This window comes from Pseudophryne corroboree, chromosome 2 (genome assembly GCF_028390025.1).
Source record: "Pseudophryne corroboree isolate aPseCor3 chromosome 2, aPseCor3.hap2, whole genome shotgun sequence".
Taxonomy (NCBI): Eukaryota; Metazoa; Chordata; class Amphibia; order Anura; family Myobatrachidae; genus Pseudophryne; species Pseudophryne corroboree.
The window spans coordinates 95,839,328-95,902,332 of NC_086445.1; the positions used below are offsets into that span (position 1 = coordinate 95,839,328).

General features: G+C 45.8%; 1 protein-coding gene across 2 annotated transcripts; it reads right to left on the reverse strand.

Moving 5' to 3' along the window:
- Positions 1 to 31,871: 31,871 nt before the first annotated feature.
- LOC135000834 (collagenase 3-like) lies at positions 31,872 to 60,590 on the reverse strand. Of its 2 annotated transcripts, none has more exons than XM_063951532.1 (10): positions 60,454 to 60,590; positions 57,297 to 57,538; positions 56,675 to 56,823; positions 42,067 to 42,192; positions 40,192 to 40,353; positions 39,960 to 40,077; positions 39,707 to 39,840; positions 37,970 to 38,129; positions 36,712 to 36,815; positions 31,872 to 34,123 (listed from the first exon to the last, which is right to left on the reverse strand). In XM_063951532.1, the coding sequence occupies exons 1-10, from the start codon at positions 60,571 to 60,573 to the stop codon at positions 34,023 to 34,025; spliced, it is 1,416 nt and encodes a 471-aa protein (XP_063807602.1). In that variant the 5' UTR covers positions 60,574 to 60,590; the 3' UTR covers positions 31,872 to 34,022. The 2 variants fall into 2 exon arrangements, with proteins under 2 accessions (XP_063807602.1, XP_063807603.1); XM_063951533.1 differs by lacking the exon at positions 60,454 to 60,590 and adding an exon at positions 57,647 to 57,691.
- Positions 60,591 to 63,005: the final 2,415 nt, after the last annotated feature.

The window sequence follows — 63,005 nt, forward strand, 5'->3', positions numbered from 1 at the left end:
TGGTGATCGTAATGTGATTGACAGGAAGTGGGTGTTTCTGGGCGGAAACTGGCCGTTTTATGGGTGTGTGCGAAAAAACGCTACAGTTTCTGGGAAAAATGCGGGAGTGGCTGGAGAAACGGAGGAGTGTCTGGCCGAACACTGGGAGTGTTTGTGACGTCAAACCAGGAACGAAACTGACTGAACTGATCGCAGTTGCCGAGTAAGTGTGGAGCTACTCAGAAACTGCTAAGAAGTGTCTATTCGCAATTTTGCTAATCTTTCGTTCGCAATTTTGATAAGCTAAGATTCACTCCCAGTAGGCGGCGGCTTAGCGTGTGCAAAGCTGCTAAAAGCAGCTTGCGAGCGAACAACTCTGAATGAGGGCCTGTGTTCTTACAACTATATCATTAACACAGTTACTTCAAATGTATATAGCAACACAGATGTATCCGGTTTCACACAAACCTATAAATGACCGTTATAACCTATGGCAACAATATGTGGGATGGATGCAAAGTATGGGTATGCTGTGTGCACCTTTACGCAAGGTTACATGTGCAAAAGAAAAAAAAGAAAAAACTTTTAAATGGCTTTTTTTTCCCTTTGTCCTTGCGGTTCACACCAGCATCCCTAACCAATGCAGTACAGGTGCGGTTCAGCAGCAGAAGATAGCTCAACACAATATAATAATGCTAATCCACCCTTTGTTGCTGGCAAGCACCTGCAATGTTGTGCAAAAGCCGGGTATGAGACGAGCCGGACGATACCCCCAACTGAGAAGTTCGATAGACTTCTTGGAAAGCAGCCACTAACCCCTATTGCACACTGTAACTGAAGCCGCTGCGGCCACTGTAATAAATCCTTTACCTTCGTACTCTATCCCCAGTTAGCGTACACAGTCCCGTACTGTGCACGCACTTTGCGTGCACACGCCGGAATAGCTGTGCAGCTTACACTCAGTGCATACACCCAGACCGACACGCTGAGAGCACGAGGCAGCTCTAGGTGTGGCAATTACACTATACAAACGCTCAACAGAAACTGAATGCGACACCAGTATTTGATTGTATGTTGTGGTCCAAAGCAGCAACAAGTAATAATATATTTGTAAAAGGGGATTACAATAAGTTACAATATAAATGGTACAACACAATACAATTCAATCACAGGAGAGGTCATTGGTCGGTTTGAAGAGATGGGCGATGCCTTGATCCAGGGGTGTGTACAGCTGGTCAGCTCTGGATTCCCACCGCATACCAAGTACATAATAAACACAAATATACCTTTAATCTGCCTTTGCGAATAACTATTCGCAACGACATGCGATCTTCTCCAAACCAACACCGGATTATTACTCATAATTATCCAAACACGTAGATACCATGCATGATGCTCTGATGAGTTACTATCCCCTCGCATACTGTAAAGGTGTATAATTCCCTTGTTGTGCATTGTAAATAAGTAAAAGTTGCATGAGGGGAAAGGGGAGACTATGTGTAATGTGTGTACTAAGTTTGGGAAATATGTAATGTGTGACAGATATTTCCATGTTCATTAGGTTACTTTGTTATGTTATCTCCAGGCAACATGATCCTACACATGAAATGACCAACCATTCTCAAGATACACACATATATATATATATTGCTGTTTCTCCTTGACAAAGGGGTGTGCCAACCCCGAAACGTTGGATATCAGATGTTTGTTTTAATACACTAAGAATTTTGCATCAAGTCTCTGAGTGCCGCAGTCCTTTTTGCTCGTTTTATATATATATATATATATATATATATATATATATTTATAAGTGTTTCCCTGCTATTATATCAAAGGTTTTCTAGACTGCAGGCTGCCTGTAGTTAATAATTTGAAAACGCAGGCTTATGTGTATCTATTGGGATATTTGTCTCCCATTGTTCTGGCTCCCACCAAACGATGACTTGTTCGGTTTGTGTTTGTCTTTCTTCACAGACCAGGGGGTCTGTTCAAACATTGGAGTGAACAAGACATTGTGTTGGAAGGATGTGCATGTTTGGTTAGATTAGTGTGTGTGTGAACAGTGACTCGACACAGGCTGGGCACTGTGGCATGTGTCTGTAGATCATTTCCATTGCAAGTAAGAATCTTTCTGTAATTGCTCATACCACACCCGTACGCGCACTCCCGTGGGAGGCGATTGTATGCAATTTGCGAGTATGCGCACGCACGGCAGACTGAGTACATGCATGGATGCCATCTGTGTGGTGTTTTCATGTGGTGTGTGTATTGCAATATTTTTCGACTTCGACAGTGGCAAACAAAAAGCTTACCTGATCTAAAATCGGGTGACCAAGCCCGTCTCAGAGATCACGAGAAAGGTATTTGGGCGCAGAAAGGTATTGTGCAAGCACAAGTAGCACCAAGATCTTATACTATACGTACAGTGCGTGGAATGGAAGGAAGAAGAAATCGGGTGGATTTAAGATCTCAACCTAACCATAATAAAGACAACATGACTGAAGAATACCCTTCATCTGACATGTATGATGATCCTCATATTGGTGAACAAACCACGATTCTAGAAAGGTCCAACATGGTAGATGAAACACAGACTGTGTATGAAAAACCCAAAAGGGAAATACGCAGACCTCAGAGACTCATTGAAACGTGTTAGATGATGTTCTTAATATGACGTTGTTAATTGTTGCATTGAAGCGTACAGGGCTTATCTTTAAAGAAAAGAGGATGTGATGTTAGTGTATTAGAATGCTTAATATTTGTAGACACTCCCTTCCTAATCTGTGTAAGCCTGAATCTTCAGTGATGGTCTCTGGGACCAGGGGGATGCTGGGAAGTGGGTGGTCCAGTGTGCAGTGTGTCTGGAGTTGGTGATGGAATAAACAGCACAGCAGTGAACTCACATGTCTCTGTGTCCTGATGACTGGATTTACAAACATATGAACAAAACAGTAACCAGCCGTTTTCTCAGAGTGTCAGTAAAAACGCAGGCGTCCCCAAGCGTTTTCAGGGAGGGTGTGTGACGTCAGCTCCGGACCCGATCAGCCTATTTGTATCGCACTGTAGGAGTAGGTCCTGGGCTACGCACAGAGTAGAAAAGTCATTACATGGTGAGTGAGTTGCAAACGGATTTGCAGCTGACCGGCGTTCGCACAGATTTTTGTAATGCGTACGCAGACTTGCACGGGGCGGTTTTTCATTCTAGCTGGGCAGCGACTACCTAATTGCAAACCTCTGTAAATTCGCAGAGGAGCGATCTAGAGATGAGCGGGTTCGGTTCCTCGGAATCCGAACCCGCCCGAACTTCATGTTTTTTTTCACGGGTCCGAGCGACTCGGATCTTCCCGCCTTGCTCGGTTAACCCGAGCGCGCCCGAACGTCATCATGACGCTGTCGGATTCTCGCGAGGCTCGGATTCTATCGCGAGACTCGGATTCTATATAAGGAGCCGCGCGTCGCCGCCATTTTCACTCGTGCATTGAGATTGATAGGGAGAGGACGTGTCTGGCGTCCTCTCCATTAGAATAGAGATAGATTAGATAGAGAGAGATTGTGCAGAGTCGCAGACAGAGTTAGTTTACCACAGTCAGTGACCAGTGCAGTTGCTAGTTAACTTTTATTTAATATAATATATCCGTTCACTTCTCTCTGCTATATCCGTTCTCTGCCTGAAAAAAAAAACGATACACAGCACAGTCAGTCACACAGTGTGACTCAGTCTGTGTGCACTCAGCTCAGCCCAGTGTGCTGCACAGTCATCAATGTATAAATTAAAAGCTTATAATTAATTGTGGGGGAGACTGGGGAGCACTGCAGGTTGTTAGCAGGAGCCAGGAGTACAATTATATTAATTAACAGTGCACACTTTTGCTGCAGGAGTGGTGACCAGTGCCTGACCACCAGTATAGTATTGTTGTATACTACTAATATCTCTTTAAATATCAACCAGTCTATATTAGCAGCAGACACAGTACAGTGCGGTAGTTCACGGCTGTGGCTACCTCTGTGTCGGCACACGGCAGGCAGTCCGTCCGACCAGAATTGTATTATTTATTATTATATACCTACCACCTAACCGTGGTTTTTTTTTCATTCTTTATACCGTCATAGTGTCATCCTAATTGTTACGAGTATACTACTATCTCTTTATCAACCAGTGTACAGTGCGGTAGTTCACGGCTGTGGCTACCTCTGTGTCGGCACACGGCAGGCAGTCCGTCCGACCAGAATTGTATTATTTATTATTATATACCTACCACCTAACCGTGGTTTTTTTTTCATTCTTTATACCGTCATAGTGTCATCCTAATTGTTACGAGTATACTACTATCTCTTTATCAACCAGTGTACAGTGCGGTAGTTCACGGCTGTGGCTACCTCTGTGTCGGCACACGGCAGGCAGTCCGTCCGACCAGAATTGTATTATTTATTATTATATACCTACCACCTAACCGTGGTTTTTTTTTCATTCTTTATACCGTCATAGTGTCATCCTAATTGTTACGAGTATACTACTATCTCTTTATCAACCAGTGTACAGTGCGGTAGTTCACGGCTGTGGCTACCTCTGTGTCGGCACACGGCAGGCAGTCCGTCCGACCAGAATTGTATTATTTATTATTATATACCTACCACCTAACTGTGGTTTTTTTTTCATTCTTTATACCGTCATAGTGTCATCCTAATTGTTACGAGTATACTACTATCTCTTTATCAACCAGTGTACAGTGCGGTAGTTCACGGCTGTGGCTACCTCTGTGTCGGCAGTCGGCAGGCAGTCCGTCCATCCATAATTGTATTATTATTATAATATATACCACCTAACCGTGGTTTTTTTATACCACCTAACCGTGGCAGTCCGTCCATAATTGTATACTAGTATCCAATCCATCCATCTCCATTGTTTACCTGAGGTGCCTTTTAGTTCTGCCTATAAAATATGGAGAACAAAAAAGTTGAGGTTCCAAAATTAGGGAAAGATCAAGATCCACTTCCACCTCGTGCTGAAGCTGCTGCCACTAGTCATGGCCGAGACGATGAAATGCCAGCAACGTCGTCTGCCAAGGCCGATGCCCAATGTCATAGTACAGAGCATGTCAAATCCAAAACACCAAATATCAGAAAAAAAAGGACTCCAAAACCTAAAATAAAATTGTCGGAGGAGAAGCGTAAACTTGCCAATATGCCATTTACCACACGGAGTGGCAAGGAACGGCTGAGGCCCTGGCCTATGTTCATGGCTAGTGGTTCAGCTTCACATGAGGATGGAAGCACTCAGCCTCTCGCTAGAAAACTGAAAAGACTCAAGCTGGCAAAAGCACCGCAAAGAACTGTGCGTTCTTTGAAATCCCAAATCCACAAGGAGAGTCCAATTGTGTCGTTTGCGATGCCTGACCTTCCCAACACTGGACGTGAAGAGCATGCGCCTTCCACTATTTGCATGCCCCCTGCAAGTGCTGGAAGGAGCACCCGCAGTCCAGTTCCTGATAGTCAGATTGAAGATGTCAGTGTTGAAGTACACCAGGATGAGGAGGATATGGGTGTTGCTGGCGCTGGGGAGGAAATTGACCAGGAGGATTCTGATGGTGAGGTGGTTTGTTTAAGTCAGGCACCCGGGGAGACACCTGTTGTCCGTGGGAGGAATATGGCCGTTGACATGCCAGGTGAAAATACCAAAAAAATCAGCTCTTCGGTGTGGAGGTATTTCACCAGAAATGCGGACAACAGGTGTCAAGCCGTGTGTTCCCTTTGTCAAGCTGTAATAAGTAGGGGTAAGGACGTTAACCACCTCGGAACATCCTCCCTTATACGTCACCTGCAGCGCATTCATAATAAGTCAGTGACAAGTTCAAAAACTTTGGGTGACAGCGGAAGCAGTCCACTGACCAGTAAATCCCTTCCTCTTGTAACCAAGCTCACGCAAACCACCCCACCAACTCCCTCAGTGTCAATTTCCTCCTTCCCCAGGAATGCCAATAGTCCTGCAGGCCATGTCACTGGCAAGTCTGACGAGTCCTCTCCTGCCTGGGATTCCTCCGATGCATCCTTGCGTGTAACGCCTACTGCTGCTGGCGCTGCTGTTGTTGCCGCTGGGAGTCGATGGTCATCCCAGAGGGGAAGTCGTAAGCCCACTTGTACTACTTCCAGTAAGCAATTGACTGTTCAACAGTCCTTTGCGAGGAAGATGAAATATCACAGCAGTCATCCTACTGCAAAGCGGATAACTGAGGCCTTGGCATCCTGGGTGGTGAGAAACGTGGTTCCGGTATCCATCATTACTGCAGAGCCAACTAGAGACTTGTTGGAGGTACTGTGTCCCCGGTACCAAATACCATCTAGGTTCCATTTCTCTAGGCAGGCGATACCGAAAATGTACACAGACCTCAGAAAAAGAGTCACCAGTGTCCTAAAAAATGCAGCTGTACCCAATGTCCACTTAACCACGGACATGTGGACAAGTGGAGCAGGGCAGGGTCAGGACTATATGACTGTGACAGCCCACTGGGTAGATGTATGGACTCCCGCCGCAAGAACAGCAGCGGCGGCACCAGTAGCAGCATCTCGCAAACGCCAACTCTTTCCTAGGCAGGCTACGCTTTGTATCACCGCTTTCCAGAATACGCACACAGCTGAAAACCTCTTACGGCAACTGAGGAAGATCATCGCGGAATGGCTTACCCCAATTGGACTCTCCTGTGGATTTGTGGCATCGGACAACGCCAGCAATATTGTGTGTGCATTAAATCTGGGCCAATTCCAGCACGTCCCATGTTTTGCACATACCTTGAATTTGGTGGTGCAGAATTTTTTAAAAAACGACAGGGGCGTGCAAGAGATGCTGTCGGTGGCCAGAAGAATTGCGGGACACTTTCGGCGTACAGGCACCACGTACAGAAAACTGGAGCACCACCAAAAACTACTGAACCTGCCCTGCCATCATCTGAAGCAAGAAGTGGTAACGAGGTGGAATTCAACCCTCTATATGCTTCAGAGGTTGGAGGAGCAGCAAAAGGCCATTCAAGCCTATACAATTGAGCACGATATAGTAGGTGGAATGCACCTGTCTCAAGTGCAGTGGAGAATGATTTCAACGTTGTGCAAGGTTCTGATGCCCTTTGAACTTGCCACACGTGAAGTCAGTTCAGACACTGCCAGCCTGAGTCAGGTCATTCCCCTCATCAGGCTTTTGCAGAAGAAGCTGGAGGCATTGAAGGAGGAGCTAACACGGAGCGATTCCGCTAGGCATGTGGGACTTGTGGATGCAGCCCTTAATTCGCTTAACAAGGATTCACGGGTGGTCAATCTGTTGAAATCAGAGCACTACATTTTGGCCACCGTGCTCGATCCTAGATTTAAAGCCTACCTTGGATCTCTCTTTCCGGCAGACACAGGTCTGCTGGGGTTGAAAGACCTGCTGGTGACAAAATTGTCAAGTCAAGCGGAACGCGACCTGTCAACATCTCCTCCTTCACATTCTCCCGCAACTGGGGGTGCGAGGAAAAGGCTCAGAATTCCGAGCCCACCCGCTGGCGGTGATGCAGGGCAGTCTGGAGCGACTGCTGATGCTGACATCTGGTCCGGACTGAAGGACCTGACAACGATTACGGACATGTCGTCTACTGTCACTGCATATGATTCTCTCAACATTGATAGAATGGTGGAGGATTATATGAGTGACCGCATCCAAGTAGGCACGTCACACAGTCCGTACTTATACTGGCAGGAAAAAGAGGCAATTTGGAGGCCCTTGCACAAACTGGCTTTATTCTACCTAAGTTGCCCTCCCACAAGTGTGTACTCCGAAAGAGTGTTTAGTGCCGCCGCTCACCTTGTCAGCAATCGGCGTACGAGGTTACATCCAGAAAATGTGGAGAAGATGATGTTCATTAAAATGAATTATAATCAATTCCTCCGCGGAGACATTGACCAGCAGCAATTGCCTCCACAAAGTACACAGGGAGCTGAGATGGTGGATTCCAGTGGGGACGAATTGATAATCTGTGAGGAGGGGGATGTACACGGTGATATATCGGAGGGTGAAGATGAGGTGGACATCTTGCCTCTGTAGAGCCAGTTTGTGCAAGGAGAGATTAATTGCTTCTTTTTTGGGGGGGGTCCAAACCAACCCGTCATATCAGTCACAGTCGTGTGGCAGACCCTGTCACTGAAATGATGGGTTGGTTAAAGTGTGCATGTCCTGTTTTGTTTATACAACATAAGGGTGGGTGGGAGGGCCCAAGGATAATTCCATCTTGCACCTCTTTTTTCTTTTCTTTTTCTTTGCATCATGTGCTGATTGGGGAGGGTTTTTTGGAAGGGACATCCTGCGTGACACTGCAGTGCCACTCCTAGATGGGCCCGGTGTTTGTGTCGGCCACTAGGGTCGCTAATCTTACTCACACAGCTACCTCATTGCGCCTCTTTTTTTCTTTGCGTCATGTGCTGTTTGGGGAGGGTTTTTTGGAAGGGACATCCTGCGTGACACTGCAGTGCCACTCCTAGATGTGCCCGGTGTTTGTGTCGGCCACTAGGGTCGCTAATCTTACTCACACAGTCAGCTACCTCATTGCGCCTCTTTTTTTCTTTGCGTCATGTGCTGTTTGGGGAGGGTTTTTTGGAAGGGCCATCCTGCGTGACACTGCAGTGCCACTCCTAGATGGGCCCGGTGTTTGTGTCGGCCACTAGGGTCGCTTATCTTACTCACACAGCGACCTCGGTGCAAATTTTAGGACTAAAAATAATATTGTGAGGTGTGATGTGTTCAGAATAGGCTGAAAATGAGTGTAAATTATGTTTTTTGAGGTTAATAATACTTTGGGATCAAAATTACCCCCAAATTCTATGATTTAAGCTGTTTTTTAGGGTTTTTTGAAAAAAACACCCGAATCCAAAACACACCCGAATCCGACAAAAAAAATTCGGTGAGGTTTTGCCAAAACGCGGTCGAACCCAAAACACGGCCGCGGAACCGAACCCAAAACCAAAACACAAAACCCGAAAAATTTCCGGCGCTCATCTCTAGAGCGATCAGCTCTGAGCGATCAGGTCTGAATTACGCCCTATGGCCGGTGAGACTGGTACTGCTGCCCAAAGCTGTTCCCGGTTTCTGGGGTGACTAGTATCCTTCCACTCTTCTGTGATGTCATGAAGTCACATATACTGGGGGTGATGGGGTTTGATGGATGCAGAACGGGCCCAAGATAGACAGATAGATAGATAGATAAATAGATAGATAGATAGATATACACACACACACACACACACACACACACACAGTATATATATATACACACACACACACACACACACACACACACACACACACATTTATATAGAGATATAGAAACATTTGAAGCAATAGGACCCAGTGCCTTTAATACAAAATTTATTTTTAACAATAAAAAAATAAAACAAAGTGAAAAGTGGCATACAAAAAATAGCTTCTATTTGCTTTGTAACTTTTGCCTTATTTTTATGTTCTTTAGGGGTCTATTTACTAAGCCTTGGATGGAGATAATGTGGATGGAGATAAAGTACCAACCAACCAGCTCCTAACTTTCATTTTTCAAACACAGTCTGTAACATGGAAGTTAGGAGCTGATTGGCTGGTACTTATCTCCGTCCACTTTATCTCCATCCAAGGCTTAGTAAATAGACCCCTTAGTGCTGGGACAGTCCTTGTGGTAAAGCGCAGTCCTGGCGAGGAGATTTCAACCATCTTTTGCAGTTGCTGAGCACATGCACAGACCAGCTTTCTGTGACGTCAGCCCGGCGCTGATCGGCAAAGCTGGCCAGGTGGAGCAGAGAAGAGGAAACTGGCCGGGAGAGGGGGGGGTTACAGGGGAGTGGAGTAGAGCAGGAAGGGAACGGCCCTCCCTGTTTTTCACCGTTTGTGCAGGTACTAAGAATACACATAACGCCATCTAGAGATGGAGGTATGTTTCTCAATAAAGAAGGACGCAAATCAATACCATTCCTGACTAGCCCCCATAATGTCCACTGGTGACTGCAGGAATGTGAAATAAAAAAAAAAAAGACTTTCATGTAACTAAGGGGAACATTTACTAAGCAGTGATAATAGCGGAGAAGTGAGCCAGTGGAGAAGTTCCCCATCAACCAATCAGCAGCTCTGTATCATTTTATTATATGTAAATTATAGCTCTAACGTCAGTGCTGATTGGTTGCCATGGGCAACTTCTCCACTGGCTCACTTCTCCGCTCTTATCACTGCCTAGTAAATGTCCCCCTAAGTACAGAGAAAACAAAAGTATAGTTTTCTCCAGCAATGAGTGGACAAGTCATATTTGTGGTGATTAAATAGACCCAGGGCCGGCTCCAGGCCTATTAGCACCCTGAGCGAGAAAATTTAAAAGCGCCCCCCCCCCCCCCCCCCCCCATATGCGCGCACACTCCTGGAAAAGTGGGTGTGGTCACCTGGAAAAGTGGGTGTGGCCTCGTAACTTTATATCATCAAACTATAAATATATTTTCACCCCCCCTCTACGCACACAATTAGCAGCCTTACACATAACAGCTACAGTAGTGTTCCTTACACACAATGTCTCCAGTATAGTGCCAGATACACATAATGTGCAGCGCCAGCTACACATGACATGCCCCGCAGCAGTGCCAGCTACACATGACATGCCCCGCAGCAATGCCAGCTACACATGACATGCCGCACAGCAGTGCCAGCTACACATTACATGCCCCGCAGCAGTGCCAGCTACACATGACATGCCCCGCAGCAGTGCCAGCTACACATGACATGCCCCACAGCAGTGCCAGCTACACATTACATGCCCCGCAGCAGTGCCAGCTACACATGACATGCCCCCCAACAGTGCCAGCTACACATGACATGTCCCCCACCAGTGCCAGCTACACATGATAGTGTTCACTTTTTAGGGCAGGGTGCTGATCACAGGGAGGGCACATTTTTAAGTTAGGAGGGCAAAATTATGTACATGCCAGATACACATGTCCCATGCCCCCAGTGCCAGATACACATGTCCCATGCCCCCAGTGCCAGATACACATGTCCCATGCCCCCAATGCCAGATACACATGTCCCATGCCCCCAATGCCAGATACACATGCCCCATGCCTACAGTGCCAGACATGTCCCCAGTGCCAGATTCCCCCCCCCCCCCCACCTGCCCCCGTGCTGCTCACCGCGAGCCTGTTCCTGAGGTTGAGGCTGCTGCCCGTGCTGCTTTTTAGCTGAGGGCGGGAGGAGAGCGCAGCGTGCGCCTCTCCTAGCCCTCAATCTCCGGCGGCCGCTTCAACTAGGCACCGGCCCGCAAGCCAATCAAAGCTTGCGGTCCGGCAGCCAATCAGCCTCAGCTGCCGGACCGCGAGCTCTGGTTGGCTCACGGGCCGGCGCCAGTTAGCGGAGGCTAGGGAGGCAGACAGTGCAGTGCTGCAGGGACGGCTCCAGGCTCCAATATGGCGGCCAGAGCTAGCGGCGCCCATAAAGTGCGGCGCCCTGTTCGGCCGCTCTATTGGAACATGCCTGGAGCCGGCCCTGAATAGACCCCTTAGTGTCATTCAGTGTCACCATCCATTTAATCTGAATTTATAAAAAAACAAAAAAGTTCAGTATTGGATGGACGTATTTATTACTTACTGATGCTAATCCCTCTGTGGTGCTGGCACTGGCAGCAGTAGCGAATCTTGCCACGGGCAAGCAGTACTTTTGCCCGGGGCGCCGCCTTCCGGAGGGCGCCGCACCATGGCAAGATCCACCACTGTGACGCCCGCAGTGCCCCCGCTGTGCCCGCCGCTGGTCCCCCGCTTTGAAGGGAACCAGACGCTACGCGTCTAGTTTCCCTTCATGGAGAGGACCTGTGCTGTGCGGTGCGCGATGACGTCATCGCGCACCGCACAGCATAGTGGCACAGACACTAGGGGTCATAATTGACCTCTAGTGTCTATGCTGTGCTATGGGAGAGACGTAATGACGTCTCTCCCATAGATCCGAGGACTGGAGAAGAGCGGCGCCGGCGGAGGAGGAGGTCTGGAATCAGGAGCGGGGATTGTAAGTATACTTTTATTTTTATTCTATTTTTCTTCCAGCTGCGCTACAGGGGCACAAATGGGGGCGTAACTGACCACGCCCCCATATGAAGCCACGCCCCTATTTTTGCCCGGGGCGCCACAAGTGCAAGAACCGGCCCTGACTGGCAGATAGGAACCTGCTTCTGATCACTACAGCTCATGTCCGTGTTCTTGTAGCCTGCGCGGCCAGTGTTTGAGTACACTAACAGCATGCTTCCTCTGTGTGTAGATCCTGTTTGGAGTCTGACGGCCGCCACTGCTGAGCTGTCAAGGATTTTGTGGTGCCGTCAGTGTGACGCCTGTCAGCGGCTGCAGCTGCTGAGCTACAGATCAGATCGGCGATGAAGGTCTGATCTGTGGTGACAGGGGTCCCTTTCAGAGAGGGGGGGCCCAGGGGAATGTACCCCTGCAGCCCCCCATTTATTCAGCCCTACGACTCCTCCCTTAGGGGGGCAGCTTTGGGGTGTCACAGCATTATCCCTGTGTCCCGAATGGAAAGAAGAAGAAAAGGAGATGGTTTGTTCTTACCTGTTAAATCATTTTCTTTGATCCATAGGGGACACAGAGCGTTCATCCTGATGCACCTGGCTTGCAGGGTTTTTTGCACTACTACCGGTTCACCTGTTCACATCCACTGTGTTCTTGGACCTGTGTGTGTGCCGGTCTTCCTTCTCCATCTTCTCGCTCCTTGCCTTTGGCTTGTTAACTGAGCTGGCTGCCTGTAGCTGGGGACGGGATATAGAGGAGAGGGAGCCTTGGCTGCTGGGAGAGAAATCCGAACTATTTGGCGCCCGACTCCAGCTCTACAGGCGGGTGTAGTAGGGTATGCCGGCGGCCGGGCTCCCGGCGGACATCATACCGGCACCGGAATCCCGACCGCTGGCATACCGACAGCTGGGCGAGCGCAAATGAGCCCCTTGCGAGCTCGCTGCGCTCGCCACACGCCCCACACTGTCTATTCTCCCTCCAGGGGGGTCGTGGACCCCCAAGAGGGAGAAAAGGGGTCAGTATGCCGGCTGTCAGGATTCCGGAGCCGGTATATTATGCGCCGGGATCCCGACAGCCGGCAAACTGAAGACCACCCCTACAGGCTATAACCAGCATTTTCCTTGTGTCCCCTATGGATTTGAAGAACAGGATTTAATTAGGGATGTGTGCCGGCCCCCGTTATGAGTTTTGGTTTTGGATCTGTGTCTCCTTCATGTTTTGGATCTGTATTTGGTTTTGCCGAAACAGTCCTTGTGGGTTTTGGTTTTGGAACTGTATTTTTTTACAAAAATCTTAAAAACAGCTAAAATCACAGAATTCTGGTCTGTTTTTGTTCCTACAGTATTATATTAGTAACCTCAATATCAGTAATTTACAATCAATTTTGACCACTTAAGAGCTCACAATATTGTTCACCAACATAGGCCAAAGCCTGGCTGGCTAAACTGTGCAGCAGAGCAGCGGCACAAACACACGGCAGTTATTTCTGCTGACAGGCGTTACCCCAGAGGTGGATTTAGGGGTCTGGCCTCCCCTAGGCACATCATTATTCCCCCCCCCCCCCCCCGCATAAAAAAATATTATACAATATAATGTGAGGCTAGAGACTAAATTACAGGATTAAGTAATTTAAAATGATACATATATGAACTCATTTATGATACCCAGCGGGGCAAAATAAAATGCAGTGTTGACAAAGAGGGGAAGGGGGAGGGGAAGGGAGAGGGGTGGCGGTTAGGTGTTCTTAGATGGGGTGAGGAGTTTGGAGGTGCCCCGCAATGGGTGAGATGAGAGGGATCAGAGGTTCCGCAATGGAGGGGGTGCCTCGATGTTAGGGGCATTCAGGGGTTCTGCGATGGTGGGGGGATTGAAGGTTACGCAGTGAGAGGGTGTGTAGGGGAGGAATGGGAGTGCTGCGACAGGAGGGGGGATTGAGGGGAGTCGGGGGTTCCGCGTTGGGGGCAAGCTTATGAAGCAGGGACTCAGGGGAGGAAGGTGATGGGAGGAGTGAGAAACAGGAAGATGGAGGGCGATGTGTGTGACCAGTTGCTGCCACCCCATATCTCCCTGGACCGCTGACTCTTTGATGTCCCCCTGTCCGGTCTGACCCCCAGGTGGATCTTACCTGCTGGCTGGCTTTTCAGGGTGTGAGTTCCAGCTTCATGGGGAGGAGAGACCTGCTGTGCCACCTCTGGGAGGTGCCGCCCATAGGCACGTGCCTAGTGGGAAATCCAGCACTGATTTACCCTGCACAGAAACAATATAACCCACCCAAATCGAAATCTCTCTGCACATGTTATATCTACCCCACCTGCAGTGCAACATGGTTTTCCACATTCGTGTGCTTTTTGGTTTGCTAACAACTCTGAATAAGGCCCTTTACGCCCTCCTTGTCAATTGCACTTTATGCCACATGGAAACAGAAGGGGTTTCCTGCTGTCCAAGAGGTATTTGTTCCAGGATGCAAGCTGTACTCACTCCAGCAAATTAGAAAATTATACACACTCCCTACCTCACAGGTCTTTCTATATCTACAGGTACGTCATTATGTCTCACATGGTGCTTATGACTCCTTATTACATCTAGCCACACCCATTTCTATAACCTCTTTACTTTTGTTAGTCTTTAACGTTAAATATAAACTGAGATACCTATATAATGACCTACTGCCATCAAACACAGAGGCAATTTGGAAGAACATATGGGAATCATGGAAAAGGGATTTCCCTGACTTCACATAACCATCCCGAACCCTTAAACAAATTCCTTATGTATTCAAATGGATAAAATCTGCCCAATTACAGGAATTACACGTACAGGTATGTGTCACAGGCACAAAGGAGCCATATTGCACATAAAGGTTTTGCGCAATGTCCAAAGTGTTTTCTTTCCTAATTTTTCTCACAATATTTCGCACTGTACCAAGTCAAAAAATGCTGTTCAATACAGTCTCCCTTAAGGACTTCCTTGGAACGGCTTTGTTTGTAAAACTATCTCATGAAAGGCATGATCTCTGGTATATATGTCCTATTATTGCACTCTATGGAGCCCCTGTCAAAGTCAGAAAAATATCTCTATACATGCTGCCATATTTGCACCTCACGCTGGTCCGCGCTGCGCATGCGTACGCTCTCCCGTGAAGGCGCATACCCGCAATAGCGTGCACCCGCGGGCGCACGGTATGCGTATTTACGGTAGAGTTTATGTAGTCGTAGCGTGCGACTCATTCGTTACACATTTTCATAATTAATGTAGTTTATAGATCATGATCCCTTTAATGGTTTCTGAAAGTTTAGTTAACATAGAACGTCCCTGAACGGAGGAATCCCTCTTTGTATGGTACGAAGGGTCTAACAGGAATCATATAGCAGTGTTTGGTACCCATCGGAAGAGTATTTAATTAACAATATTCCGGTGTTGGTTTGGAGCATATTAATCGCTCGTGCGGATAGTTATGGACATAAGAAGTTTATGTCCATTTCTATTATTTACTCATACTCAGGTATGCGGCGGGAAACCCAGTTTCCCACCCACCTGAGCTGTTGGAAATCGTCACAGCCCACCTGTATGAATCAACCTATGACCTTTTGTTATGATGCGAAGCCGAATTCCTGTGTCCAATGGACGACAAGATTGTAGGGACCATTGGATTGCATTGTGTGTGGGGCATAAATAGGCAGGCCGACCACATCCAGCTCTCACTCTTCAACGGTTCTCATTGCTGAAAATCGGGTGCTGGATGTCCAGGCGCATGCGATCGTTTCCCCTTGTGCGTAAGTTTTCTCTCCGTAATCATTGTCTTACTGTGAGCCAATTTCTCTCATCTCTCTCCATTTCTCTCTCTCCCTTCTCTTTTCTCTCACATCTCCCCTAGACTAGTATTGTATTGTATTAGATAGTATTGTATTTTGGTTAGGAAGTCTCTGTTATATTGTAGTGTATCATTTGTACTGTTATTCTTTTTACAAGTATATTAGATATAATACAGTTAATAGGCTTTGGACCCTAAACCAGTATCTGTGTATTTTCTATAGTTTTAAGTGTTCACTTGAGCGTCGGTGACGCTCAAGCAGCTTTGTAGTTAGTTAGGTTACACAAAGTTGCACAATCACCCTGTATTCACATTAAGGTATTCTGTGTATTTCATTGATAAAAGTTTTAGACATAAAGGAATAGCGTTGTGAGCGTCTGCGCCGCTGGTGATCTCCTCGTGGTCTCGAGCGTACGCTACGCCATAGCGAATCATTACTCTAGACATAACCAATAACGTGCTGTCCTGTGATCACTGGGCCGTGAGCGAACGTGACGCTTGAGCGTCTCGCCTACGGCTGAGCGATCGTTACGCAACTAGCGTACCCTTACGGTACTTCTTAAGTAAACAGCGTACAGTGTTCTTAGACTTCATTAAGGGTTGTTTATACGACAAAAGAATTTAGCATTGTCAATTGGGGACTCGTCCTGTCCTTCTCATATCTGCACTAGGTAGATCAGCAGACATTATCCTCCAGCAAAGGGTGGGAGGTTGTCTCGCAGTGCTGACGGGATAAGCGTCTGCTTCACTTAGATAAAGAGTGCTGAAGGAATCCGGGAACCGGAAGTAAGAACAAAACGCTTGTGTCTTTTAAAACTGTTTATTTTTCTTCTGTCTTGCGTATACACGCACGCATACATATATATCTACATTTCTTTTTCAATTTCGTATATCACTATTCCTGTTTGCCAATTTTTATAGTTGATAGAAAGTGCAAAAAGAGATTTGCTGTTATTTCATAGTAGAGGTAATAGTTAAAGTATAGACCAACACACGGCTTGTCTAGGAGATAAGGCAGCCAGTGTGGTGTGCGGTAGATGATCAGGGATCATCTACATTGATAAAAGTAGAAATTGTGTTACGGTGGATCTTTGTTTTGCGTACACGTGTCTCTAACAAAGACTAGCGTACGCAATCCAAAGGCAGACGCACGCAGCGTACATTACGCAACGTAGCGTCCGGTTACGCCCACGTAGCTCAAGTCACGAAAAAGTTGGATTTTAGCGCAAAAGCGATAATTAACGCAAAGGCGATAAATAACGCGACGCGGTAAATAACGCAAATCTATTTTTGAAAAAAAAAAATCTGAAATTTAGTTTAACAGATCCTGCTCCTAATTCGTAACACAGCTGGGCTGAAGAAAATTTCTGCGCAGAAATAGATATAGAAACAAAGTGTACATGTGTTGAGTGAGTGTGTTTTTATCACATAAGTTTATATAACTTAGAGGTTGAACCAAAAGGAAAGTCGGGTACTCGTCAAGGAACATACGTGTAAGTGACATATACGGTGGCTAGGGAGGCATCCCTGGTTAAATAATATTTGAGCATTAGAGTATAGCGGACCATAAGGTAACAGACCAGGAGGTCATAAGGTAACAGACCAGGAGGTCATAAGGTAACAGACCAGGAGGTCATAAGGTAACAGGTAAAATAGACAAAGAGGTCCGCTATAAAGGTACAAGAGGCACAACGCCTGGGGTGTTGGTGCAGAACCCATATAGGCCATACAAGCTCATGCTGAAGGAATTCGCAGCCGAAATTTTCGATTCCATTGATCTTTCAGTACATGACAAGTAGTGCTTATGTACTGAACGATTGTACCGCACGTAATTGTGTGCAGTAGTTAGTAATCTGACCTAATACCATTAGAGTAAAGTGGTCACAAACGCTATTTGTACATTCTGACGTGATTTGTGTAATTTTTTATTTTTGGAAGGGAAGTTCGCTGGTCACTCAGGAACTATCTAACAACCCCACCTTTACTGGAAAGAGTAAGTGTCCTGCGGGTAACCCTCATATGTTCCAGTAAACCGAAGGTTCCATAGGGGCCCTGTATCGAGTACGCCAGCACCATATCGGTGTGATCAGGTCGTATTGGTCGAGGTGGGCGAGTGAGTGGGGTACTCGGTAAACCGCCACCGCCGGCCTATTGTGAATAATTTGGTTTGCTGTAAGGGTTCGCTGAAGACCGTGATATAAAGATCACAGGAGTAGTAAGCAACACCTGCAGATTATGGGGGCCAATTGTTCAGGTAGGGGGCGATCAACCTCGGTTCGGGTTGATTCAGAGAACCGACCAGTAGGGTCGGCAAGGTACATCATGTGTGAAAAATACGGAAGTCACACAGAGGTTTTATGTGATGAATGGGAGAGAATGACTGTACAAGACAGGGACAAATTCCCAAGAATAGGTAGCTTCAGCACAGAAGTGTTACAAAATTTAAGGAGGAGGATATGTCTCATAAAATCAACAAAGAGACGAATTCAGCATCATGATTATTTACAGTTATGGCACCAGGAAGGTGAGATACAGAGAGGTTTGGCTCTGGCGGCGGGGGCTGGTCCTAACAGAAAATTGATTGCAACAGCCCCGCCACCACCATATATAGCAGGAGAGAAGTTGATTGCGGAGAGAAACGCACTGGGTTGTAAAACACAAACACTTAGTAACCCTGTAAATGTTAATGATGTTAACCAAGTAACTCATGCAATTATTAACCCGTGCAAGTTGTACCCTGTTTTGAACCTTCCCCAGGAGTGTGATCAAGAAGACGATTCGGCAACAATTTCAGCTCTCTCTCTCGCAGCCACTATAGCAGAGACCACAGTAGACACAGCAACACCTACGAGATTAGCGAAGGCCCCTAGCGGAGGGATAGGTGAGGTCGTGTCAACGGGTAAGTACGGCACCATGCATTACACTGAAACAATTTCACCACAAGCTGTAGAATCTACACAGAATGAAGTTGTTAGAGTTAATCCAGTTAAGGTGATAGTAGTTCCCAATGGGAAAACGGATGCATCAGGAGCCACACCCGTTAGGAACATTGCCATGTATTGCCCGTTTACTAGAATGGAATTGAGGACTATCGTGTCTGAATTCCCAGACCCCAGAAAAGATTTGGTGGCAAGCCAAAAATACATCAGGGATCTAGGAAACACTTTAGAGCCCAATAATAAGGATTGGCAGATAGTGCTAAGAGCTTGCTTACCTTCCAATGTCGACTCAGTTCAATTCTTGGCTGATTGTGGACTAGACAAAGATATACCACTTACCGATGTATACGACAAGGATAATGTAAAAAGGATAAATTTGCAGCTAAAAGAGTATTTCCCAGCCGTTGCTAAATGGAATAAAATATTTTCCATTAAGCAAAAGGAGTCCGAAACGGCAACAGAATATTTTCACCGGGCACTATTAGAAATGGCAAAATACACTGGTATAGAAGACATTAGGACCAACCCAAACCATCAAGAAGTAGCAGTATCTGTACTGATGGATGGTTTAAAGGAAACATTAAAGGCTAGGGTACAGACTACGCAACCATGTTGGCGAGGTCTGTCAGTGTCCACCTTGAGAGAGGCTGCTATTGATCACGACAGAAACATCACCAGGCACAGAGAGTCGCAAAGTGATAAGTTAATGTCAGTAAGTATACAGGCGCTGACCACAAAGCAGCCTGCGTATGTACCATCGAATCCTGTAAGTAAGTCAACTGTAATAACTTGTTATTCCTGTAACAGACCGGGACACTATGCACGAGAATGTAGAGTAAGAAATGTACCAAAATCATACCAACCTCCTAGACAACGACACAACACAAGACATTGGGATCAGGATCCACAGAGGCGGAGTTATGAGCCACATACAGGGGAAACAAAAAGATACCCCCCGAACAGAGATTGGCATGCCTCTGGTAGTTCCCAGCTAACCCCCTCACAAGTAGTCGCTGCCAGCGGGATTCAGGGAGGTCAGCATACCCACTAGGGGTGTGGCCATACCTGTAATCTGCAGCCAGTAAAATTGATTGCCAGTCTTGGAAGTGAACCAGAGATCGCAATCAATGTAGCTGGTAAAACTTTAAACTTTCTTGTAGACACAGGGGCGGCCAAGTCAGTGATAAATTCGACAGTGGGCATGAGAACCACTGGTAGGACAATTCCAGCCATGGGAGTAACAGGAGTAGTCCAGCACTACCCTGTTAGCAAACCAGCCGAGATTACAATAGGGCCTTTGCATACCAAGCATTCCTTTTTGCTGGCTGCATCTGCACCAACTAATCTCCTGGGTAGAGACTTACTATGTAAAATGGGTTGCGTCATTTATTGTACTCCTGAAGGTGTATTCTTGGACATTCCTGAGAATCACGCTCAGGAGGTACGAGACATGTTAGACTCCCCATCAAAATTAATGTCACATTCCATTATGACAAATAGGAATCCATCCCAAGTAGAAGAGATGACATCTCAGATACCAGAGTCACTTTGGACAAAAGATGGACAGGACACTGGATTAATGGCAAACGTAGCTCCAGTAGTTGTACAAGTAAAAGATGGTAGGATAGCTCCAAAAATCCCACAGTATCCTCTGAAGCCAGAGGTGGAGTTAGGAGTTTTCCCAGTAATAGAGCGCTTGCTGCAACAGGGCATTCTGGTAAGAACGTCCAGCACAGCCAATAGTCCCATCTTCCCTGTTAAAAAGAGTGGGGGGAGGGGTTACAGGTTAGTGCAGGATCTAAGGGGGATTAACAAAATAGTTGAGAGTCAGTTCCCCGTAGTGCCTAATCCAGCTGTCATCCTAATGCAAATTCCTCCCACTGCCAAATTTTTCACTGTTATTGACCTCTGCTCCGCTTTCTTTTCGGTACCTCTGCATCCTGACAGCCAATATTTGTTTGCATTCACATACAGAGGAGTCCAATACACATGGACTCGGTTACCCCAAGGTTTCATAGATAGTCCAAGTATATTTTCTCAGGCTTTGCATGATTGTTTACAGTCTTTCCAACCAGAGAGTGGATCAGTATTGATACAGTACGTGGACGATTTACTGCTGTGTTCAGATTCACTGGAAGCCTCTCTGAAGGATACGAAACAGCTCCTGTTTCATCTTTCAGACACAGGTCACAAGGTTTCCAAAGACAAGTTGCAATTATGCCAAACTAAGGTAAAATATTTGGGACACTGTCTAACACAAGGACTGAGACACCTGACCGCTGATAGAATCCAAGCCATTAGAGACATGACACTGCCACAAACCCAGCAACAGATCAGGACGTTTTTAGGAATGTGTGGGTATTGCCGTAATTGGATCCCAGGGTTTTCCATATTGGCGTTACCTCTGCAGGAAATGGTCTCCTCAAACAAACCTGATAGGATCTCGCATACAGACGAATCCGAAACAGCATTTGAGAGACTCAAACAGTGCCTAACGCAGGCACCAGCACTAGGTATGCCAGACTATGGGAAACCCTTTGAACTATACGGAACAGAAAGTGCTGGTTGCGCAGCAGGTGTACTAACCCAAAAACACGGTGATGCCAGCAGGCCAGTTGCATACTACAGCGCTCAGCTAGATACGGTAGCGCGGTCCCTCCCCACATGCTTGCGAAGCGTTGCGGCGATAGCATTGCTAGTGACAAAAAGCGAAGATGTCGTGCTAGGCCACAACCTCACAATCCATACACCACATGCGGTATCTGCCTTATTGAATTCTGCCCAAACCAGACACGTCTCATCAGCAAGGTTTACAAGATGGGAATTGGCATTAATGGCCCCAGTAAACATCACCATAAGGAGATGCAGCGCATTAAATCCCGCAACATTTCTCCCAGGTGTGCCTGGTCAGACACAAAGGGTGGAAGGTGAGAGTGATGGGGAAGGAGGATTTAATACAAAGGAAGATACACATGATTGTATGGAATATTTGACCCAAAATTTTACCGCAAGGCCTGACATCAGTGACAATCCACTGGAAGATGCAGAACTCACGTTCTACACTGACGGTAGTTGTCATAGACAGTCAGACTCGGGAGACTTGTGTACTGGATACGCAGTCGTAGATGACCAAGACACCATAGAAGCGGAACCGCTAGGTCCACCTCACTCAGCCCAGGTTGCTGAACTGGTCGCCCTAACCAGAGCATGTGAATTGGCTAAGGGTAAGTCAGCCAATATCTACACCGATTCTAGATACGCCTTCGGGGTAGTACATGATTTCGGAGCCCTATGGCGCCTCAGAAATTTCATGACGGCAGCTGGTACACCGATAGCGCATGCAGCTTATATAAAAAGGCTTCTAACAGCGATACAGGAACCCGACAGAGTGGCTGTTATCAAATGTAAAGCACACACATATAGTCAAGACCCAGTGTCACTTGGTAACAGCCGAGCAGACGAAGCAGCTAAGCTTGCAGCTGCTACCCCCATACAGACAGACACCACACAACTGATGGTATTTAATACCATCAACACACAAAAGTTGTGTGAGATGCAGAATTTGTGTTCCACACAGGAAAGAGCAGTCTGGAAGGCAAAGGGATATGGCCAGGAGTCCTCAGGGCTCTGGACGGATGGACATGGTAAACCAGTGGCCCCCAGAGCATATCTTCCATGTCTGGCTGAAGCAGCTCACGGGCTGACTCATCTAGGCAAGGAGGGGATGTGCAAATTGGTAAGAGCATACTGGTGCGCCCCAGGATTCTCCTCTCATGCGAGTAAAAGAGCAATGTCATGCCTTACCTGTCTGAGAAAGAATATTGGAAAGGCAATACCTACAGAACCATCCCATATCCCACCTGCCGGCGGCCCTTTTCAGGTAATACAAATTGACTTCATTCAATTACCCCCATGTCGAAATTTGAAATATGTACTTGTCTGTATAGATGTTTTCTCGAATTGGGTCGAAGCTTTTCCAGCAGCCACAAATACCGCTATGTTTACAGCTAAGAAAATTGTGCAGGAATTTGTATGTAGATATGGTATCCCTAGAATCATTGAAAGTGATAGGGGTACCCATTTTACCGGTGATGTCTTTCAAGGAATGTGTAAGTTGATGGGAATTGATAGCAAGCTGCACACTCCGTACCGTCCACAGGCGAGTGCGAAGGTCGAAAGAGTGAACAGCACTATTAAAAATAAATTGAGTAAAGTAATGGCAGAGACAGGATTGACGTGGCCAGAAGCTTTACCCATTGTTTTGTATAGCATCAGAACCACTCCCAGGTCCCCTCTTAATCTGTCCCCTTTTGAAATCTTGTTTGGTCGACAACCGCATGTCATGATTAACCCTCAGGATGATTTGAAATGTAACAATGAAGTAACTGTAAAATACTTGATTAACATGATTAAGCAGTTGAGGAATCAAAATGATAATCTGAAGTTGGTGATTCCTGATTTACCAGGTAGTAATTGTCATGACATTGAACCTGGGGATTATGTAATGATACGAAATTTTCTACGCTCAGGTTGTCTTATTGATAGATGGGAAGGACCATACCAGGTCTTATTGACTAGCACCACAGCATTGAAGGTTGCTGAGAGAGAGACTTGGGTCCATTCATCCCACTGCAAGAAGGTTGCTGATCCAGAGAAGTCCCGTGATAAGGAACAGACGGTAGAGGTTGTATCACTGGAGTGTCTGTTCCAGGAGGACTGAGGCGGCACCTGAGCCTTGAAGACCGAAAGCAGTTGTCGACTCCCCTCTCCCTTTTATTGTTTTTCTCCACTTCCCATCCCCTCTTCCTTAAAATTTCTTTTTCCCCCTTCTCATTCTTCTCTATTTTCTCCTCAAAGATGGACTTGCCCCAAGAGACTGTGATCCGGATTTTGATGTTAACCATGATGTTGACCAGAGCAGTCTGTTCCGGCGAGAGTACCATAGAGGTCGAGAGAGGTTCTGGAATGGGTTCCGATTATGATGATGGAGGCGTAGTTTTCCAAGATCAACCAAACCAACAAGCAAAGGCGAGTATCAGAAAACGATCCGATAGAAGAAATTGTGATGGATTGTTAGCTGAAGAAAACTGTATCTGTAGGCTTTGTGACAATTTGATTGAAGATGGATGCATAAAGAAATGCCAATCCAGTTTTAATATCCATATGGACCGGCATCCATTGAGTGACTATCACTCCTTAGTGGGTAATGTATTAAACCAAACAGATTGTTGGGTATGCTCTCAAGTACCTCAGGGTCATAGCAAATCAGGGCTAGTACCATTTCCTTTAACGTTAGGGGAGGTACTTGAGCTAAGTGGTGGGAGACCGGTGGACCGGAGGTTTAACATCTCCAGCCCTCCTAGTTTGAAGCTCCACCAATACCATGTGGATAGGTCCCTCTTATGTTTTAATATCTCCAATCCCCGTAAGCCGGGAAATTGGGAAGTGTCATGGAGCAACCTTACCATGACCTTTTCGCATAGAGCAGATAGAATGCCTACAGATACAGAGCTTGTACGCCACATAGCCAGTAGAGGAAAATCTTTCCGGTATCGATATACCTTAGGAAATAGGATTACTAGAGTTGGAGAGGTATCACCAGGATACTGTGCACATATCGTACAAACTGATACGTGCATTAAGCAGATGGAAGAATTAGGGTCAGGAGAGTTCACCTGGAAGGTGTGTAACATGGTAATGTCCTTCTCCGTCCCATATGTCCTCCCCGATGATGCATATTTCATATGCGGGAGAAAGGCGTACAAGTGGCTTGCCCCAAACTCTGAAGGATTGTGTTATATTGGAAAAGTATTGCCTGAAGTGATGACTGTAACACATGACAAAATGAAGGACATACACCGTGGTGCCCAAGCTCCTTATACTCACACCCATTACGAGCACCGAGTTAAAAGACAACTGTCAGAAAGGTTAGAGCATCCGGCCTCTGATCTTATCCATGAAGCCACCGGGATTCAGGTTCTGGTAGCGTTAGATTTCACTCGCACCGCTCGAGGAGTGATGAATTATAGATACATTTCCGCACTCGCCAATTTGTTAGATAATATCACTGAAATGTATGATGACACGTTTAGATACACTGGAAGAGAACTTCAAGCCTACAAAACAGAACTAGTTCAGCATAGGATGGTTCTTAATTATCTTACAGCAGTAACAGGCGGATATTGTGTTACATTGGCAACACAGTACGGCGTAAAGTGTTGCACGTATATCACAAATAGCACCGAGGATCCGGTAGAGGTCATAGACCAAAAGATGGACGACATTCTCCAATTGAAGTGGGAATTTCGTCGAAAACACAATCTCACCCTTGCTGCTGTAGGTAATGAGCTGACTGGTTGGGTGTCATGGTTGAACCCGCGAAATTGGTTCTCCGGTTTAGGAGACTGGGCTCAAGGAGTCATAATGGATGTTGGAAAGTTTCTACTATGTATCTTGGGTGTTGTTATATCCATTGGATTGATATTTAGATGCGGGCAGGCTTTAATGAGGTGCAAACAAAGTACAAAAGTGATGAGCTTGAGGAGTGAGGAAACCGTAATTAACCTGGATTTGATTTATGACCCAATGATAGAAACCAGGATGTGATGAAAATGCGATTATACGGTCCGTTTCTTTCACCTGTTTTTCTGCTTTTCTCCAAGATAACAAGACCCCCTTGGACGAGGAAGTTGACGAGACGCTATACAGACAACGGATGGACCAAAGAAAGAGTTTTGACCACTTGAGAAATGGACACTTGATGAACTTTGCCATGGATCCCCAGTTTCCCTAGTATTTTTAAACTCACGCTAGCCCAACATTCTTTGTAAATCTGATGGCACTGACAAAGCTTGTTGCTCATGCCTAAGGAGCAAAACAGCGCAAAGAAGACGACTTTCAACTGATACCGAACAAAACTTCGACAGATGTACATTTACCTGACATAGAATATCATTGCATTTTCCATAAGTGTTCTTCATCTTCATCTCTACAACCCTCAGGTAATAACACACATAGTATAGGGAATACAGGCACAGATATCAACAATCACATATTCCCCCATTCATGTATCATCAACTAAAATGTGCTCCCCATTTTGTTCAAAAATCCGAAAAGAGCTCGGTAAAGTTTGACAGCCCATCCACAGACCTGTACCACAGGATAAGAAGGAATTCAAATGTATACTTCGCAATACCTCGAAGCTTGATTTACAACACGTACGGCACGATGATACATGACCCCCCCAAACATGGACTCATACACACATGCTTCTGCTATCTCACTAGGTCATACCCTCTTCACACCTACTCCTCTCTCCTCCCCTACCCAACCATGGAAATGAATTAACCCCTGACATATATTTTTCTCCTTTTGAAATGTTTTAGAAGGTGGCAGTTATTATTGACTGCCAAAGGGTGGACTGTCAAAGTCAGAAAAATATCTCTATACATGCTGCCATATTTGCACCTCACGCTGGTCCGCGCTGCGCATGCGTACGCTCTCCCGTGAAGGCGCATACCCGCAATAGCGTGCACCCGCGGGCGCACGGTATGCGTATTTACGGTAGAGTTTATGTAGTCGTAGCGTGCGACTCATTCGTTACATATTTTCATAATTAATGTAGTTTATAGATCATGATCCCTTTAATGGTTTCTGAAAGTTTAGTTAACATAGAACGTCCCTGAACGGAGGAATCCCTCTTTGTATGGTACGAAGGGTCTAACAGGAATCATATAGCAGTGTTTGGTACCCATCGGAAGAGTATTTAATTAACAATATTCCGGTGTTGGTTTGGAGCATATTAATCGCTCGTGCGGATAGTTATGGACATAAGAAGTTTATGTCAATTTCTATTATTTACTCATACTCAGGTATGCGGCGGGAAACCCAGTTTCCCACCCACCTGAGCTGTTGGAAATCGTCACAGCCCACCTGTATGAATCAACCTATGACCTTTTGTTATGATGCGAAGCCGAATTCCTGTGTCCAATGGACGACAAGATTGTAGGGACCATTGGATTGCATTGTGTGTGGGGCATAAATAGGCAGGCCGACCACATCCAGCTCTCACTCTTCAACGGTTCTCATTGCTGAAAATCGGGTGCTGGATGTCCAGGCGCATGCGATCGTTTCCCCTTGTGCGTAAGTTTTCTCTCCGTAATCATTGTCTTACTGTGAGCCAATTTCTCTCATCTCTCTCCATTTCTCTCTCTCCCTTCTCTTTTCTCTCACATCTCCCCTAGACTAGTATTGTATTGTATTAGATAGTATTGTATTTTGGTTAGGAAGTCTCTGTTATATTGTAGTGTATCATTTGTACTGTTATTCTTTTTACAAGTATATTAGATATAATACAGTTAATAGGCTTTGGACCCTAAACCAGTATCTGTGTATTTTCTATAGTTTTAAGTGTTCACTTGAGCGTCGGTGACGCTCAAGCAGCTTTGTAGTTAGTTAGGTTACACAAAGTTGCACAATCACCCTGTATTCACATTAAGGTATTCTGTGTATTTCATTGATAAAAGTTTTAGACATAAAGGAATAGCGTTGTGAGCGTCTGCGCCGCTGGTGATCTCCTCGTGGTCTCGAGCGTACGCTACGCCATAGCGAATCATTACTCTAGACATAACCAATAACGTGCTGTCCTGTGATCACTGGGCCGTGAGCGAACGTGACGCTTGAGCGTCTCGCCTACGGCTGAGCGATCGTTACGCAACTAGCGTACCCTTACGGTACTTCTTAAGTAAACAGCGTACAGTGTTCTTAGACTTCATTAAGGGTTGTTTATACGACAAAAGAATTTAGCATTGTCACCCCTCGCAAAATTTGAGCTACAATGGGAAATTGATCTTGCCCCCCCCCCCCCCCCCCTTCCCCAGAGGAGGACTCCTGGACCATAATTTGGAAAAGAGTTTCTATATCATCAATTTCCACACAAATCAAGGAAAAGGCCTATAAAGTTTATTTTTGTTGGTGTTTGGTACCCGCCAGAATGAATAAAATGTTCCGATATGCATCCCCTCTCTGCTGGAGAGGGTGTGAAGAGATAGGCACTTTCATACATACTTGGTGGACATGCCCAAAGATTCTAGTTTTCTGGGACAAGGTGGCGGCCCTAGTGAGTAAGATGTCCAATTCTGCGATCATTAGAGATCCATTGTCCTTCCTCCTGGGACTCCCTATAGCAGTCTTGGATAAACTTTTGGAAAGGTAGTCACCCAGATCCTTAATGCAGCCTGCTGGATTTTAGCTTCTCATTGGAAGCATCTTGACCCACCCTCCAAGCAGTTATTAACAAGATTTGGTACTTAGCCGCTTTGGAAAAGATAACAGCTTATCTTCATAATAGGTCAACCAGATTTTTCCAAATACGGAGACCCTGGTTTTCCCTTGACCAGCCCCACTCCACCAGTACAGCTTCTAGGCCTATTGTGGATCTTTTGTTCTAAACGTATGTACCTTTTTATAGACCTTACTTGCTATGCACCCCTGTGAATGGATAGAGCTCTATTACTCTTCTTCCTCCTATGCTGTGTCTTTCTTTTTTTTTCGCCCTGGGCAAGTCTTCCCACCACATCAGGTAGTTGTTTAACCCCACCACATTTTGTCTTTTTTCAACCTCATCAACTATGTTACTTTGATACTTTACTAAATGGTCCCCAGCCTGTATATAATACTTTATTGCCCTTTCTGACCGTCCTAACCACCTTAGCTAGGAAACTCATCCTACAGAATTGGTTATCGAAATCAGCTCCTACTTTAGATAAATTAAAAATGGAATTACTGGTCATGTTATTTTTCGACAGATGTTCCGCTACCTATGATATAGAAAAGGGAGTTACAGTAGTAGATTCCACTCCATATGTTGAAATACTGTATATCTCAATTACTTGCCGAAAGAAACCATCCCTCCCTCTACCCCTTTCCTCTTTCACTGTTACCCTGTTTTACCAGTCTCCTGGATTACTGTGCTTTTAATCTCGTTTATCACCCCTATTGTTACCCTTTTACAATTAAACAAGAAAAGTGAATTTATGGTTATGTTTAGCCGACTTTTAATACTTACGATACTTAATAATCACAACCAGAGTCAATAGAAATGTTTTAATATGTTTCATTACGAATGTATTTTGCATTAAATTCACAATAATGCATGATTTGCATTTGATAGGTATAACAATGTTATGTCTTTATCTGTCCTTTGGTATTTATAACATGGTGATTATTTTGTATCTCATTTTTGTCTCTTTGGTTATTATTATAAACCATTGAATTCAATAAAATTGTTTACCAAAAAAAGCATCTTGATTTAATTTCCCACTATCAAAATCTCTAAACTTTCTGGGGGCCCAGGTGGCTCCAGACCCCCGCCCCTTCATTTTAAATGTCCATGCCAGCACTTATACTTTCCCACTGAGCTGCTCAAAATAAAAGCACAACTACTGTACTATAGAACGTATACTATAAAATTTGGCACAAGTAACTATAAGCGGGCCCTATATTCACAGTGAGCATGTGGGCCACAGTCCCTCATATAGTTGCCCACGTACATCAACCTTGGTGCCCCCAAAGTCATTTTTTTCTGGATCAACCCCTGGTCTTGAAGACCAAATTTGGCAACCATTGGTTTAAGCAGTATCATTATACACCGATATTAAATGCCTTTGTAACTTCCCAGTGGTTAATGTACATGAATCGTCATGAATATGTCTCTCTGTGATGTAATTAGGGGGGGGGGGGGGGGTTTTAATAAATAAATGTAAAAATAAATAAAACATATAGGGAGTGAGAGAGATAAAGAGGTCTATTTACTAAGCCCTGGATGGAGATAAAATGGATGAAGATAACGTACCAGCCAATCAGCTCCTGTCATTTTTCAAACCCAGCCAGTGACGTGGCAGTACGGAGTTTATTGGCTGGTACTTTATCTCCATCCAAGACTTAGTAAATAGACCCCATAGTGAAGAAAGACGAACTAAGCAGTGATAAAAGTGGAGAAGTGAGCCAGTGGAGAAGGTGGGCAACTTCTCCACTTTTATCGCTGCTTAGTACATCTCCCCTAAAGTGCCAAACAATCAGGTTCTGTCATTTTACAGGCAGTGCTAGAAACATTACAAGAGCTGATTGGTTAGCACTTTATCTTTCTCCACTGTATCTCTCACATAGATTTGATAAATCTCTACCTATCTAATAGCGTTTCCTTAAGTAGTGCATAATGCGGCAAATGTACTTCTATTACAATTTACACCGTATTTCCCATCCAGCATAGACATCCAGGTGCCTGTAATCCTTACTTGCACTTCCATATGATATGAAGATCTCTAGGGCTTGTGGCTTGGTGCAGGTTCTGTTCTCCCTTAGGCGATTTACATTGACTCATGAAGAAGTAACTTCCAGCAAAAACTGAACGACACTTGTTAGGATTTCATGTTTCGTTACGTCAGCAGGATGGGGTTGTTCAAGGACATACAGACACTGAGGGAAATTGTTTCTCAGTGTTTGCAATTAGTTGAAATGTGCAGGAAGTAAGCAACACAATTTTGGAAATGTATTTTTATTTATTGTGACTTCCAACTTAGGAATTCAGTAACATCACAGACACCGTCTGGTTTTAAACAAATGTTGGGGTTTAAAAAAAAACAACATAACAAATAGACATACCTATTCATAAATGTACATGCAATTCATTTGTAGATACATACATACTGTACATTGGAGCCAGTGGACCCACCACCTAAAGACAGTGGGAGCAGCCATTTTGTGCCATAGTGATGTCACTAGTTCCTAGTGAATGTGACCTCATAGACTGCAGTAAGTATATTGGCTCAGCACACAAAATGGCTGCCTCTGTGTGGGCGATGTGTACATGTTGATTAACTGTGTCATTTTAAAACAATTATTTCTACATAAAAAGCAGCAAAATTAACCATTTCTAATCCTCATAAACTGCATAAAAGACCATATAGGGTCCAATGCTCCTTTGTAAATATTGAAACTACAACACCATTATGGATAATATAACCACCCCTGGACAGAAACAGACGTATGCACAATGTAACCTACGTCACTCGCAACGAGGGACAATAAATAGCTAAAAAAATATATTATTCATAATAAACCAAACCAGCAGTGTTCTAACATGATATAAGAAAAATCCTTGTGGTGAGTAGTTAATTCTGCACCAGGCAGTTACTAGAAGTGACTAAGCATCAATAGGCAAAACCTGATAATTACATCTGTGTCAGTTTATACTATTTGCCAATCTATCTGCCAAATCTGATTGTTCCCTTAATGAATATGCAGACATACTGGGGGCAATTCAATGGTTTCTGTGACCAGACCCGTTCTAATCTAAATGGCCGCTTTCTTGCATGAGAATGCACAGGATTAGCTGCCTTAAGTAATGTGTACCGCACTTGGGGCCTGATTTATGGTCGTAAGTACAGCTAAAAAAGCAAGTAACTTTGTGTCTGGAACAAACCATGTTGTCATGGAAGGGGAGCAAATACATTCATATTTTTTCTGTGCATGGTAATAACTGGCTGCTTTTGCATGTAGCTCACAAATGTTAGCTTTATTTTTACACTGCAATTTAGATTTCCGTTTGAACACACCCCACCCAAATCTAACTCTGTGCACATGTTACATCTGCCCCACTTGCAGTGCAAAATTGTTTTGCCCAGTTGCTTTCCTTCTTGCTTTACTTACAAACATGAATCAGGCCTTAGCGCTGGGCATCCTGCAGATAAAGTCCACCCAGCAAAAGTGACCAGCTCTATAGCCCAACTTTATGCGGCTCCTGAAGTATGAGCAGAAATCTGTGGTAAGTGCAGCCTGTGGGTTGGTTACCTAAAACAATCAAATAGCTTTAGATGGGATCTAAACTCCCACAAACAAGGAAATCACCCTCACTGAGGGGGACATGTACTAAGCAGTGATAAAAGTGGAGAAGAGAGCCAGTGGAGAAGTTGCCCATGGCAACCAATCAGCTGCTCTGTATACGGTTATAGTATGCAAATAATAAATGTTATGTCAATGCTGATTGGTTGCCATGGGCAACTTCTCCACTGGCCCACTTCTCCTCTTTTATCACTGCTTAGTACATGCCTCCCTGAGTGTGTAATTTATGCACACAATGAATTATAAATGCACAAAAAAAGCGTGCAGAAAATGTCGCCCCTATGGCCCTGCAAGGCCGTTGAGACGTCCATGGGGCCCAGTTATGGTAGGAGGTGTGGTCATATCTGAGAGATGTGCCCATGCCCCTTTTAAGAAAAATCTATGTAAACTAGTAGGTCCCCCTCAAAAAGGCCATACCTCTCTCCGCTCCTGGCCCTAAGCACAGGTTCCCACTGTCCCAAGAACAGGTTTATATGGATTTCCAACATACCCAGGTTGTGAGGGCACTGATTTGCCAGAAACAGAGAAGTCTGCAGCAGAGTCAGGTCTGAGAACTATAAAATATGTGGTTGTAAGTCTGCATCTACTTTAACCAAATACTGTTCTTAGTGTAAAACTTTCACCCAGACATTGCTGAGCGGTCCGCAAGCATAACAGTAAAACACTCAGGACCTGAATCAGATTTAGGAGCAAATAATAATAAAAAAATAAGCAAGCAGGCGCAATTTGGAGCAAGCCATGGGGTCATTCAGAACTGATCGCTGCTGTGCGTTTTCGCACAGCGGGCGATCAGATCCAAACTGCGCATGCATATGCACCACAATGTGCAGACGCGACGGACAGCTGCAAAGCAGATCGGCGGTCAGCGACGGGTTTGAGCGAAGGATCCATTCGCACCGGCGTTCGCAAGAAGATTGACAGGAATAGGGTGTTTGTGGGCGGCAACTGACCGTTTTCTGGGAGTGGTTGGAAAAACGCAGGTGTGCCCAAGCATTTTCAGGGAGGGTGTCTAACAGCAAATCCGGTCCCGGACAGGCTGATGTGATCGCAGCGGCTGAGTAAGTCCTGGGCTGCGCAGAGACTGCACAAAATCAGCTGAACTCGTACATTTTTTTTAAAGTGGCAATCGTTCACAAGGCAAAAACAACCTGGTTTTGCTTTGAGAATGTTTGACGCTTTAATAGAAACCTAAGCGTTTGGCCGGAATCTCTGCGCTACGGTCGTCTTCCGCTGCATTACATCCGGCCTTTATCTCAATTTTAATCTGTCCCAACTTCAGTGCAACATGGTTTTGCCGAGGTGCAAATTGCTCCTGTTTTTGATTTGTTCCTAACTCTGAATTAGGTACTCAATGTAGAATTATTAGGAAAATATATCAGAGATAAAAAAAGGTTACCTATTAACATTGTTTAAGGGCGCAAATCTGCACGAAAACTATACAAGCCAATAATATATTCATTTCCATTGCCTAGTCTGCGCTACCAAGATGAAACCTAACATATGATTGGTTTATATGCTTTCAGAACAGATTTACCCCTTTCAGCTATGTTAATAAATTAAAACCTGTAGAACTGAAACATTGGTGACATCATCATATTATTATTTTTAAAACACGGGGATTCCCTCCTCAGAAACCATCTCAGTGGCTGACAGAATACCAGCTTCATTTTGCAGACACATACTGTAGGGCAGGATATAATAATGGGTCCGAGATAGCCACATGTGCGGAATGCTGGCTGAACTGTGATATTTTTTTTTTAAAGGGGCAATCATTTACAAGGCATGGTTTTGCCATTTAAGTAATTGCCCCTTTAAAAAAATGTCCAAGATCAGCGGGCATCCCACACCTCCAGCGATCTCGGTCTCCATTACATCCCGTCGATGGTTTATTCTGCCTCTGTAGATTAACATAATAATTGACTAAATTGTAGAATGAAGCCATGTTGTCTGCAGAACTTTAATGCAGCCTTAGAAGTCTCTGAGAATGAGGGAACAAAATGCTTCAGTGATGTCACTGATTCCCGAGTGAAATGATTGGCTGCAATGCTATTTATATTGAACCCACAATATGGCTGCCTCCATGTTGTGCAATTGACAGGTACGCTATAAAACATATACAGAAACATGAGCACCCAAACCAACATCATTTAGATAAGACCCATATTAGCAGAGCTGTAGCGTCTGGGCATATAAATAACATTTTTAAAATTCAACTATGGTGCAAATATCTAACATTTCACTGTAGTTTGTTGTCATCCAGAGCGTTATAATAACGTACAAAGGTCAAGTGGGTGAAGTTCTGCAACCGACTCCCCCACAGTAGGGGACAGTGTAGATTCAGAAGATTAGCACCACAGGAGAGAGTTGGTCTTCATTACACGGGTCACTTTCTTACTCCAGATGCTGTATTCATATTGAAGGGGCCCATTGAAGAAGTAAATGTAGCCTAAAACAGACATACAGCATTATGATAATAGACATTATCTTCGAGATGTTCTTATATTATCACATCTCCCAACAATTCCACAGAGCATATCCAATATGAGGGCATAGATAGTCCCACCAGCCTGTGTTCAGTACATTTGTCCCTATTTGTGGGAGGTTGGACGTATACAATGTTTTATATTCCTGCTAAGCAAGCTGAAACACAGGAAGATGGTGGGATGAATACACGCGCTGTCAGGGGTGCCGAGAAGGGAGTGGGTTGCAGGTGGTGGTCCCGCGGGAGTCTCAAAAGCATTGCCCAACGTATGTTGCAGACATGCTCCCTCTCGATTCCGACTCTACTAGTGTTGGAAGGTATGGACAGAGTGACAGCTCCAGGGCGGTAAGTAGCCCTTATTATTCTGGATATTTTTCACTGATGAAATTGAGAATTGCTAAATGATTGTAAAATAATCTCAAACTGCAATAATAAGTCACTTTTGTAAAGAAATTATACTTTTCACTGCAATAACTGGTTGGTTTAATAAATATGTCCAGTTTATTTAAAAAAAAAAAAAAACAGTAGATGGTGTAAAGGTGCATACACACTTGCCGAGATATTACGCAATGTCGCTCATTTTCACCCTTCCTGAGCAACACTGTTTACTATATTGACCAGTGTGTATGCTGCCGCCGCCGAGCGGTGCGCGCCCCGTGGATTGTTAGCGACCCCTCAATTTGGACTGTCATCCAAAAACTGCATACACGGCCCAGCCGCGGCGTGATGTCACTGAGCCATGTGGTTGTCATATCGCTCAGTGTGTACGCACAGCCGCCAATCACCCCGGCCGGGGAAGGGAAACACTAGGCAACGTTGCTGGGTGTCGTACGGTATGCCGGCGCTCGGGCTCCCGGCGACCAGCATACCGGCGCCGGGAGCCGGACCGCCGGCACACCGACAGTGTGGCGAGCGCAGCGAGGCCCTATTTTATTCTCCCTCCAGGGGGGTCGTGGACCCCCACGAGGGAGAATAGTTGTCGGTATGCCGGGTGTCGGGATTCTGGCGCCGGTATACTGTGCAGGGCCGAAACTAGGATTTTTGTCACCCGGGGCAAGGTAGTCATTTGACACCCAAAAAAAAAAAAAAAAATTCTTTTACAATAAATAAATAAAAATAATAATAAAAAACAATTTAAAATAAATAAATAAATGAATAAAAATATTATATATATATATATATATATATATATATATATCTCTTTCAGAACTTTTTTACCTGAAAAATTGCCTTTTCTAACATAAATTTCATATCCAGGAAAAAGTGTCTCCATTTTACACAGTACGACAGGCAAGTGTCCCCATTCCCCATTTTACACATTGCGGCAGACAGGTGACCCCATTTTACACATTGCGGCAGACAGGTGTCCCCATTTTACACATTGCGGCAGACAGGTGTCCCCATTTTACACATTGCGGCAGACAGGTGTCCCCATTTTACACATTGCGGCAGGCACGTGTCCCCATTTTACACAGTACGCTGGCAAGTGTCCCCATTTTACACATTGCGGCAGGAAAAAGTGTCCCCACTTTACACATTGCGGCAGGAAAAAGTGTCCCCATTTTACACATTGCGGCAGGCACGTGTCCCCATTTTACACAGTACGCTGGCAAGTGTCCCCATTTTACACATTGCGGCAGGAAAAAGTGTCCCCATTTTACACATTGCGGCAGGAAAAAGTGTCCCCATTTTACACATTGCGGCAGGAAAAAGTGTCACCATTTTACACATTGCGGCAGGAAAAAGTGTCACCATTTTACACAGTACGCTGGCAAGTGTCCCCATTTTACACATTGCGGCAGGAAAAAGTGTCCCCATTTTACACATTGCGGCAGGAAAAAGTGTCACCATTTTACACATTGCGGCAGGAAAAAGTGTCCCCATTTTACACATTGCGGCAGGCACAGGTCCCCATTTTACACAGTACGCTGGCAAGTGTCCCCATTTTACACATTGCGGCAGGAAAAAGTGTCCCCATTTTACACATTGCGGCAGGAAAAAGTGTCCCCATTTTACACATTGCGGCAGGAAAAAGTGTCCCCATTTTACACATTGCGGCAGGCACAGGTCCCCATTTTACACATTGCGGCAGGTGGTGGAGGGAGAGAGAGAGAGAGAGAGAGGAAGGGAGAGGGGCTGACTTACATTTGAAGCGGTTCTCGCCGCTCTTCAGCCGCCTCTCCCTCCTCGTCTGCGCGGCTCCCCCTTCTCCCTCCTCCGGCGGGGTTTCGTGGAATGACGCGTTTGCGCCGTGACGTCACGACGCAATCGCGTCATTCCGCGAAACCCCGCCCCCGAGCTGGGCACTCGGGAGAAGGGGGTTTCAAAGTCTAAAAGTGCCGCGGCGGGTGTTAGGGGGTCTCGGCGCCCCCTCCAATCCGGCGCCCAGGTCGCCTGCCCCCCTAGCCCCCCCCCCTAGTTTCGGCCCTGTACTGTGCGCCGGTATCCCGACATTCGGCATACAGAAGACCACCCAACGTTGCTCATAGGGCACTAGTGTGTACCCACCTTAAAGGAGAGGAGGTAGGAGGGTATAATACAGTAATATTTACCATTTCTTCTGTAAGCTGCATCAACTTTATCGCCAATTCCCAGGAAGTCATCTGCTATGGACCTGGGGTAGCCTTTGTCTAAAGTCCTCTCTTCTTCATCATAACTGAAATAGAGCACAATGATCAAATAAAGCAATAGGTTCACAGCAGTGATACAGTACAGTCCCTCAGTTTCTGCTCCCTTCTGAACTGGACACTGAAAACGTTGCCTTTGATAGAGCTCCCCTACGTTCTAATACAGGGCCTAATTCAGATCTGATCGTAGCAGCACATTTGTTAGCAGTTGGGCAAAACCATGTGCACTGCAGGGGGGGCAGATATAACATGTGCAGAGAGAGTTAGATTTGGGTGGGGTGTGTTAAAAGTGAAATCTAAATTGCAGTGTAAAAATAAAGTAGCCGGTATTTACCCTGCACAGGAACAAAATAACCCACCCAAATCTAACTCTCTCTGCACATGTTATATGAACCTTGTGGTATACAGATGGGACCACATTTATCTTGACTTCTTTGCTGCGCCTAGGCACACCATGGTTTATTAACATAAACCCTTCATCTATTGTTCCCAGCTGCAATACAATACAGAGAACAATACATCAGGGGATTAAGTAATTACAGCAGGGGATTAAGCCTGACTGACCTGGCTCAATTAATCCTATTAAAGGCCAAAATAAACATGGACCCATCTGTACATCCCGCCACACATCGCATCCATACTTATCGCATATGTACTAACATTATTATGTAATAATAATAATTACTATTGCGAAGGACAGCTCTTCCAATAAGAGCTGTCCTTTGCGATGCGCTCCAGGCTCTGGACTTCCAGCTGTCGGCCCCGAGAGTCCGTCCACGCATGCACAGAAGGATGCGCCAGCCACGGGGCTTGCTGTGAGAGATCCGATGGGATCCCTCACACAGCATGACACAGAAAGAAGTCCATAGGCTTCTACAGTGTAACACCAGCCATAGTCAGGACTTTAGTACATTTGAAAATGCGGTAAAAACCCGGAAAACTGTTTTTGGTTTTTTTACTGCATTATAAAGATAATAGATGTTATTACTAACATAAAAGTTGTGGTGTCACCTATGGAATTTTTAGAAAGTTCCCCGTAATAATTTATCTTAGACTTTTGCAATACAAGAAGTACGTTTAGTTCAGTTTTGCAGCAATCAGTTTTGGGTTTTTTGCAGTACTGATACTTATTAAAAAGCGGTAGTGTACCACTGGCGCAGCTGCTGGACACTGGATTTTATACCTCCAATACTTGTCTCCAGTGAAGAAAAGAGTTTTGCCGGTGGCATCATTATGAACAGCTGCGTCTATAGATTTGAGAATTTTTGGAAATCCAAGCTCATGCAATTTTTTGGGATAATCATCCAGTATATCATATCCATTCAGAGCCCAAAATTTCTTCCCTGGAAAAGACATAATGAAAATACAGCATCTTATGTGTGACAGTAAATATATTACAGTGCCATTTTTGGAGTTATTATAACAGTTGTGTATACACTTTGATGTAAATAAAATTACCTATCATCAAAGAGAGTGTTTTAATAAGGGAGATGTACTAAGCCTAGAAAAGTGCTAGAGTGGAGAGAGATAAATTACAAGCAAATCAGCTCCTAACTGCCATGTCACAGGCTGTGTTTGAAAAATGACAGTTAGGAGCTGATTGGCTGGTAGTTTATCACTCTCCATTTTATCACATTTTAAGGCTTAGTACATTTGTCCCTAAGCGTTGAAGTGCCATAGAAGCAGGGCCTGATTGGTGTGGCTCATAACCAATCAGATGCCACATGGAAAAATCCCCCACTCCAGGTCAATCCCTGACAAAATCAGTGGTCGGTCATTACCACTACATGCATGTTCCCTATTTAATATTATATCACGTCAGATATTTAGTGGGAAATAGTAAACAGTATAGTTTTGAACTCTATTTAAAAAACTATGTAATTATTATCTTTGGTGCTTATCCATTACAGTATGCCTTTATAAGTGTGTGTATATTCACCGTCAAGAACTACTGTACCTATTGAGCTCGCTTAATCTGTCTGATAGTCCTTATGCACTTAATAAACAGGCACTAGAACCAAAATATCTCCATCACTTAGTGTATTACATTACGGAGTGTGTAACAGAATCAGTGAAAGACATCACCTCACAAGCCTTATCTTATTTGTAATGTTTGATCAAAAAGTCAGAAATAAGCTACCATACCTCCCACCTCTAAACAAGTAGGGTGCGGGACGAAGGGGCAGATGTACTAAGCCTGGAGAAGTGATAAAGCAGTGATAAGTGCAAGGTGATAACATACCAGCCAATCAGCTCGTACCTGTCGTTTTTCAAACCCGTAATGATTGGCTCGTGCATTATCATCTTCCACTTATCACTGCTGTATCTCTTCTCCAGGCTTAATTCATCTGCCCCTGAGTCCTACTGCACTGTAAAAATCTGGACAGTTGGGAGCGGTGTGGATCATAGGGTCGACCTAATGACTGTTGACCTAAGTATGGTCAACCAAAAGACCAGATACGGTTAGGAGATATGCTGCAGTACTGTATTATCTTCCCACAGTGAACCATAATTTTATAGACATTTACACCTTTTCACCTTCAGCTAGGAAGCGGTGGGGGCTGGGACCAAACAGCTATGCGGCAGTGGTATGGTGACCATATGCGCCTGCACAAAGGTAGCACGCCGCTGGGGCCAAACAGGAAACCCAGCCTGGAGATAGATGCCCTCTGAATTCAAATGGATCAGTGCTGGCAAATGATAAAATAAGCAACTATCCTCTGACTGGATAACAGAATACCCCAATTGTAGCAGGGAGGTGCGGTGAGGTAAACGGTTCAGGAGGCACTGGCTAGTACCAGAGCCAGATATACACACAATTTATAAGCCACATTATGAATAAATTTACAAAGCTTGGTTCATTGGAACATGACTCGTGAGTCAATAGTCCTTTGTGATCATTAGCAGAGTAGGACCTTACCTTTAAAAATATATACAAGATCCTTCTGTGGATATTCATAAGCAGCGTCAATTTTATTGGGAAGTTCAGGCCAGAAAGACTTAATCAAGACCAACTCTGCTTCTATCATTTGAGGATGAACCCTCCAGAAGAATCTAGTCACAGGAGAGATAGACAGAAATCACCGTATTGTAGTGATGGATGGTACATTCAGTGTCATTATATGCTGCGTTCCTCATCCTCTGGTTACTAGTTTTACAAAAATTCTACCTACCTGTCTTTGAAGATAAACTTTTCCCCTCTGAGCTCCGTTATTGCATCAATCTCCAGTTCTGGGTCACACTTCTCGGGTGTTTTGGGATGTTTTGGGTTCGGGTCTCTGTTACCAGACCCTAGAATAGACAATAACTTTCTTAACGCGTCACTCTTTACACATGCCAGAACCCGTGAAATAGACAGCACTGAAGTTATTCTTATGACACACACGCGTCATGTGTTGTACTCACCGTACAGTTCCTGGATCCCCTGCACGTCATCGTCAGGAAGAATGAAGCTTCTGGTCTCTGTGTATGAGTACACTGGATACATCAGAGAGCCTGGATCCCTGGAATGGTCCAGCCCCAGGGCATGGCCAAATTCATGAGCAGCAACCATAAACAGATTGTATCCTGAAATAGATTAGTATTCTTTTAGAATGATTCAACTACAGATGGAGTCTCGATCATCTAGGCTTCTCTGCTGCACTTAGGTGCACCAAGGCTTATTAGCATAAGCCTTTCATCTATTATTCTCAGTTGCAATACAATACAGAGAGAACAATACAGCAGGGGATTAAGTCATTAAAGCAGGGGATTAAGTCTGACTGCCCTATTAAAGGGATAGATGAGGAGGGCTCCATCTGTAAATGAAGGCCCAAATAGACCTTTCATTACATTATGTGCTTAATATCTCAAACTGTTAACGGGATCCGGTAAGCTTCCAGATGTTCGGGATGCCGGCAGTTGGAATACCAATGCCGGAATACTGATGCAGGAATCCCAACACTGGTCACAAGCAGTGGTGTCGAGAGAGGGGGAAGGGAGGGTACAAATTACCCGAGCCCAAGTCTGAAGGAGGGCCCAGTGAGGGTCCAGCAGGGGCCCAGGCCCCCTCCCCCTTACCTGGCAGCAGCAGCTGCAGCTCTTCTCCTCAGCCCAGCAGACACTGCTGTGTACTGGGCTGCACTGTGGCCATGGAGGGGCTTAAAATACAAATTTTTTCAGTATTTTTTCTAAGGGTACATGACCACACCTCCTGTCATTAGGCCTCGCCCCTTTAAAAGTACCTGGGCCCAGCCCGGCTCTCAACTGCTCTGGTCACAAGACCGACACTGGGATTACGACATCGATCACAATGCTGGTGCTAGAATCCTGACTGGTGACATTCCGAATGTAAGTATGCCGGGGAGGGGGGAGGTTATGTTTAGGCTGCAGGTGGAGGGTTAGGGTGAGGCTGCGGGGGATGGTGGGGAATTAGGGACACTTGGGGAGGGTTAGTCTGGGTGGGAGATAGGGGGAGGGTTAGGTTCAGGCTGTGGCAAAGGGGGGTTAGGGTTCGGGGTTAGAGGAGGAGGGTTACACTGCTTACCTGCCAGGTATCGGGATTCTGCGCCACGGATGCTGCTGTCGGAATTCTGAACGCCACCATACCAAGCGCCGGGATCCCGGTACTATCCCCTGTTAACCAGTACATCTAGAATCTCTACTAATGTGATTCTATAGTGAGCAGCAAATGGCAACATCTTACCCATGCCATTAAATGATACAACCGAACTAAGGTATTCGATGGTAACTCAACAGCCCCAGATCATTGCGGGTGCTCGGAAGACCATGGACACGTCAGGTGGCTGTTTGGCAGCAGAGAAGAATTTTACTATTTTATGTGAGCATGATGTGTTATGCTGTGTTACTATTACCCAGTTCATTGTTTTCAACTCTTTGGGTAAAATACACAAGCCTTCACCTGGCAATTACTGCATGCAGCAATTCTGTTTGCCGATATAGTTCAAGTTTGCAATACATCACTATGGGCTAAACCATCAGTGGCTGAGAGTGACTGACTTCTGTTTACTTTCCAAATGGTTTATGCTAAGATTCGGGTAGGCTGGTAACCTCCTTTGCTAGGTGATTGTAATCATAGACTGACAGCCGCATTGGAGCCCCTTGTGGTCTCACCTGTGCAGGTTCTAAGAACCACCAAATGGGTGATGGGTGTAAATTAGCTACTGGTGTGTGTGGGGTAATGTGTATGATTATGCTTCGCAACATTTCAACAAAACTCCTTTTCCATGAGTCCCCTTCCTCTATTCACATCGCACATCTTCTCTGAGCTCCCTCGTTTACCTTTGTTGTCGTTTGCGAATATTTCATCATCATCGAAATGCGTGTCCCCTCCAATTTTCTCTCCTGGGGGGAAAGCATGAGCCAGCAAACCATTGGGGCCATCAAATGGATAGTAGTCACCATGTTCTACAGACAGGGAAAATGATGTGATTACAGTATACACTGGCTATAATTCACTGCTTCAAATCAACATTTATAAATGGACCACAATGCCTGCAGGGTGTGTATCAGTACTGTACCTACAGTACTGTATAAATAATCCTTATATTAGTCTTTCCACCTCCGGTGTGCCTGAAGGAAGATGGTAGGTACTTGGTCAGGTACTGTACCATTCACAGAGCCGGATTAAGACCAAGGGGGGCCCGGGGCACTTAAGAGAATGGGGCCCCTAATAGAGAAGGCAGAAAAAAAAAAAAAATATATATATATATATATATACACACACATATACATATATATATATATATATACGCACACATATATATATATATATATATATATATATATATTTGCCTCCCCAAGCAGCACACCCCCTGCCACACCGCAGATCGGATCTCTCTTCCGATCCGATCTGCGGTGCTGTGCTCCCCGGATCCCGTCCTCACTGCAGCAGCGGGCGCACAGACAGGACAGCTGAGCTGAGCGACGGCTCAGCTGTCCAATAAAGTATGAATGAAGCAGCCTGCCGCTCAGTCATTGGCTGGGCACGCAGGCTGTTTCATTGATACATTATTGGACAGCTGAGCCCAGTGGCGTAACTAGAAATTTTAGTCCCCCAAGCCAAAAAATCCTTCGGCGCCACCCCCCCATACCCCCCGTAATTGGCACTAGCAAAGGTAGAAAAATGTGCACGCCGCAGGCGCGCGCCGGCAAAAAGGGTGTGTGGCTTTGTCGAAATGGGCGTGGCTTTGAGTGGAGGGCGTGGCATTGCAGGAAAAGACTACCTTATACCCCAGTTTTGCAACCTGCACGCCCAGACGTTAGCCACCACAGGAAAAAAAAATAATCCTGATTCATGCCCCTTACATTATTTGTCATTTTTCCTCCTTATAGTAATGCCCAGTATACATTATGCCACATACTGCAATGGCCCTTAGACATTATTCCACACACAATAATGCACATGACACAATATGCACACACTGTAATGCCCCAGACACATTATAACACACACCGTAATGCCTGTGACACATTATGATAGGAATCGCAATGCCCGTTATACATTATGCTACACACTGCAATGCCCCTGATATACGTTATAGCACATACAATGTCTGTGACACAGTATGACACACACCACAATGATCCTGAGACATTATACCACATACCACAATGCCCGTGATATAGTATACAACACACCGTAATGCCTGATACATTATGACACACACCGCAATGTCCGTGATACATTATGCCACACACCGTAATGCCCATTACACATTAAGTTCTACAGTAAGGCTTCTAATTACTTTTAAATTACCTGCTCGTTGCCAGGGGTTTCATGCTCTTGGTTCCATGCACGGTGCCAGGGGTTTTCATGCTCAGGGTGTCATGCTCGTTGCCAGGGGTTTCATGCACTGGGTGTCATGCTCGTTGCTAGGGGGTAGTGCTTGTTGCTAGGGCCATGCTCCCAGTGCCACATATGCCCCCAGTGCCAGATATTCCCCTACAGTACCAGGTATATGCCCCTAGTGCCAGATATTCCCCGACAGTGCCAGGTACATGCCCCCAACGCCACATATACCCCCCCCCCCAGTGCCACATATGCCCCCTCAGTGCCTGCTCCCCACAGTGCCAAATATTCCCCCACAGTGCCAGGTATATGCCCCCAGTGCCAGATATTCCCCCACAGTGCCAGGTATATGCCTCCAGTGCCAGATCTTCCCCCCATAGTACCAGGTATATGCCTCCAGTGCCAGATCTTCCCCCCACAGTGCCAGGTATATGCCTTCAGTGCCAGATCTTCCCCCCCACAGTGCCAGGTATATGCCCCCAGTGCCAGATCTGCCCCCCACAGTGCCAGGTGTATGCCCCCAGTGCCAGATCTGCCCCCCACAGTGCCAGGTATATGCCCCAAGTGCCTGCTCCCCCCCCCCTCCCTGCTGTGTTGGAGGGACACGGAGCGCATCGCGCGTCTCTCCTGTGTCCCTCCCTGGCTCTCCCCCGGCTGGTCTAATAAAGGAAGTGCCGGTTCGTGAGCCAATCAGAGCTCACGAACGGCACTTCCTTAGACCGGCCGGGGGAGAGCCAGGGAGGGACACAGGAGAGACGCGCGATGCGCTCCGTGTCCCTCCAACACAGCAGGGAGGGAGAGGAGACCGCAGATTGACATGCGGACGCTCGTCCGCATGTCAATCTGTTCTAAGGGAGCCGGAGAGCACAGCACCGCAAATCGGATCGGAAGAGAGATCCGATCTGCGGTGTAGCAGGGGGCCCTTTTGGAAAGGGGGGCCCGGGGTACGTATCCCCCGCCCTTCCCCCCCCCCTTAATCCGGCTCTGACCATTCATGTTCAAAGCCTGACCTGCACTTCTCACTCACCTTGTACCATAGGATCAAGTTTGCTTTGTCCCTTTGACTCAAGGCTTCTGCTGACAACTGAAGATGGTGTTAGCCCACGCATGCAGGGGTGGAAAAGCTATGCTTCTCAGATCTAAGTAAATACCATCCCCACAGAAAACTATGGGGTCATCTGTTGTGAGGGCTGGTGGCTAGAAAACAGGTGATATCTATAATGTCTCATACTTTCTTTCTTATGACACACAAGCTAGACTTAATTTGATTACAATGTTAACTAGCGTTTATCACCTCTCTTCTGTACAAGACCTGATAGTTTGCTACAAAGGTGAATTGTTTGCTGCAATGATTCATGCGTTTAAGCATTTTTTTACTGGATACCTGGCGATATTAATATTATGCTGCTCAGAATTTTTTTGCAAAGGACTCCTGTTTGCTCTATGGCCAAAATCAATATTTTTAATAAATGTTCAGGTTCTTACGCCTAACAGAAAATGTAGCGTTACTTGTGACCAGGGGTGCTGCAATGTTTAGCTGGGGGCGCAGAAAAAAATTACATGATGGCGCTCCCCCCCAAACCTCCCCACCCCCATCCCCACTGCGGGTGAGCGATTACCTACGGTACGGGCGACTCCTCCTGTAGTGTGCTGCCGCAACCTGCTGCTATGCCCCATGTCCTCCTAGCCGGCTCTCCATAGATGCATTACTGGGAGGAGGCAGAGCCGGCCCTAATCAATATGATGCCCTAGGCAAGATTTTGGCTGGTGCCCCCTAGCACAACCGCTGGTTCCGCCTCTGACCTTGCACCTCTTTCCCAGCACCATCACCCCTCACCCATAGCAGTCCTTATTTTGGTGATTGTACCCCCTATATTTTAAATAGGAACAGTTCGCACATTTGGCGCACCGCCCAAAAAGGGGTGTGTTTTTGCTGGCAAGGGGCATGGCCACACAATAGTAACCCCAATTCCAATTACGCCACACGGTACTGCAACTTTATTCACATTTGATCATGTGATAGTGTCCATAATTCATATTGCATCCCACAGTAGTATCACTTTACCTTAAACATTACTCCTCAAAGTAGAGCCCCTTATTCACATTACATCACACTGAATTGCTCCTTATTCACATTACACCTCACCCTATTGCTCTTTATTCACATTAGACCACACAGTAGTGCCCTTTCTATATGCAATGCCACATAGTAGAGCACCTTATGCACATAATACCACCATAGGTGTGTGCAGGGGGCGGTGCCTGGTGCGCACAGGCACCCCCTACTGTCTGGCACCCCAATCTCACATGCCTGATGCAGCGATCGCCGAGCAGGCTGATTACTGTCCCCTCTTTGCTGCACCCTGTCAGGACTGCAGTACTGACCGGACGCCTGGGTTAATCAAGGGTGCCACTGCCACCGGCTTTCAAACTCCCAGCTCCACCTCCATGTACAAAAACAGCGTGATGTGACGTGATTATGTCATGCTGCTCGCACGCCCACCCATCACACCCGCCACTCGCCCACCTCTTTCCAACGCCAGCCACTGATGAGGAGCAGCATGTAGCCAGCGTTCCTCTTAGGAAGACAAGTTCAATACTGGCAGGCGGTCGATAGCAGCATTGACACTTCATTCATTTTTCCAGCAGCAGCAGCAGTACTAGTCTGCGACTGTCAGTGTCAGCTTAGTTACTGACTTGTAAGTAAGCTGCTGCAGCTTGCAGGGGAAAGAGAGGGGGAGCCAGACCAGGCTGAGGAGGAGCAGTGTAATTGCAGTGAGTGCCATCAGGGGGTCTTTGTTTGGTGCACACCACAACATCTGACAATGTATCTGCTTTATTAGGATTGGTACAAGGGAGGATATTTTATATTGCGTTGACCCAAAAGGCGGTGTTAGACACACCCCTCCGACGGTGCACCCCCTAATAAAATGTGCTGCGCACGCCTATGAATACCACACATTAGTAATGCATTTATACACATAATTCCACACAGTAATGCCCCTTACACATATGAGACACATTATTAATGTCCTTATAAACATAATGCGCCTTACACATTATGACAACCTTTATTAATGCCCTTTTACACATAATGTCCCTTACACATATGTCGCACATTATTAATGCCCTTATACACATAATGACACACATAGTGCCCCCTACACATTTGCTGAACATTATTAGTGCCCCTATACACATAATGACACACATACAGTAGTACCCCTTTACACATATGCCGCACATTATTAATGCCCTTATACACATAATCTCAAAAAAAAATGGTGACAATTCCTAGCGCTCTAAATAAACAGAAATATGGTGACAGCCTTCAAATGACAATAAAAAGATACCACCGTTCTTTCAAATACAGACTTCCAAAGATACAATATGTCAAATGAAAAATGGCGCTCCTTTCTGTTCACTTTGTTCCTCAAAAAGAAAGAGATAAGTACATCATGGTGTAGTATATTCAAATAGTGACACTTCCTCTTTTTATGACTAAAAAGGAGATTTCTTTTCACAAAGTGAATTGACAAGGCACTTCCCAAAAAGTGACAAATTTAGCACACCTGGGTTGGTCACCTTATGGAAACTTAATTACCTCTATTTATCCCTCAAACCAATGAGGTATATGCGTGTGAATTAAATCACCCAGCAGAAAAAAAACATAGATTTTTCCCAAATCGTGAATAGAAGGTAGAAGGTATCCCCTTATGGTGTTGTAATTACCTCTATGCACCCCTCAGATTAATGAGGTATATGCGTGTGATGGATTCACCCACCAGGGATGAACCTGAAAAAGTTACTTAGGATAGTAGATAGATGATAATAGATCCCTTACATCCGTGTCAATCACCTTATGGTAGTCTAATTACCTCTGTATACCCCTCAAACCAATGAGGTATATGCATATGGATATTTCACCCAGCAAGATTCGGAACACAGGAATTTCTTAAAATCAGATTCTTTTATTATAATCCTCCCAGTGAGCTTGTAAAAGAGAGGATACTCACATAGCATAATACTGTTTTTTTAATATCCAATTTAAAAGACAGACAATAAAAAATTACATTTAAAAAGGGGATTCACTGATGAGTCAAAACGCCTACCAGATGTTAAATAACCAGTGCAGAGAATAGAAAGAGCTGAAAGTCCTCTAGGAGTCCCGGTTACTCCGTTTAGAAATCCAGTTCCTCTCTCCAAAAGGTAGGTCCGTCTATGTCCCAAAACAGATAGTCCCCGCCGTTAGCAACGCGTTTCAGTTTCCCTTCCTCAGGCTTCCGGACCTACCTTTTGGAGAGAGGAACTGGATTTCTAAACGGAGTAACCGGGACTCCTAGAGGACTTTCAGCTCTTTCTATTCTCTGCACTGGTTATTTAACATCTGGTAGGCGTTTTGACTCATCAGTGAATCCCCTTTTTAAATGTAATTTTTTATTGTCTGTCTTTTAAATTGGATATTAAAAAAACAGTATTATGCTATGTGAGTATCCTCTCTTTTACAAGCTCACTGGGAGGATTATAATAAAAGAATCTGATTTTAAGAAATTCCTGTGTTCCGAATCTTGCTGGGTGAAATATCCATATGCATATACCTCATTGGTTTGAGGGGTATACAGAGGTAATTAGACTACCATAAGGTGATTGACACGGATGTAAGGGATCTATTATCATCTATCTACTATCCTAAGTAACTTTTTCAGGTTCATCCCTGGTGGGTGAATCCATCACACGCATATACCTCATTAATCTGAGGGGTGCATAGAGGTAATTACAACACCATAAGGGGATACCTTCTACCTTCTATTCACGATTTGGGAAAAATCTATGGTTTTTTTCTGCTGGGTGATTTAATTCACACGCATATACCTCATTGGTTTGAGGGATAAATAGAGGTAATTAAGTTTCCATAAGGTGACCAACCCAGGTGTGCTAAATTTGTCACTTTTTGGGAAGTGCCTTGTCAATTCACTTTGTGAAAAGAAATCTCCTTTTTAGTCATAAAAAGAGGAAGTGTCACTATTTGAATATACTACACCATGATGTACTTATCTCTTTCTTTTTGAGGAACAAAGTGAACAGAAAGGAGCGCCATTTTTCTTATACACATAATGACACACATAGTTCCCCTTTCACATATGTTGCACATTATTAATGCATTTTTACATGACACACATAATGCTCCTTACACATATTCCGAACACTACTGCACAACCAACCCACTCACATGCACACAGCAATCACACTGCCACTAACACTGTGACCTCTGCAAAACAGTATGGTTAGGGTGTGTTCCAGAACAGGCGCTCAGCAGCTATGGTATAGCAGACCTCATGAGATGTCACCACATCTCCAAAACAACAAATACTACCACAAAATCAGAGATCTGTGTTTATAACCACAGCGCTTTAACACAAAATTATAGCCGAATAAAAATCACCATAACGTCCCTTAATGAAGGTTCCTGTGATGGAGTCCTCAAAGAAAATGTTCTGATGGAATTTCTCCAGAGTATAGTACCATGTAAGGGAATAAAAATAAAGACCAATGTGTAGTAGATTCCTTTTATGTATCCACAAGTTCTTAGTGTATTTTTTATATGATAAAGAGGTGGCTTAGGAGCGTACCCCACTCACACTTTGATTAAGAAGCTATAAGCCCATCAAGGGACATCTCTTGATAAAGGCCCAGGCCAGGGCTGAAACATGTTGACAACAGGAGTGTGAGTAGTTGTCTACCTATTGGATATTTCAAACAAAAACTTTTCTGCTGCTTTGGAACTTTTAACCCCTTTGCCGATTTTTGCTGCTATTTTTCTATTTGTTTATTTTATGGATGAACTCCATTTTAAGTGTGCATGTTTGTGATTTTTATTACATTTGTGTACCCCCCTGCTTCCACTTGAGGAGAGTGAGTTTCTTTGGGGAGCCAACATTACCACTTTATGAACACAGTCCGGGAAACAGAACTGAAAGATACCTTTATGGGAGTATCATCACACCGAGCACTGTGAGTTGGGGTACGCTTGAGTGGACCCATATTTCACTCCTTTCCATACTAAAGATACCTTGATGTGTTTAACACCCACCTTGCGAGTGTGAGTTCTTGGGTACGCTTCATTTATATATATTTCCATCCTGAAACATCACGCCGGGCGTAATTCAAGTGGGCGAGGCAACGGCATTGGGCAAAGAAACCTTGATGGGCTTATAGCTTCTTAATCAAAGTGTGAGTGGGGTACGCTCCTAAGCCACCTCTTTATCATATAAAAAATACACTAAGAACTGTGGATACATAAAAGGAATCTACTACACATTGGTCTTTATTTTTATTCCCTTACATGTTACTATATTCTGGAGAAATTCCATCAGAACATTCACTGTGACCTCTGCCTCTGCTTGGATACAGATGTGTCCTCATAAATCTTGCCTCAATGCTAACGTCGGGCACCTTTTTTATGAAAATGCATCTTATTTGCATTGCTATGTGGCTAGGATGCACAAGCAGCTTCTGCTGATTAAAATGATGGCCCTCATTCCGAGTTGTTCGCTCGCAAGGCGAATGTAGCAGAGTTACACACGCTAAGCCGCCGCCTACTGGGAGTGAATCTTAGCTTCTTAAATGTGCGACCGATGTATTCGCAATATTGCTATCACAAACGAGTTAGCAGTTTTTGAGTAGCTTCAGACTTACTCTGCCTGTGCGATCAGTTCAGTGCTTTTCGTTCCTGGCTGACGTCATAAACACACCCAGCGTTCGCCCAGGCACACCCACCGTTTCCCCGGCCACTCCTGCGTTTTTCCCGGAAACGGTAGCGTTTTCAGCCACACGCCCCTAAAACACCGTGCATCCGCCCAGTAACACCCATTTCCTGTCAATCACAATGCGAACGTCGGAGCGATGAAAAAGCCGTGAGTAAACTTACTTTCTTCATAGTAAAGTTACTTGGCGCAGTCGCAGTGCGAACATTGCGCATGCGCACTAAGAGAATTCTCACTGCGATGCGATGAAAATCTCCGAGCGAACAACTCGGAATGAGGGCCGATATACAGCATGCCTATATACTGTGTGTGAATGTGGCTGTATCTGCATATGAAATGCTACATACAGAATATAGGTATGCCACATATCATTTTAATCAGCAGAAGCTGCTGGTGCCCCTAGGCATATCACATGCCCTAGGCAATTGCCTAGTTTGCCTATGCCTATGGCCGACTCTGGGAGGAGGCGAAGATATCCCAGCAGGCTCAGCATGGCCACGCCTCCTCCCAGTAATGCATCTGTGAAGAGCCTAGGACAGCACGTGGGGAATAGCAGGTTGCAGCAGCACATTTTTTACAGGAGGATTCTTCTGTAGGGATCATCTGGGGGTAAGCACTCCCCCTCACCCACGCCTGTGCATCTGTCTGGTTTGAAGGGGGCATGCTGCCCCCCCCCCCCCCGCCCCCGTTATGAAGCCTCTGCTTGTGACCTAATACTAACAATGTGTTACAATCAGGATGCACAGCCTTCTGCTTCTTGTACACTATTATAATTAAGCTTGTACACATAATAATTATTTGTGTTTGTTGTATATTTAGAATATGTTACCACACTGTAGAAAATAAAGACAGTGTATCTGTATAATAATGATGACATGTCCTGAGATGGACATGTGCAGTAGGGGCGTGATTCAGGTCCTGTCGCTATAGCGGTGCATGCCGCACAGTGCTGATGTACTTTGTGCATGCGCTGGACCTGTACTGAGCAAGTCCAGGATAGGTCTGTGATGTCGGTCGCACTACATCATCAGGCTGTCAGTGATTGACAATCTGATGCCATTTTGGTGTGGGGAGGGGGAGGCAACGGCATCTGTTTCCCAAAATGGAGACGTGTCACAGCTGTTGCGGGGGAGGGACAATGCCAAGATCTCTGTCCGCGGACAGAGAATTTCTCGCCTCTTTGTTGTCGATGGTCTTGCACAATCCCATGGGTCACAAAGCTCGGCCGATGGTGTTGCAGATGACCTAATAATGCGTCCTAGAACGCAGCTCGGATCAGTAATGCAGCATTAGGCGTGACGCCCCCTGCTGCATTACTGTATTAGCGCTATCGCTGAGCTATGTAAGCAGCAGTGGTATCAACTCCAACCACAAAGTACATGTAGGGGCGGGAGAGAGGGGAACGGAGAGACCCCCCGACCTGCAATCACTGGCTTCCCTTCCTAACATTAGCAATTGCAGAGCATAGAAAATCACAATAGCAATAGCGTACAACTTAAAAACAAAAGGTAAAGTACTTATAATCAAAAATATTATTTAAAAGTGTTTTCGTTAAAGTAAAGATAAAACTGGGATGCACCCGTTATGGCACCCATACACTTGTGGGATATCTGGTACAACCCTTCGATTTCAACCGCATCGGTGCGATAAATCGCAGGATTGTATGCACATCGAATGCACAAAAAAAGCACTTTTGATGTGATTTATCGCACAAGGAGCTTCAAGGGAAATCGAAGCGCAATATCGGATCACGCTCAATCGCATAAGGGATGTTAGGAATGATTTATCTTTAACGATTTCCCTTGAACTCCTCCGGCAGCTCCCTGGCAGTCCTGGGCAGGGGCGGATTGGCCCACCAGGACACCATGACAGATTCCGATGGGTCGGTCCCATATCCCCCTCAGCCAGGCCGATTCACACTCAGGCTGGGCTGGCTCGCACTGCTTCCAGTATTTGCAGTTCATTGAAACACAATCCGGAAGTTAGGCTAGCGGACACTTCCAGGTGCCGATAGCCATGAGAAGTGGTGAAGCTGTTCTACCATAGGAGGGACCTGGAGAAAGTTAACCAGCCCAGCAGCATCCAAAGGTCTCTTAAACGAGCCTGGGAGCAGCAGCATAGCGATGGTCGAAGCCAGGTTCACTACACCTGCCGCCACCCCAGCTCCCGCACTCTCACTGAACAGGCTGGAGTGGCGACTGAGCACTGAAGGGGAACCGGCAGCAGAGGCGTCACTAGGGTTGGTGTCACCCGGTATGGTAACTCAAGGTGTCACCCCCATGGACCTCCTTCCGTATCACACCACACAGAACCCTTAGTAATGGTTTTGTACTAGTTTTACTTGTAAATACCTAATTCCCGTATATATATTCCGTGCTCTACCTGGCGCAACGTTTATAACGTGCTCTACGTGGAGCAATGTGTATAACGTGCTCTACCTTGCGCAATGTGTATAACGTGCTCTACCTGACGCAAAGTGTATAACGTGCTCTACCTTGCGCAATGTGTATAACGTGTTCTACCTGGCGCAATGTGTATAACGTGCTCTAGCTGGCGCAATGTGTATAACGTGCTCTGCCTGGTGCAATGTATATAACGTGATCTACATGTCGCATGTGTAAAAAAAAAAAAAGTGTAATTATACATACACACACACACTTTAAAAAAAATAATAATAATGGATTCTATTGAAATTAACCATTTGTTTGTACAAACAAATGGTACTAATTTCAATAAAATCCATGTTTACTTCAGGAAAAAAAAATGTAATTCATTGACTGTATAATATTTTTTTTACTGTAAATACTAACTTATTAATGAAGTTTCCACAATCAACTGGCAGCTGAAACGACTTTGCAGCCAGCCAGGTAGTGACAGCAGAAGGTTGAGAATGAGCCTGAGGTGCGCAAACAACTTCAAGGCAGGTCCTCCGGTCCGACCCTAGGCTCCCTGTAGCAACCGCAGCTCTAACCTCCTCCCACTTCTCCCTCCCAGCAGTGCAAGCGGCCGAGCGGCAGCGTGATGATGTCACAGGACGTGCACAATGAAGACGTGATCATGTGTACCGCGGCGGAGTCTTCCAGCCGGGGAAGGAGGGGGGGGGGGGGGGGGGGGGGGGGGTGGAGGTGGAATGCGATCATAAGTGTACCATAGTGGAGTCTTCTTGTTGCAGGCGGGATTTTAAGTTGATAGGGGTGTGATCGTAACTGTTGTGCTTGCTGTCAGACGACAAATAGAGCAATGTAGTTACGATCGCACCCCCCGTCAACTCAAAATCCTACACCCCCGCCTGCAACAAGAAGACTCCACTACGGTACAGTTATGTTCGCATGCCCCCCTCCCCCCGACTCCACAGCAGCACTGATACGATTGCACCCCCAATGTCTCCTCTGCCCCGCTGACTGAAAATCACAGCCTGGAAGACTCCGCCACGGCCAGTTCCGTGCTGTGTGACAGTGTCATGCAGCAGGCCGGGAATGGGGATGCAGAAAGGTACGAGTGTGTGGCTCAATTTGCTGTCACCCCACTGAAGGGTGACACCTGGGTGCGGGCCGCACCCCTCACACCCGCCTCATGACGCCACTGCCCGGCAGAGAGGTTATTTTTAATTACATTATTTCCATTATCATGATGGTGTAAGGGTTATAGGCCCTACACACATGCCGATATTCTGAAAGATATGAACGATCTCGTTCATAAATGAACGAGAACTCGTTCATATCTTTCAGTGTGGAGACTCCAGCGATGAACGATGCGCGGCCCCGCGCTCGTTCATCGCTGATCTCCCGTCGGCTGTGCATGCAGGCCAATATGGACGATCTCGTCCATATTTGCCTGCACTTCAATGCAGCCGGGTGACGGGGGGAGTGAAGAAACTTCACTCCCCCAGTCACTGCCCCCCCGCCGCCGGGTTGCTCGTCGGGCACCTCGGCGGCGCATCGCCGAGTGAGTAGGGCCCATTAGGGCGTCCCCGGTCACAGTGTATGGTTTGGGGACTGGACAGGAGCAGGATGTACCTTGTTCTCAGGATGCCAGCTGATCAGGCAGCACTCAATACCAGCCCTGGGACAATCTCTAATGCAAAGTCCTTCAGCCCTATAGCTGCCCGATGTCTGTCCATGATGATGGGCCTATTTATGTAACGCGGTGGCTGTGTATGTAATGCGGTGGCTACGTATGTAATGCGGTGGCTACGTATGTAATGCGGTTGCTGCGTATGTAATGCGGTGGCTATGTATGTAATGCGGTGGCTACGTATGTAATGCGGTGGCTACGTATGTAATGCGGTGGCTACATATGTAATGTAATGCGGTGGCTATGTATGTAATGCGGTGGCTATGTTTGTAATGTGGTGGCTATGTATGTAATCCGGTGGCTACGTATGTAATGCGGTGGCTGTGTATGTAATGCGGTGGCTACGTATGTAATGCGGTGGCTACGTATGTAATGCGGTTGCTGCGTATGTAATGCGGTGGCTATGTATGTAATGCGGTGGCTACGTATGTAATGCGGTGGCTACGTATGTAATGCGGTGGCTACATATGTAATGTAATGCGGTGGCTATGTATGTAATGCGGTGGCTATGTTTGTAATGTGGTGGCTATGTATGTAATGCGGTGGCTATGTATGTAATGCGGTGGCTGCGTATGTAATGCGGTGGCTATGTATGTAATGCGGTGGCTATGTATGTAATGCGGTGGCTATGTATGTAATGCGGTGGCTACGTATGTAATGCGGTGGCTACGTATGTAATGCGGTGGCTATGTATGTAATGCGGTGGCTATGTTTGTAATGCGGTGGCTACGTATGTAATGCGGTGGCTACGTATGTAATGCAGTGGCTATGTATGTAATGCGGTGGCTACGTATGTAATGCGGTGGCTATGTATGTAATGTGGTGGCTACATATGTAATGCGGTGGCTATGTATGTAATGCGGTGGCTACGTATGTAATGCGTTGGCTATGTATGTAATGCGGTGGCTATGTATGTAATGCGGTGGCTACGTATGTAATGTGGTGGCTATGTATGTAATCCGGTGGCTACGTATGTAATGCGGTGGCTATGTATGTAATGCGGTGGCTACGTATGTAATGCAGTGGCTACGTATGTAATGCGGTTGCTGCGTATGTAATGCGGTGGCTATGTATGTAATGCGGTGGCTATGTATGTAATGTGGTGGCTACATATGTAATGCGGTGGCTATGTATGTAATGCGGTGGCTACGTATGTAATGCGTTGGCTATGTATGTAATGCGGTGGCTATGTATGTAATGCGGTGGCTACGTATGTAATGTGGTGGCTATGTATGTAATCCGGTGGCTACGTATGTAATGCGGTGGCTATGTATGTAATGCGGTGGCTACGTATGTAATGCAGTGGCTACGTATGTAATGCGGTTGCTGCGTATGTAATGCGGTGGCTATGTATGTAATGCGGTGGCTATGTATGTAATGCGGTGGCTACGTATGTAATGCGGTGGCTATGTATGTAATGCGGTGGCTACGTATGTAATGCGGTGGCTATGTATGTAATGCGGTGGCTATGTATGTAATGCGGTTGCTGCGTATGTAATGCGGTGGCTATGTATGTAATGCGGTGGCTATGTATGTAATGCGGTGGCAATGGATGTAATGCGGTGGCTATGTATGTAATGCAGTAATTAGTATCTCAGTCAATTTGATTTAACTATCAGGACTCAAGCATGGATATCCATAAAACCTGGGGGTAAATTTACTAAGATGAGAGTTCTATTTAAGAAGGGATGTTGCCCATAGCAACCAGTCAGATTCCAGGTATTATCTTGTAAAAGGTGCTAGATAAATGAGAAGTAAAATCTGATTGGTTGCTATGGGCAACATCCCATCTTAAATAGAACTCCCATTTTAGTAAATTTACCCCCTGGACTGTAAAGGGTGGTACTCACGGAGAGATCCATGCTTAAAATCTAAGCAATCTGACTAGATTGCTTAGATTTTAAGCACAGATCACTCGTGTGTACCCCCTACAGCGATAGCGATGCGCAGACCCGCGCATCGCTATCGCTGGTGCTAGATTGGCCTGTAGCACGTCGCTCATTTCAACTGCTGGGTGAAATGAGCGCCCCCACGTCTCCCCCCCCGTACGCTCAGCACACATTGCGCTGTGCTGAGCGGCGGGAGAGATGTGTGCTGAGCGGTTCGCTCAGCACACATCTCTCCCGTGTATATTGGCCTTAATGGCGGAGTTTGGGAAACTCTGCAATAGATACATACATTAAACACAGATGGCTACCATTTACACACATATTATTAACACGTAATTGTGACATTTTGTGATCATTTAGCTTTTCCTTACCATTTTTTCCGAAGGAAATCATAATATCCGCAGTGCCGGATCGCAGCCTGGTGAAATTCAATGGTGTGACATCACTCCATACTTTCAGTGCTTTCTTAATAGCTCTGTCCACATCTGCACGTGTTAAATCCGGGGTGTAATTAACAATCCTTTGAATAAAACAGAATAAACATCTTAAACAACCAAAGGGGGAGATGTATCAAGCCTTGTAAAGAGATAAAGTGAAGCAGTTACCCAAAGCACCCAATCAGCGGCTGTCATTTATCTAGCCAGGTTTTTGAAATGACAGTTATAAGCTGATTTGATGCTTTGGCCAACGTCTCCGCTTTATCTATCTCCAAGGTTTGATACACTTCCCCTAAAGAGTCATATCTTTGCTCTTCTTATCCCATATGAACCATGTGACATCTATGTAAAGAATGTGTGGTCATTCTTATAAATAGTTTATATAGCATATATGTTCCTGTTTCCTAACAAATGTTTCACGGAAAAGTCTTTCCATTGTGCCTCCCTAGGTCAGGGTGAAGTGGACCGAATGTAGGGGAATTATTTACCACAGGTGAACTAAACCAACATTTGGAGTGCAGAGTAGTAATGAGGAGAATCTAGAGGCATTATATACCTGTAGGTGAGATTGTGTCTGGGCCATTTCAGCTTCCGTGGGAAGAAGTTATATTCCCCTATATCAGGAACTCCACATCTTGGCTGTTTCATCACTTCAAGAGTCTCTTCATCCAGTTTGCCCGTTATGTCCAGGCCGAAGAAGGCTTGCATTTCCTTAAGCTGGCCTGTCGCACCTTTGGCGCTTTTCCTCAGAATCCCAGCAGGGTTAGAAGGAGAACTATACAAAGTGCTTAGATATTTCTAAGGGGCAAAGCAAAAGGTCTCAAATTAAATGATATTACAATAAACAGTAATGCCTAGCAAGGATCATTCTTAAATGAATGAATCAATCAATAAATAAAAGCTTACACTAATACCCCTTTTACACCAAAATCCTGTGTCTGACCCAGGATTTGGAACACGGGGGCAGATGTATTAACCTGGAGAAGGCATAAGGAAGTGGTAAACCAGTGAAATGTGCAAGGTGATAAATGCACCTGCCAATCAGCTCCTAACTGTTAATTTGCATATTGGAGCTGATTGGCTGGTTCATTTATCACCTTGCACATATCACTGGTTTATCACTTCCTTATGCCTTCTCCAGGTTAATACATCTGCCCCACGGTTCCAAGCCGGGTCAGACCCGGGACTCCCCCCATTTCACTGCAGTGCCAATCCGGGATATTCCCGGATCGGCACTGTTTACACTGCACCCGGGAGCAGTGTCTTGTGGGAGCAGTGTCTTGTGGGCCGGCGCTTAGAGATGATGTCATCTCCAAGCGCCGGCCCACACTGCAGATCGGGACTCCGGAGCGTCTCGCCGGGGGCAAGCACAGCAATCTGGAAGCTGCTGTGCTGCCCCCAGCCTCCGGCACTTCCAGGCACCAGACATGGCGCTGCTGTCTGCATAGACAGCATGCGCCGTGACCCCCAGCCTCCTGACCGCCCGCCCGGACACTGCGGTACGGGAGGTTTGCCATGCTGTAAATGGGTGCCGGGTCGACTGACCCGGCTTAGCCATTTACACCGCCTCCTTCCCGGGTCTTACCCGTGTACAACCCTGCGTATGTGCCGGGTTAGATTCCCGGGAAAGTGGACCCGGGGTGACCCTTTTACACCACCTGCAGTCCCGGGATTTTGCGCGCTCCCGTGCAAAATCCCGGGATATTTCAGGTGGTGTTAAAGGGGTATAAGATAAGCCATTCATAGGTCTATTCATGAAGCAGTGAAAAGTGTGGAGAAGTGAGCCTGTGGAGAAGTTGCCCATGACAACCAATCAGCTGCTCTGTACGATTTAATAGTATGTAAATTATAAATGTTACTTCAATGCTGATTGGTTGCCTTAGGCAACTTCTCCACTGGCTCACTTCTCCACACTTTTCACTGCTTCATGAATACACCCCACTGTATCATACTGATTCCAATAGCTTATACACAGTGCAGCCATGTTGGTGGGTGAGGCAAAATGAATTACAATGCAGTTCATTCATTCACTAACGCCATTGTTATAGCTGAGGCATGACTTCCTGTCATTATGCTGAGCGGAATAGCAGCACAGAACACAGTGTGTAGATGGGGTGGGGTGGGGTGTGTGTGTGTGCAGTGTCGGACTGGGGCATGAAGGGCCCACTGGGGGAATGCAGTGATAGGGGTCCATACTTAAAGGTGTGGCCAGCCTACAAAGGGGGTGTGGCCAGCCTCCACAGATGCTTGAAATACACAACAGTTTAGTGCAGTGTAATGCAACATATATCTACCATGTATAATACAAGTGCACAGTCTGGAACCTGATCCCTAGAGGAAGGAGTTGGGGCACTCAGGCAGTGGTGCCTACCGGTGGTTTCCCTGGTACCCCTGTGGCCAGCCCGACCCTGTGTGTGTGTGGGTGGGGGGGTATTTTACAAGTTTATTTTCTTGAACGTGTGTTTGTAAATTTGGAATTTCTGCTACGCCTGAGATAAATGTATAAGAAATGTCACACACATTAATTAATCAGGCATTTCTGTTATTAAATAATACAAAAAAATCAACTGACAGGTACTCAGGTGGAGATGTATCAAAGCTTGGAGAGAGATAAAGTGGAAAGGGATAAAGTCCCAACCAATCAGCTCCTGTAATTTTTCAAACACAGCCTGTAACATGGTAGCTAGAAGCAGATTGCCGATACAATGGGCTAGATGCATCATCGCTTGGAGAGTGCTAAAATGGTGTAAAAAAAAAAGTGCCAGCCAATCAGGTCCTAACTACCATGTCACAGGCTGTGTTTGAAAAATGTCAGTTAGAAGCTGATTGGCTGGTACTTTTTCACTCTCCATTTTATCACTTATCAAGCGATGAAGCATCTAGCCCTTTATCTCTCTCCACTTTATCACTGTCAAAGACTTTAGTACATAGACCCCACAGCCTGTATAATGGCAGTTAGACTTTGATTGGTTAGTACTATATCTCTTCCCACTTTATCTTTCTCCAATCTTTGATAAATGTCCCCCTAAGAGTTTCCCATAATTTAATAAGCTACAGATACAGTATGTCCTCATACATCTCTGCTGCAGTCACGCCAAAAAGCCCCTCTCTTTTCACGCCAGGTAGCGTGAGACTATTCCAGCGTTGGTCGTCTGTTTTGCCAAAAATACATCGTAACCACAACACAATGCAATAAGGGCGCACAAGGAGACTGTGCTGATTCGTTTGATATGCGACACTTGCAACTGAATCTGTATACGATGTGCTACAATGTAGCAGCCGCAGCTTTTTCCAGTACAAGTCATGTTCCGTTCTCTTGCCCCATGCATCTCACGATGCATGGTGTATTGAGGCTGGGTGTATGAGGACGCGTCTGCATGTTACCAGCAATACAATACAGCAAAATACAGAGTAAGGGGGACATGTACTAAGCAGTGATAAAAGTGGAGAAGTTGCCTAAGGCAACCAATCAGCATTGATGTACAGGAACATTTCTAATTTGCATACTTTAAAAGTATACAGAGCAGCTGATTGGTTGCCATGGGCAACTTCTCCACTGGCTCCCTTCTCCACTTTTATCACTGCTTAGTACATGTCCCCCTTAGTGACTAAGCGCTGCTGATACATTGGACACAAATACTGGTAAATAATCCAGAGGTTTAGGAGCGAGAGCCCCAGAGTGTGCAGATACAGTGAATGAGAACAGTACATACCTGTGCAAAGCGAAGGTCCCTATCCGTGAGCTCAGAGCTTTCCTCTAGAGGTATGGGGACTGAAAGACAAGAGCCCAGACAGACCACCAACACGACGCTAGCTAACGTTGTAGGTGCCATGTTTAGTTTTTCTCAAACGCTGAAGCTCCTGTGGCTTCATGCTGCAAATAAGCCTCCTTAAATAGTGTGAAAGCCATGAGTCATTCCATTGGGACATGCTAAAACGTCTAACCAGAGAATGGTAAATATGATTACTCTGAAATCCCCCCAGAAGACATCCTGGTTTGTGGTGTGGAACAGAGAAAGTCATACATCTGTGCCTTTTTTTTTCTGAAGGAATATTTTAAAGTAAACATGTCCTCAGCACATTGCTGAGCGGGAAGTACAGAATTGCATAAAGTGACCCACTGTGTTTGGCTTTTTCTTCATTACTTTGCAAAATTCTAAATTACTTTCTTACTCTTTCAAAGTTAAAAAGGAGAGGGGGAGGGGGCGAGATTGCCATGGACTCAAAGAGGGTAAATCAGACTTGATCGTTAGCAAGCGTTTTTGCACTGCTGCGATCAGATAGTCGCTGCCTACAGGGGGAGTGTATTTGAGCTGTGCAAGTGTGCGTACGCATGTGTAGCAGAGCTGTACAAACAGATCTTGTGAGGTCTCTGCGCAGCCCAGGACTTACTCAGCCGCTGCGATCACATCAGCCTGTCCGGGACCGGAATTGATGTCAGACAGCCTCCCTGCAAATGCATGGCACGCCTGCGTTTTTCCAGACACTCCCTGAAAACGATCAGTTGCCACCCACAAACGCCTTCTTCCTGTCAATCTCCTTGCGTTCGCCTGTGCGAATGGATTCTTTGCACAAACCCATCACTGAGCGGCGATCCGCTTTGTACCCATGCAACGTGCCTGCGCATTGCGGTGCATATGCATACGCAGTTTAGACCTGATCGCTCGCTGTGCGAAAATGCAGCCTAGCGATCAGGATTGAATTATGCCCAAAGTGCAGTATGCATCACTCCAGTGCCGCGGCACTTCCTGAGCACTTTCAAACCCCACTCCCCTCTCCTCCTGAGTGCCCAGCTCGGGGGGCGCGATTTCGCGGAATGACGCGTTTGCATCATGATGTCACAACGCAATCGCGTCATTCCACGAAACCCCGCCCCCCGAGCTGGGCACTCGGGAGGAGGGAGAAGGGGGAGTCAAGCCGGCCAGCGCTGCGCAGACGAGGGAGAGGCGGCTGAAGAGCGGGAAGAACCGCTTCAAATGTAAGTCAGCCCCTCTCCCTCTCTCTCTCTCTCCCTCCCCCCCCCACCACCACCTGCCGTACTGTGTAAAATGGGGACACCTGTCTGCCGGAATGTGTAAAGTGGGGACACTTGTCTGCCGGAATGTGTAAAATGGGGACGCTTGCCTGCCGGAATGTGTAAAATGGGGACACCTGTCTGCCGGAATGTGTAAAATGGGGACACTTGCCTGCCGTAATATGTAAAATGGAGACTCTTGTCTGCCGGAATGTGTAAAATGGGGACACTTGCCTGTTGTACTATGTAAAATGGGGGCACGTGCCTGTTGTACTATGTAAAATGGGGGCACGTGCCTGCCGCAATGTGTAAAATGGGGACACTTGCCTGCCATAATGTGTAAAATGGGGAAACTTGCCAGCCGTAATGTGTAAAATGGGGACACTTGCCTGCCATTCTGTGTAAAATGGGGACACTTGCCTGCCGCAATGTGTAAAATGGGGGCACGTGCCTGCCGCAATGTGTAAAATGGGGTCACTTGCCTGCCGTGCTGTGTAAAATGGGGGCACGTGCCTGCTGTAATGTGCCTGTGGTGGCCGTGATGATGAGATCAGATGAGGCCACGCCCATCTTAACAAAGCCACGCCCATTTTGACGAGGTCACGACCCCTTGCCGGGAGCGCGCGCATACTTTTCCTCTTTATATCTATGGGGGGGGGGGCGCATTTTTTCTTATGTGAATGGGGGGGGGGCGCATTTTTAAATCTCGCACTGGGAGCCAAATTGGCTAGAAACGGCCCTGCATCACTCCTGCCCGGACAGCAATTTACACTGAGAGTTAACAGAGAGCTTTGATTGACATTAATATAGTGGTCTATGTACTAAGCTTTGGAGAGAGATAAAGTGGATGGAGATAAAGCACCAGCCATTCAGCGCCTAACTGCCATGTTACAGTAGGGCCAGATCAGGGACGAGCGGTGAGGTAAATGGCCAGGAGGCAGTGACTAGATTTACACACTACTGTATATATGAACAAAGACACTGAGGGCAAATGAGGGCTACTGTACATGGTGCATATACAGGCCCATAGAAAAGTTGAAAGTAGGGAGGCCAATCCCGGGCCGTTTTTTCAATCCCGGGATTCGGGATTGAAAAACGATCAATCCCGGAATTCCCGGGATTGCAGTAGGGATCAATAAAGAAGGGTGTAGGGAGCAGCGCTGGAGGGTAGGTAGCGGTGCGGGAGGGTGTAGGTAGCGGCGGGGAAGGGAGGGAGGGTGTAGGTAGCAGTGCAGGAGGGTGTAGGTAGCT

Excerpts from the sequence above, each read along its gene's own strand:
- LOC135000834 (XM_063951532.1), bottom strand. The coding sequence starts at position 60,573 with ATGGCACCTACAACGTTAGCTAGCGTCGTGTTGGTGGTCTGTCTGGGC. Across the intron at positions 56,824-57,296 it reads AGACACAATCTCACCTACAG|GATTGTTAATTACACCCCGG; the intron begins GTATATAATGCC and ends TTTTATTCAAAG. Across the intron at positions 36,816-37,969 it reads ACTGGAGACAAGTATTGGAG|TTATGATGAAGAAGAGAGGA; the intron begins GTATAAAATCCA and ends GCTCTATTTCAG.